This window comes from Budorcas taxicolor, chromosome 8 (genome assembly GCF_023091745.1).
Source record: "Budorcas taxicolor isolate Tak-1 chromosome 8, Takin1.1, whole genome shotgun sequence".
Lineage (NCBI taxonomy): Eukaryota > Metazoa > Chordata > Mammalia > Artiodactyla > Bovidae > Budorcas > Budorcas taxicolor.
In genome coordinates, this window is record NC_068917.1 from 69,934,751 (window position 1) to 70,006,839 (window position 72,089).

Genomic DNA, 72,089 nt, shown 5'->3' on the forward strand with positions numbered 1-72,089 from the left:
CCAGTTGTGGTGCACGGGCTTTTCGTTGCAGTGTTTTCTCTTGTTTCCGAGCACGGGCTCTAGGCTGGGGGGCTCAGTCACTGTGGCACTTGGGCCTAGTTGCTTCTCAGTATGTGGGATCTTCCTGGACCGGGAACTGAACGGATGTCCTCTGCATTGCAAGCCAAACTCTTAACCACTGGACTGCCAGAGAAACCCTCCACAGTGCATTTGAAATGGCCCCTTGTAGAAGTGTTCTGAGATGCAATGGCTACCCAGACGGGGTCTCTCTTAAAAGTTTTAGCTATTTTACTGACTACCCTTTGGGTTTGGTCCCTCCCTACAAGAATTTTCCTGTCTGTCTTCACACCACTCTCCCTGCCACTCCTTTATCCTGTCATGTGCCCCTTCTGTATTTTCTCCCACTTCACAGTTACTGCCTTAATTTGTGGAGCTCTGGCTTCCACTCAGTTTTTGTACTTTGGAAATAAAATATCGCCTGACTTGTTTCCAACACTCTGAGAAACCCAGTATTTTTCTGGCTGGTTGGTGATTGGATAGCATCACTGATTCAATAGACACGAGTATAAGCAAACTCTGGGAGATAGTGAAGGACAGGGAAGCCTGGCTTGCTACAGTCCATGGGACTGCAAAGAGTCAGACATCACTTAGTGACTAGACAACAAATTGAGCACAGTAGTTTGAGTCCCACTGTCTCTTTTGTTAGTTGGTAGTTTGAGCTTCTCACCCTATAAATATGCTTATAGTCTCTGCCTCTGCAGCTCCCCCTTTTCATAAGACTCTTCAACCTGGCCGTGGTGGAGGCCATCTAAACTTTATGCTACTTTTACACACACACACACACACACACACACACACACACCCCAAACTAAAAACCAAACAAAAAGAAACTTCTTATTGCTCATTTTTGCTAGGTTGGTATTTTCATTCAATGTTCATCACAGCACTGTTTATAGTAGCCAGGACATGGAAACAACCTAGATGTCCATCAGCAGATGAATGGATAAGAAAGCTGTGGTACATATACACAATGGAGTATTACTCAGCCGTTAAAAAGAATTCATTTGAATCAGTTCTGATGAGATGGATGAAACTGGAGCTGATTATACAGAGTGAAGTAAGCCAGAAAGAAAAACACCAATACAGTATACTAACACATATATATGGAATTTAGAAAGATGGCAATGACGACCCTGTATGCAAGACAGGAAAAAAGACACAGATGTGTATAATGGACTTTTGGACTCAGAGGGAGAGGGAGAGGGTGGGATGATTTGGGAGAGTGGCATTCTAACATGTACACTATCATGTAAGAATCGAATCGCCAGTCTATGTCTGACGCAGGATACAGCATGCTTGGGGCTGGTGCGTGGGGATGACCCAGAGAGATGTAATGGGGAGGGAGGTGGGAGGGGGGTTCATGTTTGGGAACGCATGTAAGAATTAAAGATTTTAAAATTAAAAATAAATAATAAATAAATTTTTTAAAAAAATAAAAGAATTTAATGTCACCTGTGAATGTGAAAGTTTACCATGAATTCTTTTCCTAATATCATTTGTAAAAGCATTAATAAAGACTAATTAATTTTCTATTTTTATAAGATTCTCTTTCTTTAAATAATCTTCCATATATAGGCTATATTTTTACCTATTTCTGATCTATAATTGTTTTAAAAAATGTGTCCTGACTTATTTTGTAGTGTTTGGCGTTGACTGTTATCAACATTATTTGAAAGCCTGACTAAATTGCATCCATTGTTTTTCCTTAAATGTGTTTTAAATTGCTAAATGTTAACTGGCAAGTTAAAGATGGATTACTCCTTTAAAAACTCTTCTTATTTCTTTTTTTTTTTTTCTTATTTTTTTTTCCTATTTCTTTAATGCATGAACAATTTCTGTAACAAGCCTGTCCTTTATTATAAATTGTCCTCCTTGTGGATGTGAGAATCAGCAGTGTATTGTTGTCATGCTTCCCTGGTGGCTCAGATGATAAAGAATCTGCTTGCAATGCAGGAGACCTGAGTTTGACCCCTGGGTCTGGAAGATCCCCTGGAGGAAGGCATGGCAACCCACTTCAGTATTCTTGGCTGGAGAATCCCACGGACAGAGGAGCCTGGTGGGCTACAGTCCATGAGGTCACAGAGTCGGACGTGACTGAAGCGACTTAGCACACATGCACGCGCACACCATCGTCAGTGCCCCTGATGCCTCCACACCCTACCCTATTCCACTCCCACCTTGTATAAGAGTCACAGTGGCCACACACTCAGTCTAAATTTGCAGTCTCCGATTCCATATTTTGACAAATTATTTCCTAATCTTATCTTTGAGCTCCTTCAAAATCTGAGATAATATTATCCTGACTAAATGGTGATATAAGTATGATGATATAAGTAGTGTTTTGCAAATCAAGTAAGTCTAGTTAATGCCAACTCCCTAAAAACACATCCATAAATCACATACCCATTATCCAAGTGGTACGAATTCATTGAGGTTCAGCTAGAGTGTGTTCTGATGATTCAGGGCTTGCACTAAACCCACCAAACTCTTGCAGAGGAGTTCCATCTTCAGAGCCAGGCGTCATTCCAGAGTAACGTCTGACCACCCCCAATCTAACATCCAGGAACCCCAAGTCTGTGCCTGTGGGTCTGTGCCTGATGGGCCTCTGCCTCCATCTCCATCATTATTCCCCACCCAGAACATGAGCATCCCTGCCTCTTTATTCTGGAATATAGAGTATATACAAACTTGCAGCACTGATATTTTTATTTGGTGTATACCCACTTTGTAGCTTCCCAAGTGGCACTAGTGGCAAAGAGTCTGCCTGCAATGCAGGAGACAGACACAAGAGATGTGGGTTTGATCCCTGGGTCAGGAGGATCCTGTGGTGGAGAAAAGGCAACCCGCTCTAGTATTCTTGCTTAGGATCGAGGAGCCTGGCGGGCTTCAGTCCATGGGGTTGCAAAGAGTTGAGCACAATTGAGCAACTGAGCATGCACGCATATATCCAGTTTGCCTGCAGGGATAGGAAGCTACTTGAAGGTAACTGCTGTGTCTCTCATCTCTTTGAAATCTTGTTTTAGCAACTATTTCAAAAAAATTTTTGCTATATGTCAAAATATTTATAGGACCTACTATCTTTCCATCCACACTCTCCTATGCTATAAAAGTTTGCCATGTCTGCATTAGGGAATAATTTAGTCATTAGCAAATGTGAACAATGCCTCATTATAACCCTTGTGTTAGGAAACCCACAACTGGAAGGGATTTCAGCACAGCTGCTTTACTTCTTCCCATGAAATTGCATTTTCTCTCCTATTTATTCCTCAGAATCTAAGAAATTTAAGGTAAGGCAGAAAAAGCCCACAGGGGACATCATGAGAATGTCAGTAACTCATGCATAAGAGAAGCAGATTTTTTCCAGTTCCCCTTGGTAATGAGGAATATAGGAGCCCTCCTGTCACTGAAGTCAGACTCATTTCAGCAGCTGTAGGTCTGGCCACAGAGAAAACACTCAGCTTAGAGAAAAAACACCCAAAGAATGTCCCAAGTTGGCCACGTAGCAGCAGTACAGGGTTGAGGACACTTTAACTCATCTAGGGAAACTCAGGGAAGACCACGTCGAGGAACAGAGAACAGAACTCTCATAGACTGTTGGGAAGTTGCCAGAGAAAATCAGATAACAGATGAAATGAGGTTTGTCAGCCACCCCGCTGGTTTCAGGGAACCCAGTGCTCACTGCCGCCTCCATGAAATGAGTCACTCCTTGCAGAACCCATCACAGCCTTACAGAAGCCGAGGAAGAAACAGCACTCTGTCCTCCCACCACAGGTGGACCAGCTGAGGCATCAAAGCTTAGAGGGAGAGCTGTGAGTGACACAGGAGAGGAGAGAACCTGGGGGCAGCACCCAAGGGAGGGGACGAAAGGAGACACCAGGGGAGATAAAAGTGAAGCTTATTGAACAGTCCATCGTGATCTAGGTCCAGGAACAAAGTGGTCACTGAAGTCTGAGCTTCATGTGATGAGGTCAAGGGACTGGTTTCTGCAGCTACTCCTCACAGCCAGGCTCCTCATCGCTGTCCTCTCCCAGAGGAAACCGCCTTGTGTGCTTCTCAGCTGCATACATCCAGGTCTCCATGGGGCAGTCCTGGCTCAGAACTGCCTGCAGCAAGAAGCAGGAAGAGAAATCACTGCCCGTCTCTCACCAGCTTCCCCTTCCCCCTCCCAAACTAGCTCATCCAAGTCTAGGGCTGCTCAGAAAAGACTCAAGGAACCAGAAAAGGACCCTCGTTCTGCTTCATATACATGCACAGTCCACCCAAAGCAGCAGGTGGAGCCATGCTGGTTAGGACAATCATGTGATAAGCTTTTCATAGCAGTAGCACAGGCTATAGCTGGGAGCCAGCTGAAATGGGCATCACCCCTCATCGGACTTTCCTGTCTTTTTCTGTTCCTTTAAGCAGCCTCCACATCCACACCCTTGGGCTTACCAGGTGGCATTAGTGATAAAGAACCCGCCTGCCAATGCAGGAGATGTAAGAGACACGGGTTCAATCCTTGGGTCAGGAAGATCCCCTGGAGGAGGGGATGGCAACACACTCCAGTATCCTTGCCTGGAGAATCCCATGGACAGAGGAGCCTGGCAGGCTACAGTCCATGGGTTGCAAAGAATCAGACATGACTGAAGTGACTTAGCATGCAGCACACACATCTGCCCCCAACCCACCCAGACCCTCAAGGTACTCCTGCTGCAGTAAGAAGAAAGCGTCTATTAACTAAAATAATCTGTTGTGGTTCTCTCCCCTGGGCTGTTGGTACTTTAGGAAAAGACCTGGTAAGGATAATGACAGATGTGAGTGAAGGAATGAATGCATGAATGTGCCCAGTGGGATTCTGTCCATGTTGTGGGCATGATTTGGCAATTCACACTTTGCTATAAGTACTGCAAGTACATAATGCCTTTGATGGTCCTTGACCCCAACGCATTACAAGCCTCCCATTTTCCTTCTGTACTTAGGACCCTTTGTAACTGACCAGTGTAAGAGAGAAAGTGGTTGTGTAGAGAAGGAAAAAGGAAGGAAGGGGACAAAGAAAAGAGAGAGATGAAAGGGGAATCAGAAAACATGACAGAGCAGACAGCCTATCAAAGAGGGAGGAAATAGGAGCACAAGATAGGGATTTCCCAGGTGGTCCAGTGTTAAGACTCAGCGCTTCCAAAGCTGGGGGCCTGGGTTTAATCCCTGGTCATGGAACTGGATTCCATATGTCACAACTAAGGTCCCGCATGCCACAACTAAGACCTAACACAGTAAATAAATAAATAAAAACAGATATATAAAAAAAGAAGCACAGAATTAAAAGGAACGAGAGAGACATGAAAGAAACAAATTATTTCTTCAGCAGTAGTTAGAGCCCCTTACGAGCTTCTCCTCCTTGGCAGGGGGGCTCCTCAAGTAGTAGCAGAGGGGAGCGTAGAGGATGTTCGTGACCCCAATGATGACCATGAGCCAGGGGAAGCCAATGGCCTGCACGATGGCACCCCCGGTGGACGGACCTGTGGGGAATAAAACAAATCTGCAAGCATCTATTGATTCTTAACCGCTTGGAGGACACCATGCTAGGGGCCAAAGGTGACCCAGAGGATGCCCCAGGGCCAAATATCTCAGAACCCTAGGAGGACCAGCCTCCTGGCTGCACTTCTGGCAGGTAAACAGTCCATAAAGGGAGATTTGGGTTACCAGGTCCGGGTGTTCTCCTGTCTCTCTGCCAACATACCTATTGCAAAGCCCATGCAAAAAGCCACATCAGCGATGGCAAAGACACTGCCATAGACCGGGGCATGGCGCAGGTCCACCAAGTGTCCCATGATGGGCATCATAGAGGAATCCACCATGCCTGTGGTCACAGCAAGTAGGGCACGGCCGTCAGTCCTACACACAGCCCCCTCCCTGTCTGTAACATCCCCTTCCTCCCCTCCCGCTTTACTCCACTGTCTCTGCCTGCTGTCTGTCCTCCCTCTTCACTGACACCCGTTCCCACCAGGAGTCATGAACCTGTCTCTCGACACCCCTGCCGGCTGCTCTCCTATCCCCCCTGCCTTTCCATGTACCCCCTCTGATCTGACCCCGAGCCAACATTCAGGGGCTTCCAGTCTCCTTTAAGGGTACTTCTTACCTATGGAAATGCCAAGCCCTGCATTGGGGCCAATGAGACCAAAAATATCATGAGCCAGAGGAACCTGCAGGAGGAAAGGAGGAAGAATTATCAGGAATCTGGTGGGGGCAGGGGCTGGCGTGTCAGGTAGGACAGCACAAAAACAAAGGGTTTTCCTACAAAACGCATTTATCAACCAGGTACTATGCGCCACATGTGTTATCTCTTGATTCTTACACCTCTGATGAAAAATAATCTTTACCTCCATTTACAGCGATGAAATCTAAACTGGTGCCATTTGGGTTCCCACCGAGAGTTTCAGAACATAAGCAGTGAGATCAAGTGTGAACCTCAGGTTTGACGCTCAAGTCACCGCAGTGAATGGCCCATGGACTCTCCCTCCCCTTCCTCTACCCCCTCCACCCAGACACACACTTCTGTCCTCATTATACCTAGAGTGGAGTTTCCTCTCTTTTCTATCCACAGGTGGTGGTGGTGTTATTTTTTCATTTTTTATATCTTTTTTTAAACTAGTGTATACTTGCTTTACAATGTTATGTTCGATTCTGCTGCACAATGAACTGAATCAGCCATATGCATGCATACATCCTCTCTCTCTTGCACACCCCCCATCCCACCCCTCTAGATCATCACAGAGCACAGAGCTGAGTTCCCTGTGCTATACAGGAGCTTCTCACTAGCGAGCTGTTTTACACACAGTAGTGTATATATGTCAATGCCAATCTCCTAATTCATCCCACCTTCCCCTCCCCCCATCCCCAGCCCTGTCTGCGTCTGCGTCTCTGGACCTAGAGTCTGTCATACAGAGTGAAGTAAGTCAGAAAGAGAAAAACAAATACTATATATTAACGCATATATGTGGAATCTAGAAAAATGGTACAGATGAATCTATTTGCAAGGCAGGAGTAGAGACGCATACAGAGATTTTCGTAAAACCCTGACTTGAAGCCAGTGGAGCAAGAAGACAAACAAAGAGTCGTCAACAACCAATTACCCACAAGCTAGAGGGGCAGGTGGCGTGGTTTGTGTTGCTGCTTCAGCGGCTTGTGACATTCACTCTCTTACCCTCCCGATCCCCAACGGAAGCCTTGTTTTCCTCTATTGCTGGGTCCTCCCTCCCTCCCTGGGCATTTGTCTCCCACACCTGCTACACTAGCATACTCACCCCTGAGAGGTTTTACATACCATTTAGATGTCACTAGCTAAAAACAGGGTCTTAGGAACGAATTAAAATTGTTTTTAAATATTTCTTTTAAAATTTTATTGATTGATTGATGTGCTGGGTCTTTGTTGCCACGTGGGCTATTTTTTTTCTCTAGTTACAGTGAGCGGTGGCTATTCTTCATTGCAGTGTGTGGGCTTCTCACTGTGGAGGCTTCTCTTGTTGTGGAGCACAGGCTCTAAGCACGCAGGCGTCAATAGTTGTGGCACATGGGCTTAGTTGCTCCACAGCATATGGGATCTTCCCAGACCAGGGATCGAACCCACGTCTCCTGCATTGGCAGGAGGATTCTTTATCACTGAGCCACGAGGGAAGCCCATGGGGATATTTCTATTTTAGTACTAGTACTGGTTAAGATTCACAGTGGGCTCCGTATGAGCCAGACACCACTGCAGTTTTGGTCTGGGTAATCCTTCGAGATGGCAGCAGAATCCCCTCTACACAGATGTGGATGCTGAGCCAAGAGAGGTGATGTAGTGAACTCAGAGTCACACAAGCAACAAATGGCCAAGCTGGGACTGGACCCTGCCCCCCGATCAGGACTCTCTGCCTTTCTTGAGCACTGTACTCAGGGCTTTGCAGCCATCTCATTACCCCTCAAGCCTAGGAGGCAAGGGTGCTTCTGATCTCCATGCTGGAGAGGAGAAAATGTAGGTTTAGAGGGCTTGGAGGGGACTCCTGAAAATAGAAAAGCCCTTCTATTTTTCTTCCTCTACCAAACACTCTGGTGCTAGAAATGGAAGCACAGATAATGAAGGTTCCTCTAGTGGCTTCTGGGATCCTGTCACTGTGAGGTATGTAAGTGAAGGCATAAAATGCACCATTCTACAGACCCCAAAAAAAGATGCCAACGTGTATTCCTTCATGTGCACGCACCCTAAGTCACTTCAGTCATGTCCGACTCTGTGTGACCCTGTGGACTGTAGCCCACCAGGCTCCTCCATCCATGAGATCCTAGAGGCAAGAATACTGGAATGGGTTTCCACTTCCTCCTCCAGAAGATCTTCCTGACCCAGGGATCGAACTCCCATCTCTCTCATCTCCTGCATTGGTAGGCAGGTTCTTTACCACTAGCGCCCCCTGAGAAGCCCATTGCTTCATGTGGCCATCCATAAAGGCTCAGATTTCTGTCTTCAGCTGCCCCCACTGCCCTCTCCCTCTCCTTACCCACCTCCTTTCAGTGGGATGGAGTAGCATCTCCCCTAGGGGTAAATTCCTACCTAAATTCCACAGAAACAGTCTTTCTGACAGTCCTTGCCAAGTCAATCCTCTGCTCATTTCAAAGGAAAGTTGTCTTTAAGTGTCTGACATTCTCCCCACCCTTTGACTCTCCCCAAAAGACCTTATTATACTTACACAAAGTAAGCTGGTACCTACTACCAACATCCCAATCAGGGAGCATAGCCACCTAAAAAAAAGAAAAAAAAAAAAAAATAGCATTTTTCAAACAGTGCTAAGGGTTGAGATTCCTTCCAGTTGCTACCCATCACCAACTCACTGGCCAGTCCTGCTATCCCTAATTCCAGGAACCCTTTGGGATGTGAGAAGATAAACACATCTCTACAGGACGAGTTTGTACTCAGGTGAGCCCTTCCCCAGCCCCTTATTCACCTCTCATCTCTTCCCTGGCTCCACACCTCTTCCCAGAGTAGAAGCAGATGAGGAGCAATGGGACACGGTCTTCCTTCCCTTAGAAGAGGAATCAGTTGACTCAGAAGGTCCTTTCCCCTTGGGAATAATGCTCTAACTTAATGTTGCTGTTGCTTAACTCAGCCTATACCTCTCATCGATACATATTCTATCTGGTCTTCAGGGTCCATCTCAAAAACCACAAAACATACCAAACTTCCTTCCTTCTCTGATTTCCTATGGAAATGGTTTTTTAAATTACTTTTCAAATCTTTACATCACACTCCAACGGTAAAATTAAACCTGTTCTCGCTGTAGTTGGAGGAAAGAAATTCAGACTTATACCTCTTAGCCCCCAACCCTTTTTACACTTGGTGGCCTCTGGAGAGTTCCCTGGGGCTCCATGGATAACAGTTTGACAACAACGGCCTCTGGGTACTGTTTTCTTCATACCTGTTCTCTGTGAAGTTTATTTTATCTCTTCAACTGGACCATAATATCTGGAAAGTAAAGGTTGCCCCTCATATATTCATTGCATCTTCCATAACAACAAGCTCAGAACCAATCCTTTCTCTATACTGCCCTCACCAGCAGCTATCCATTCCCACCCTTAGAACAAGCATCTGCCAGTACTTGTTCTAAATTTTCAACCTCAGACAAGCTATCATCCATCATTCCAGGTGCAGGGAACACCTCAGAAGACTCTCCCATCTGAATTTTCCCAGATCCCCAGGCTACATACCGACCCATCTTGTTGGCCAGCACACCAAAGAGGCTGGTGCCAATGAGGTAGGACACACTGGCGGGCAAGAAGGCTAGACCTGCAGAAAGACACAGGTCCTCACCTTAGGCTACTCTGAAACACCTTGGGTCTTACAAGACAGTGTAGTTTCCCCATCACCTTCAAGGATCCCAAACCACTGTTTTGTGGGTTAGAGATCCTTGTGCAAACCCAGAGCAGATGACATAGGGCTCCCACGCCTCTGCTGTCCTCAAGAGCAGGGCTTTGTTTAGATTTTCTTGGGCTCCAAAATCACTGCAGACAGTGACTTCAGCCAGGAAATTAAGACACTTGCTCCTTGGAAGAAACGCTATGACAAACAGCGTATTAAAAAGCAGAGACATCACTTTGCTGACTAAGGTCCATATAGTCAAAGCTAAGGTTTTTTCAGTAGTCATGTACAGATGTGAGAGCTGGACCATAAAGAAGGCTGAGTACTGAAGAACTGATGCTATCAAATTGTGGTACTGGAGAAGACTCTTGAGAGTCCCTTGGACTGTAGGGAGATCAAACCAATCAATCCTAAAGGAAATCAAACCCCTGAATATTCATTGGAAGTACTGATGCTGAAGTTCCAATGCTTTGGCCACCTAATGTGAAGAACTGACTCATTGGAAAAAGCCCTGATACTGGGAAAGAATGAGGGCAGGAGAAGGGGATGACAGAGGATGAGACAGTTGGATGGCACCACCAACTCAATGGAGATGAGTTTGAGTAAACTCTGGGAAACAGTGAAGGACAGGGAAGACTGGCATGCTGCAGTCCATAGGGTCGCAGAGTCAAACCAACTTAGCGACTGAACAAACACATTTAACGTCACGTCCCCCTCCAGCTCCCCTCTTAGACTTCCTGATGAAAGACTTTGCTGAGCCATTCTCATGTATAAAATACCCGTGATTATCAGCATAAGAGCATAAGCTTTAGAGAAAGACATACAGTACATACTTCCTGGGAAGTAAAATTTCTACCTTATTATTTACCTGCTCTTCTATTGCTCTGACAGTGCCTTTTATTTTTGGCCACACCACACAGCTTGCGGAAACTTAGTTCCCCAACCAGGGACTGAACCCATGCCCTCTGCAGTGGAAGCATGGAGTTCTGGTCCAGCACTGGACTGCCAGGGAATTCCCTCTGATGGTGACTTTGAATAAGTTACTAAACCTTTCTGATCTTTGGTTTCTACATCCAGTAAACACAAAGCTGTGATTCTATCACACCAGAGTACATGAAGAAGCAAATTACATATTAATAAATGTATGTAAAAGAATATTGTAAACTGAAGCCCTTGTCCCATAGTTTTTTGTGAAAACAGAGTCAAGCACACTGGATCATGGGCTTTGCTGCTGGGTTCAGACTGTGGCTTAACCACTCTGTGACCATGGGAAATTTACCCTCTCTGAGTCTTATTTTTTCTTTCATTTTTTCAGTATTTTTAATGAGATTTTACTATGTAACAGGTATTCCAGGAACCAGGATTAGAAGAGTGAATAAAATAGACAAAATCCTAGCCTCCAGGGAGCTTACATTCCAAGGGAGGGAGATAGACAATAAACAAGTAAATAAATAAATGAAAAAAGATGATTTTGACAGTGAAGAAAGTTTAAAGTGGTGATAAGGAAGAGTGACCAGGAATAAGGGATAACTTAGATTCAGGGGGTTAGGGAAGACTCCTTTGAGGAGGTAGTATTTAAACTGAGAACTGAATAACCGAAACAGGTTTTTTTAGCGAGAAAATACCTAATGCAAATCAGAAGGCTTATTGAATAGACAAGTCTAGAGTTCTGAAGAGAGATCCTAAAGAAAAATAAAAGGGTTCAACTAATTGGTTTATGAATTTGTTTTCTTTTTAATGTTTTAATATCTATTTATTTCTCTGTGTTGGGTCTTAGTTTTGTCATGGGAAATCTTCGCTGCAGTATGCACTGTCTTTAGCTGCAGCTTGTGGGATCTAGTTCCCTGTGTCTGTGTATGTGTACTCAGTTGTGTTGGACTCTTTGCAACCCCATGGACCATAGCCCTTCAGGGTCCTCTATCTGTGGAATTTTCCAGGCAAGAATACTAGTGAAAGTGAAAGTGAAGTCGCTCAGTCGTGTCCAATTATTTGCAACCCCATGGACTGTAGCCTACCAGGCTCCTCCATCCATGAGATTTTCCAGGCAAGAGTACTGGAGTGGGTTGCCATTTCTTTCTCCAGGGGATCTTCCCAACCCAGAGATCGAACCCTGGTCTCCCACATTGCAGGCAGACGCTTTAACCTCTGAGCTAGCAGGGAAGCCCTAAGAATCCTAGAGTGGGTTGCTATTTCCTTCTACAGGGGATCTACCCAACCCAGGAATCTAACCCAAGTCTCTTATATCTCCTGCACTGGCAGGCAAATTCTTTACCACTAGCGCCACCTGGGAAGCCACCTGACCAGGGATCAAACCTGGGCCGCCTGCATTGGCAGGGTGGAGCCTCAGCCACTGGACCACCAAGGAAGTCCCTACCAATTCAACTCTTAAAGCCAGGGGAATGGCTGGGGTGACCCATGAAAGATCAGAGAGAGAACACGCATCTATGGTCTGAGCCTTCAGGGACTCCTTCCTTTAAAGGTTAACAAAAGATGAGGTGATTGCAAAGGTGATAGTAGCCAGTTAAATAGAAGAGAGGAGATGGAATCCAGACGGGAAAGGAAAAGAAAAGGAAAGAAAATAAAAAAGAAGTTTGGCCCCTGAAGGAGTTGGAACATTTCAACCATATAGAGAAGGCCCTAGATGTGCACACAGGTCCAAGTATATCTAGTGATGAGAACATGAAGGTCCCTTTTTGTTGCTTCTATTTCCTCAGTGAATGACTAGGAGTTGAAAATGATGAGGCGAAGGGATGAGAATGCGGAGGAGGTTTGAATGGGATAGTGTAAGCCAGTCCTTTCAGAAAGTAGGAAGAATGAAACTAGGGACTTAAAAGAAAGATTATTTTAAATGAGATAGTGTGAGAGTCCACTTTAGATTCATGGCCTTTTTTTTTTTTTTTTTTTTGCTTGTCCTTTTTAACATTTTTTTCATTTCTTTTTTTTTTTTTTTAATTTTAGATTTATGGCCATCAATACAAGGTGAGACCAATAGCCAAGTATGTGTTTCCTATAGCCCCATTTCACTGCTCAGGTGCAGGCAAGGAGTGGGCAACCAGATAGACTTAACGAGACTTAAGGCTTCTCATGTGACAATCTCAGAGGAAGAGCAGATGGGGCAAAGGCATTAACAATGCTTTCAAAGGAGTGACATTAATGATGGATGCAGATTCATCATATGAACTCCAAACTGAGTAAAGAAAGAAGGGCAGGGACTTCTCTGGTGATCTGGAGATTAAGACTCTATGTTTCTGATGCCGAGGATATGAGTTCAATCCCTAGCTGGAGAACTAAGATCCCACATGCCTCACAACCAATAAAGAAAGAAGTGAACACACGAGTAGTGATATAAACAGAGAAAGAACTGAATAGACTGCTGATCTCAGTGTAGCCAAAATGTGTTAATATAAGGATATCAGAAGACCTAACACCCTGGTGGTATTGGAAAAGTCTCTTGAGAGTCCCTTGGACTGCAAGGAGATCCAACCAGTCCATCCTAAACAAAATCAGTCCTAAATGTTCATTGGAAGGACTGGTGTTGAAGCTGAAACTCCAATACTTTGGCCACCTGATGCAAAGAGCTGATTCATCTGAAAAGACCCTGATGCTGGGAAAGATTGAAGGCAAGAGGAGAAGGAGATGACAGGATGAGATGGTTGGATGGCATCACCGACTCAATGGACATGAGTTTGAGTAAACTCCTGGAGGTGGTGATGGACAGGGAGGCCTGGCGTGCTGTAGTCCATGGTGTCACAAAGAGTTGGACATGACTGAGCAACTGGACTGATACTGATCAGAAGACCTGAGCAGGGAATACAGCCAGTGATAACCTGGATTTGACATTTCAGAGGCGTTTCAATTAATGTTGATTTCAAGGTCCATATTACAGAAACATGTGATTGGTTATGGTGGAGAGAAGATCATTGCAAGAAAGTAGATTAAGGAATAGGCTGAGATGTTGGTAGAGTTATCCACCTGGATACTAAAGTCATCAATAGTGGTGACAGGAGTAAAGGTGAAAAGAATATGAACCAGGTGTTGGTGGATTTAATGAAAGTGAAGGGATACCTCAGGGATCAGTAGATAATTGCAATGAAGAGGGGTGGGTTGATACAATCTGATGACATGATCTTCAATGGAATTAGGGTCTTTTTTTCTTCAAGGCTGTACCAGGCAGCATGAACCAGTGGGATCTTGATTCCCTGACCAGGGATCTATCTAACCTCTGCCCCATGGCTTTAGAAGCACAAAGTCTTAACCATTGGACCACCAGGGAAGTCCCTGGGAATCAGGGTTGAAGGAAAATGAGGAAGAAATGACTTAGAAGCAGCAAAAGAAAGCCAAGTCTGAAGGAATGTGTGTGTGTGTGTGCACGTGCGTGTGCACACGCTTAGTCACTCAGTCATGTCTGATGATTTGTGACCCCATGGACTATAACCCACCAGTCTCCTCTGTCCATGGGATTCTCCAGGCAAGAATACTGGAGTGGGTTTGCCATTCCCTTCTTCAGGGGATCTTCCTGGGTTTCCTGCTTTTCAGGTGGATTCTTTACCATCTAAACCACCAGGGAAGCCCCAGAACTTCCATCAATGGGAGTGTGGGAAAATGATGTTCTCAGAAAACATTTAGGTCTTAGGGCAAGAAGATGAAAGAAGTGTTCAGAGAAGAGGCTGAGGGCATAGGTATCAGGGAGTGCTCAACAGGAGGATTCCTACATGCTGTTTCTCATAAGTCCTCTGTTCCTTATCAGTGGAACAGCAAGCTGCTCCCAGGACTGAGGTCATTATGTGAGACAGGCTTGAATCTCCTTCAGTAAACATTCTCTTTACGACAAAAGTGCTTAGTCTCGATCCTCTTTCTTGAGATATGCATAGTCTCCTGGCCTGGTGACCATTATTAATCCCTCATTCCCTTGCTAACGGTTGCTGATCTTTATCATTGTGGAAAGAAATTTCTTGTACAACAGCCTATATGTACTCACAGAAAGATCATTAAAGCACATTTGCTCCCTCAGAGCTTGGTCCCCGTGTCTTCCTTTCTTTCTTTCTCTCTCTCTCTCCCCCTCCCTCCAGCTCTCTTTCACTTTCTTATCGTCGACTCTGGACCAGCAGGTTCCGGTCCATTAAAGGACCCTAACAAGTGGCCCCCAGAACAGGGACTCTGGTATATCTGGCATTTCTGACAGAGTGACTCAGGAGACCTATTGATGTCGGTAAGTACTAAGACACGGGTCAAACGGCTGGAAAGCCCCATCATTTCTCTACTTTACTTCACCATTTGTTTAAAGCTCAGGGACTTTTGGTTTCGCGCCAATAAGTAGAGGCTTGCTTTCAAACAATGGTTGAGTGTAACCCTTGGTTCCCTTATAAAGGTAGTTTTGATTTAGAAATTTGGCACTCGGTCAAAGAAAATGTTGAATGAGCTGCCAGGCAAGGATAAAATATTCCAATTGATTTCTGGCCCCTATGGGCTCTCATTAAAGCTGTAATTCTGCCATTTCAAGGTAAATTCTAGCCCTCCCAATATTCGACAACAGACAGAACACTTATTACATGAATATAAATTAAATGATAAAACTTTACAAAATGCCCAATTAAAACAACATAAAATATTTCAAAATTTTCCTACAAGCCCTGCCCCGGCTGCTCCAAGTGCTCCTCCTCTGCCAGCAGGCACAAATCCAAAAGTCTCTCCTTTGCTAGAACCTAATGATTCTAACAACAACTCTCTTGAGACACTTTTGACACCAAAACCAGCAATACTTTTTTAGATAATAATGATAAGTCCTTAACACAGACTCATATTTGCAAAAAATTAGCACTTACTCTCTCTCCTCCACAACAGAGACTCTCTGAATTACTGGCTTTGCAATCACAAGTTTCTGACACTGATGGTTTCTCCGTCTTTCCAGTTTGAAGAAATCCTGAGGCTCAAGGGCACATAATACCTCAATATGATGGTATTAATCTTTTTTACATGCAACAAATGAAAAAGGCTGTAACTATGTATGGCCCACATTCGCCTTTTACTAAAGAGCTTCTAAATGTTGTGGCATCTTCTATTGGAAACTTTATTCCCTATGATTGGTGAACTTTAATAAAAGCTCGCCTTTATTAAACCAGAAGAATATCTTCAATGGACAATGTGGTTTACGACATAGCCAGAGATCATGCTAACAAGAATGCTCGAGCTGGCACTCCCCAAAACCAAATTACTTTTGAAATGTTAACTGACGCCAGACAAGTTGATACCATAGAAGCCCTCCCTTGTTGCATGAACAATCAAAAACAGTGGTCCTTGAAGCTTGGGATCGAATTACTCCTCAAGAAGAGCGTACAGGTAGCTACACTAAAATATTACAAGGACCTAATGAAAATTATGCTGATTTTTTAACTAGATTAGAAATTGTTATTTCCCATACTGTAATCGGAGAAGAAACCAAAAAAAAAAACAGCTAGAGAAATTACTTGCTTATGAGAATGCAAATCAGGAATGTCAAAAAGCTATCGCTCCAATTTGTGAGACTGGGACTATTATTGATTATTTGAAGGCTTGTCGCAACCTTGGATCAGAAACTCAAAAGATGCAAATGCTAGCTGAGACAATGGCTGCTGCCTTTATAAAGGGAAATGAAGGATGCTTTACATGTGGAGATAAAAACCATTTAAAAGGGGACTGCCCTAAGACGGCTAATAAAAAACTTCCCAGAATCTGCCCTCGCTGCCATAGAGGAATGCATTGGGCCAAAGATTGTAAATCTAAATTTGATATTGAAAGAAAACCTATTCCAGGAAACTCCAAGCAGGGGACCCCGCAGGTCCCCTTCAACAAAAACCAGGGGCAAATTCTATCTTTTCCTTTAAATCCTCAAGATCTGGCGGTACTGCCATCCGATATACCAGCCTTAAGTGATTTTTTTCATTTACCCTCAAGCAGTCCCTTCTAAAATACCTACCGGACTTTTTGGACCCCTGCCCCCACAAACCTTTGGTCTTTTACTTGGCCAATCTAGTTTGACTTCTAAAGGAATTACTGTTCATCCTGGAATAATTGATTCAAATTAAAAAGGAGAGATTCAAATTATGATGTCATCTCAGATTCTATGACAATTCAAAAAGGGAGACAAAATTGCTCAATTACTTCTTTTACCTTACATTTCTATTAACTCCTCTAATAATATACAGACAAGCGGATTTGGCAGTACAGATCAAAAACAATCCTTATGGACATCACTGGTATCTGAATATGTCCAACCAAATATAAATATCAAAATTAATGATAAAAAATTTTCTGGTCTCCTCGACACTAGATCTAATATTAATATTACTATAATTTCCAAACACTTATGGCCCAAATTCTGGCCTATACAAAAAAATCTCTTGCCAAATTGCAGGAATTCTCAAACCAAAGTACAAGAAATTTATCAAAATGTTCAAGTCTACCCATATGAAGGACCAAAAGGCCAGCCTGCAACATTAAGACCTTATGTGATAGATGCACCCCTTAATCTAATAAGAAGGGACTTATACAATGGCAAATTCAGATATACATTCCACATTTTTCCTAAGGGCCACTGCTCATTTAACAAACCAAGCAATTATTAAAATAACTTGGAAAAATGATGAGCCTATTTGGACAGAGCAATGGCCCCTTATGAAAGAAAAATTACAGGCTGCTAAAGAACTTATAGGCACACAATAAGAATTAAAACATATTGAGGAATCTTGCTCTCCTTGGAACTCTCCTATTTTTGTTATAAAAAAGAAATCTAACAAATGGCACCTCTTAACAGACCTTATAAAAGTTAATGCATCTATAAAACCTATGGGTGCTTACAACCAGGGATCCCATCACCTACTACTATTCCTCAAAACTGTCACATTATTATTACTGATTTACAAGATTGCTTTTTTAATATACCTTTACACCCTTTAGACTGAGAGACATTAACTTCCTCTTTCCCTTTCCCTAATCACATAGGGCCTCATAAAAGATTTCAATAGACTGTGTTATCTCAAGGTATGCTTAACAGTCCTAAATAAGTAAGTGAGTAAGTGAAGTCGCTCAGTCGTGTCTGACTCTTTGCGACCCCGTGGACTGTAGCCCACCAGGCTTCTCCATCCATGGGATTCTCCAGGCAAGAATACTGGAGTAGGTTGCCATTTACTATTTGTCAAAATTTTGTAGCCAAGACTTTACTTCCAATGTGACAGCAATTCCCTCATGCATATATCGTTAATAATATACTGTAACTACAAAAAGGAGAAATGATAATTTTGACACTGAATGGCCATGATATTCTTTATAATCCAGAAAAAACTGATTAAAATAAAATCTTTTTGGAAACTGCAAAACCGGTTCTTCTTACACATGCAGTTAGGAAAAGGTTAACTTGTTAAAATACTTTTTTGGAGCTCCAATTCTGCCTGGGAAACAAAAACAGGCCTAAGAAAAAACCTAAAGTTAACTCTTATTATGTCCTTGGGATACACAGCCCACTCTCTCTGGGACTCCAGCCATAAACAAATTGGTGTAACTCAGGAAAAAAAAAAAATATATATATATATATCAAAAAGATATTTTAAATTTCAAGCAGAAAACTATGTCTGCCTGTCTATCTAAAATTATCTATGTCTCAATGTATGTCTTTGTTTTTGGATAATATGAAGTTAATGAGCTCTATTTAAATTCAAGTTCACGTGAACTGAAAAATATTCAATATTAAATATAATGTTTATTTAAATATAAAGATAATTTAAATATAATTATTTGCCAATCTAATTAAGACATGTCCTAAGTCATCAACATTGTATAATACTTTTATTAAGTATTTAAGGTTTAAGGTAAAACTAAATTTGTCAACAAAAAAGTAACTATATATATAAATATATAAATGAGATGAAAACTTTTAGATAAACTCTATTAAAAATAATTATATTTTAAAAAGTCTATCTAAAATAATCTCAGGATTGGGGTAACTTAAATTTCTAGAATTGTACTAAACTAAATGATAAAAGTTTATTAAATAGCTAGGTCATTTCCAAATAAAGTAAGATTTTAAAACATTAATTTCTGAACACTAACCTCCTCTTACAAAAAGTTTTTCTTACAGGAAAACTAAAGAGATTTTAGACTATTAATAAATATATATATATAAATATATATTATATAGAAAAATATATAATATAATATAATATATAATAAATATATCCACCAATCTATAAAATGCTAATATACAAGACACTTCATAGTTGCTAAAGAAAAGTAAGATATACGCTTTTAATAAAAAGATATAAGAAGTGGCAAATAAAATGATGAATACAAAAATATAAAAAAAGGTTTATGACAAATGGAAGAGAATCTTATGTCAAATGGATGTAACTCATTGCCCTGAACTTTCTTCCTCTTCCTTCTTACTTGTCTCAATCGATACAAATTCTTCTTTTATATGGACCACACCTCTCCAAGGTGAAACTACACGACATGTTATAACCCACCTGTTACCTTACTTTGCAATAATGAGAACACCTAATTCTATAAAAACAGACAATGACCCTGCCTATATTTCTAAGCAGTTCAAACAATTTTTACATTCATTCTCTATTAAACAGATTACAGACATTCCTTATAATCCACAAACACAAGACATAGTTAAACACACACATTACACATGGAAACTACAAATAAAAAATTAAAAAAGGGGGAATACACAGGAACACTTTTATCTTCCTTATCCAGAGTGGACTTTACTAGATTCCAATGCAATATATTCTTTAAGCCTATAACTATTGTTAATATAGCTCTATTTGTTTTAAATTTTTTTAAACTTACCACAAGGAGACATTTTGACAAAAGCAGAAAAACATTTCAAGACATTGAAGGACACCTCCCTTCCTCTGCCCATTTGGTATCAAGATGGGCTAACTAATCAATGGAAATCTAGGAAACTAATCTTACAGGGAAAGGGGTATGCTTCTATTTCTCCAGATGGATCCAACAAACTCACATGGCTTCCTCTTCAGAAGATTTGACCTAAGTGGGCCCCCAACATTCAAACTAGAGACAAAACAACAAAAACCCCAGGAGGAAGAAATTCCAGTATAAGCCATGGCGGCTTTAAAAATTTCCAAAAAACTTGACGTCATCGACCTTATGAACTCCCTACTTGGAGACAGATAAAAACCCTTACTAACCAGGTTGAAAATCTGATTTCTCAGTAGGGAATGCCTTGGAATCCTGAAAATATTTTTATTGCTATGCTTGCTTTGCTTGCTTTTGCTTCCCCCGCTCAGGCTGACTTGATTGATCACACTTATTGGGCTTATATACCAAACCCCCCCTTTTTCGTTGTTTTTTTTTAATTTAAATTTATTTATTTTAATTGGAGGCGAATTAATTTACAATATTGTATTGGTTTTGCCATACATCAACATGAATCCACCACGGGTGCACACGTGCTTCCCATCCTGAACCCCCCTCCTACCTCCTTCCCCGTACCATCCCTCTGGGTTATCCCAGTACACCAGCCCCAAGCATCCTGTATCCTGCATCAAAACTGGACATGTACCCCCGAACCCCCCTTTTTATTGTAGGTTATAGATTGGATATAGGACCAATTGTATCCACTAATGACTCAACACTTATGCCCCCTCCATGGAGCTTGGCAGGGCCCACCCATCCTGAGAAAGAAGGAAGACTAATTAACATTTCTCTAGGCTATGAAATCCTTCCTTTATGCATGGGCCCAACAAAATTTTGTATTCATGTTAGTCGACAAACATGGGCTTTCGTCCTGCCCCCCAAAAAGGAACTTCTACACATTGTTTGGATTGTTTACTGTCCTGTCCTTTTATAAAAACCATGTCGGTACTACCAAAACTCTAGGAAAAGGGCAAAAGTTAAAAATGTAAGGGGTTTACTTATAAAGACTTTAGATATACTTCTGTGTTTTGAGATAAATGTCAAGCTAAATAAGGGAAGTTAATGTTTATGGCCAATTACACCATTGTTGTTTGGGGACCCCATGGTATGTGGGTATCTAGCTGCTCAGATGATATTGACAGCACTATGTGTGACTATGCTACTCAAGTAGCATAGAAGATTACCAACAGTTCAATGAAACACTTCCATGAAAAGGACTCCTTGGCTGGCTTGATAGTGAAATACCACCTTCTCGCCCTCAAATCATCCTTGATAAACAGATTGGGCCTAAACAATGGGACATCTGGAAACGTGCTGCAAGCACCAAAGAACTTGGGACTTAGACTGGACATTTCACAGGTACCAGTCATAATCATGGTAGTTATTTCTTTCCCTATAATCAATCATATTTCATACAAGCCTGTGTTCCACTTGCTTTTGTTGTAGCTACAGGAAATTTACAATTCAAGAAGACTTTACGTTCTGTAACTTGTATAAATTGCAAATTATATACTTGTCTTAACTCTTCTGTTTCCTTAAGAATTGAAACCCTTTTGATTCTTCAATCTTGACATAGTCTGTGGTTACCAATAAATCTCCAGCGGCCCTGGGAAGAAGGTCCCGTGGCTGGACTTGCTTCCTGGTTACTTACTAAATTGCTCCAGCGATCTAAACAATTCATTGGATGGCTGATTCTTGGCATTTTAGGATTAATAGCTATTTGCACCACTGCTGCCATCACTGGTGGTGTTTTACAAACCTCAATTCAAACACATAATTTTATCCAAAACTGGACTAAAGATGCTCATACTATGTGGGCCACTCAGGCTCAGATAGATGAGGATATTCAAGATGAAATACAGGAATTAAAAACAGCCATCAAATGAGTTGGAGATCAATTAACAGATGTACAAAAACAGGTGATGCTAAAATGTGATTGGAATTCTACTCAATTTTCTGTTACTCCTGTTCGATTCAATAATAGCGCCTACAACTGGGAACAAATCAAATTTCATTTACAAAATGTACATGATAACGCCTCTCTGAATGTACAATTATTACAAAAAGAAATCTTTGAAACCTTTTCTAATAATCTGCCCTCTTCCACTAACTTGGAAACTTTAGCTGAACAACTAGCTGATCAACTATCTGGGCTAGATGCACGTGGATGGTTTCAAAGCATTACTCAGAGCATCGGGTCTGGAACTGTAATTTTGGTGATTGTCTTGACAACTATATTTGTCATCTACTGTTGCCTTCATGCAAAAATTGTTAAAACTAAACAAACTCTAATGGTCAGAACCCTTTTTACAAATATTATAAATAAGGAGGAATTATCAGGGAGTGCTCAACAGGAGGATTCCTACGTGCTGTTTCTCATAAGTCCTCTGTTCCTTATCAGTGGAACAGCAAGCTGCTCCCAGGACTGAGGTCATTATGTGAGACAGGCTTGAATCTCCTTCAGTAAACATTCTCTTTACGACAAAAGTGCTTAGTCTCGATCCTCTTTCTTGAGATATGGATAGTCTCCTAGCCTGGTGACCATTATTAATCCCTTGTTCCCTTGGTAACGGTTGCTGTACATTTGGTTTTCTGATCTTTATCATTGTAGAAAGAAATTTCTTGTACAACAGCCTATATATACTCACAGAAAGATCATTAAAGCACCTTTGCTCCATCAGAGCTTGGGTCCCCGTGTCTGTCTTTCTTTCTCTCTCTCTCCCCCTCCCTCCAGCTCTCTCTTTCACTTTCTTATCGTTGACTCCAGACCACCAGGTTCTGGTCCATTAAAGGACCCCAACAAATAGGGACACTTGCCTATGGCAGAGACTTCCACAGGGCTCAGGATTTAGGAGGGCAGTGGAAAATTGGTTCAGATTAAGAAATCTCTGAAATGTGAGAATAATAGTTCCTACCAGACAGGCTAGCAACCAGGCATAAGTGACCATTAACGTAAAACAATCGTTTGGCAAGGCTTCTGGAACAGAGTAAGTGCCCCCCTTAACTAGCACCACCATAACCAGTGGGTAGCACACTCGAGACTTGAACCCAGACCTTCTCCCTCTGATGGCAGGTGCTTCTACCACCCACACCAGTAGTGTAGCAGCACAGACGGCTGTAGCATAAAGAGCTGCATGGAATCGGCAGCATGAGTTTCCTTCAGTCTTACTAGCTTCCCTCTGTCTCTCTGTATGGAGAGGAAACAGTGCTAATAGAAACTGACATGATGATTGCAAATAAACCAAAAGTCAATAATTCACCAGTTACTGGCTGATGTCTTGTTTGCTTTTAATATCCTCTTCTATGGACTGGAGGCGAAACACACTTTAATATATTTGTCTAGTCTATCTGTGCAGGTGGGCAATCTGTTTCAAACTGTAACCATGAAACCATGTATTTATGTTTCATTGCTTTAAAAAAAAATTAATGGTATAGCTACTCAATTGTTTGAGGCTTCCCAGGTAGCTCAGTGGTAAAGAACCTGCCTGCCAATCCAGTAAATTTGGGTTTGATCCCTGGATCAGGGAGATCCCCTGGAGAAGGAAACAGCAGCCCACTCCAGTATTCTTGCCTTGGAAACCCCATAGACAGAGAAGCCTGGCGGGTTACAGTCAGGGGTCACAAAAGAGTCAGACATGATTTAGCAGCTAAACAACAACCACTCAATTGTTTCATATCTGGAAATGGGCACTAGGCAGGAAGACCACAGGCCTGCTAGATCCATCTGCCTGACATCATTTCAAGTGATGTGGGATTTCCTGAATGAGATTTTTCTCAACCAACGTGGTTTGTTCTTTAGGATCTGAGTGTAACTTGCAATTCAGTAGCATTTTGTGCAAATGAGGTGTTCCATACTGTATCTCTACAGATATATTTCACAGTGTATCTTCAAGGGTTGGGGATTACACATAGCTGTGACTGCTAAAGTGATTTCAACAAAAACAATGATGAAAACAGAAATGGGTTTTATTTCCTGAGTATATACTCTGTCCCAAGTGCCATGCTAATGCCTTTAGAACATGTGTGTGTGCGTGCTAAGTTGTGTCTGACTCTTCGCAGCCCCATGAACTGTAGCCTTCCAGGTTCCTCTGTCTATGAGATTTTCAAGGCAAGAATACTGGTGTGGGTTGCTGTTTCCTACTCCAGGGTGTCTTCCAGACCCAGGGATCAACAAATCTCTTGTGTCTCCTGCATTGGCAGGCAGATTCTTTACCACTAGCGCCACCTGGGAAGCCCTTAGAATACATAAGTCTATTTAACCCTGAAAACAACCAGAAAAGTGCCTCCATTTTTACAAATAAAAAAGAAAAAGTGGAGTTTGAAGACATTAAGTAACTTATCCAAGGACACACCCAGTAAGCGGTCGAGTCAGGATTTCAACGCAGGTGGGCATATTTCCAAAGCCTGAGCTTTTTCCTCCACTGGGTGAGAGTAGTGGGCACACAGCAGGCCACTGGGAGAGTGTTCAGCCACAGGCTACGAATTGTTCCTCCCAACAATTTGGAGAGGGGTCTGCATGGAGAGCAGTCTTTTTCTGTGTGGTCACTGACACCATATCAGCATCATCGGAAAACTTACCAGGAATGCAACTTGTTTCTACTGAATTGTTGGAAGGGAACTGCAATCTGAATTTTAATACACTCTCCCGGTGAGAACCTCTGTATTTAGACTTACAGATGCAGAGGGCACTGAAGAAAGTTGTAAGGGATGGTGGAGGACAAGACCTCCTCAGTCTTTCACTCACTCTCCTGAGCACTTTCTACTGCAGCCTTGCCTGCACAAGGCACCGTCTGACATCAAGCCTGTGCACTTCATTGGGTCTCACCAGCCTCTCTCTCTGTTTTTCTGTATCCTGACTGGAAACAGTGCACCCTAACAGAAACTGTCAGGGTGATTACAAATAAACCCAAAGTCAGCAATTCACCAGTTACTGACTGATGGCTAGTTTGCTTTTAATATTCCTGTGGGATGAAGAAGGGTCAGGGAGGGCCCATTCTGAGCTATGGTTGGTGGCCTGTTTGCCCAAGAGCCCCAGCATCTGGAGTCTTGGGGCAGGAGATGTTTATTTGCATTGAGCACCGACTCAATTAACTGTCATGGTCAGAGGCAGCTGCAGCTTGGAAAAATCCGGTTTGGCACTAGGAGTGCAGCTGGGAGCCTTGCTTAGCATGGTCCCCTAAAAAATTAGATTTAGTGCTTGTCATTGCACATTAAGCTATATCAGGTCCTTATCAGTTCCCCTTCTGGCCACATAAGCTCTCCTCCCGGCTGTGACTGAGCGATTGGCACATAACCTTCTCTGTTGCCTTTCCTTAGGCTTCCTGGAAAGATCCAGGGCCTCCTCCCTCAGATGAGTCATGAAGACATCTGTCTGTGAAGCAGAGGAAGCTGGAGGGCCCCCTCACAGTAGAGTGTACTCCATTAGCACCTTTCTACAGGTTAAAAAAAAAAAAAAAGCAAAAGGGTAATCTGGGGGACAGTGAGTGGGAAAGATGAAACTGTAAGATTGATCAAAAAGTCCATTTGGGTTTTTCCATAACACAGAAAAACCCAAACTAACTTTTTGGCAAGCTCAATATCAATGATGGTGATGGTGGTACTTGCTAATATTCTACAGGTAAAAAGCATTTTCACAGATTATGTCACTTATTCTTCAGTTGTTCATTCGCTAAGTCATGTCTGACTCTTTGTGACCCCATGGACTGCAGCATGCCAAGCCTCCTTGTCCCTTACTATCTCCTGGAGTGTGCCCAAGTTCTTGTCCATTGAGTCAGTGATGCCATCCAACCATCACATCCTCTGCCGCCCTCTTCTTCTTTTGCCATCAGTCTTTCCCAGCATCAGGGTCAGATTTACCCTCTGAACTCTTAGTATTCTGATAGCCATTTTAGTGATAGGAAAGTGAAGCTCAGAAAGCTGATGTGATTTGCACAAGTTTGCATAGAAAATTAATGGAGCTGAAAGGAAAAGCCAAGGTCATTTGACGAGCAGTCATTCATCCACACAGCTAGGTGAGTTGCCCCTCCATCACCCCTGTCAAGCCCTCCCACTCTGTACTGGGGACTGCTCCTTGAAGGAACTGCCTATCCAATCAGGCTAGATTCACAGATACAGACAGGAGAGGTAATTTGATGAAGGAAGCATGCTGTCCCTCTATGACTCTCAAGATCTGGCCCTGATGATGCTTACCAATGACCTCAAAGAGGGTCCCTGGCCCATACCTCTGCCAAAATTCATGTTGAGGACCAAGGTCACTTACCCAACTGCCACTCAGGAGCACACATGGTCTGCAGCATCCAGATAGGCAATGTGGGCTCCAGCATGGCCACCCCCATGTTGGCAAAGCAGATGGAGCCTGGGGAGACAGTCCAGTGAGCCCCTGAGGCAGTCCTGAAGCTCAGATCCTTCCTCCCAAAGGGAGTCAATGTCAGCTTACCTGCAGCCACCAGGATATAAGGGTCTCTGAGAAGCGTGAGGAGTGGAGTCCCCTTGGCACTCTGAGAACACGGACAAAAAAAAACTTCATCTATACAGTGTATATGCCTCTCCTGTTTCACAGAATCTGAGAGCATGCAGGCAGGACCTTAGAGACCACCTACATCAGCTTCCTTACTGCAGAGATCAGCCACCCACAGGTCACAGATGGAGAAGTGATGTACCAGTGTCACAGAGTGAGCTGGTGGCAACCACATGGCCCCCGTGTGAAAGGCAGTCACAAAGGGTGGGACAACATAATCCAGACATAAGTCCTGCCTTCAGATGACCACCAACCAGGTCAGAATGGGTTGTCAGCAAGGCTGCCACTGGACAACAGGTGTCTGGATGCCTAGCCCCTCCACTTGATCTCCCCAGCACTGACATTTATCCAGGGAGAACCACAGGCAGATCACTGAGCTCCAGAGGTGACAGCTCACAGAGCTGCTCAGGCCTTCTGAATGCTTAGTTCTGACAATGTGGAGCCATACTGGACTGGCATTGCCAAAGAAGCCTGGACATATAGATTAAAATGTCAGCCTGAATTTCCAATTACAACACGGCCTGTCCTTCAGAAAACTCCATCCCAGCTATATTTAGTCATCTACCTTCCTTCCAAGCATACCAGCAAGCCCTTGGTCATCATGGTTACCTTTCCCTAAACTCCCTTCCTCCTTTTTCCAGTAGGTCCAAACCTCAGGCATTCATCAAAGTCAAGCTTAAATGGCCCCTTCTTATCCACAGTGTTCCCTAACTCAGTAGCTGGAATTTTCTCTCTTAAACTTCCTAAGCACTATGTCCTAATCCGTGGTATTTACTACTTTCTATCTTGATTTAGTAGTTTATTTACTCCAGTGTTCATCGAAGCACTATTTACAATGGCCAGGACATGGAATCAACCTACATGTCCATCAGCAGAGGAATGGATAAAGAAGATGTGGTGCATATATACACAATGGAATATTACTCAGCCGTAAAAAGGAATGAAAAGATGCCATTTGCGGCAATACGGATGGACCTAGAGATTGTCAGACTAAGTGAAGTCAGAAAGAGAAAGACAAATACCATATGATACCACTCACATGTAGAATCTAAAAAAGGGTACAAATGAAGCTATCCACAAAACAAATGCAATTGCCGATGCAGAAAACAAACTTATGGTTACCTGGGGGTAAGGGGTGGGGGAGAAATAAACTAGGAGGTTGAGATCACCACATATATAAAATAGACAACTAATAAGGACCTACTGTAAACCACAGGAAAGTCTACTCAGTATTCTCTAATGACCTATATGGGAAAAGAATCTAAAAAAGAGTGGACATATGTATATGTATGACTGATTCACTTTACTGTACACCTGAAACTAACACAACATTGTACATCAATTACACACCAATAAAAGTTTTTTAATAGCTTAATGGTTGACTTGATAAATAGGTTTAATAATTTTGATACGATAACCCTCTCTGCATACACACAGGGATGGATTATGATATTCAGAGATACTAGAACTAAAAAGATCACGCCCTCTCCCATATATAATTCAAGTAAAGAGGCAGGTCTAAATCATAAAATGTACCTAAAGAGGTTCAACAAAACTTTTGACTCAACAATCTTACTTATTACTTCCAATTTTAGGAAAATGCATATATACAAGATTATCAGCAATACATGAACCGTGAACTTCCAGATGTTCAAGCTGGTTTTAGAAAAGGCAGAGGAACCAGAGATCAAATTGCCAACATACCCTGGATCATTGAAAAAGCAAGAGAGTTTCAGAAAAACATCTATGTCTGCTTCATTGACTATGCCAAAGCTTTTGACTGTGTGGATCACAGTAAACTGTGGAAAATTCTGAAAGAGATGGGAATACCAGACCATATGACCTGCCTCTTGAGATACCTGTACACAGGTCAGGAAACAACAGTTAGAACTGAACGTGGAACAACAGGCTGGTTCCAAATAGGAAAAGGAGTATGTCAAGGCTGTATATTGTCACCCTGCTTATTTAACTTCTATGCAGAGTACATCATGAGAAACGCTGGACTGGAAGAAACACAAGCTCAAATCAAGATTGCTGGGAGAAATATCAATAACCTCAGATATGCAGATGACACCACCCTTATGGCAGAAAATGAAGAGGAACTAAAAAGCCTCTTGATGAAAGTGAAAGAGGAGAGTGAAAAAGTTGGCTTAAAGCTCAACATTCAGAAAATGAAGATCATGGCATCTGGTCCCATCACTTCATGGCAAACAGATGGGGAAACAGTGGAAACAGTGTCAGACTTTATTTGGGGGGGCTCCAAAATCACTGCAGATGGTGATTGAAGCCATGAAATTAAAAGACACTTACGCCTTGGAAGGAAAGTTATGACCAACCTAGATAGTACATTAAAAAGCAGAGATATTACTTTGTCAACAAAGGTCCGTCTAATCAAGGCTTTGGTTTTTCCAGTGGTCATGTATGAATGTGAGAGTTGGACTGTGAAGAAAGCTGAGCGCCGAAGAATTGATGCTTCTGAACTGTTGGAGAAGACTCTTGAGAGTCCCTTGGACTGCAAGGAGATCCAACCAGTCCTTTCTAAAGGAGACCAGTCCTGGGTGTTCTTTGGAAGGACTGATGCTGAGGCTGAAACTCCAATACTTTGGCCACCTGATGCAAAGAGTTGACTCATTGGAAAAGATCTTGATGCTGGGAGGGATTGGGAGCAGGAGGAGAATGGGATGACAGAGGATGAGATGGCTGGATGGCACCACTGACTCGATGCATATCAGTTTAGGTGAACTCTGGGAGTTGGCAACAGACAGGGAGGCCTGGCGTGCTGTGATTCATGGGGTCGCAAAGAGTCAGACATGACTGAGCGACTAAACTGAACTGACAAGATTATTAGGCTTCCTGATAGGTCAGATGGTAAAAAATCTGCCTGCAGGAGATCCCACTTTGATTCCTGGGTTGGAAAATCCGCTGGAGAAGGGATAGGCTACCCACTCCAGTATTTTTGGCTTCCCTTGTGGCTTAGCTGGTAAAGAATCTGCCTGTAATGCGGGAGACATGGGTTCCATCCCTGGGTTGGGAAGATATCCTGGAGGAGGGAAAGGCTACCCACTCCAGTATTCTAGCCTAGAGAATTCCATGTACTGTATAGTCCGACAAAGAGTCGGACATGACTGAACGACTTTCACTTTCACAAGATTATTAATTGCAGCACTATTCATATTTGCAAAATACTGGAAATTGCTGAAATGCTCAAACATAGATGATAGCATAAAACATGGAATGCATACAATGGTATGCCAGCCAGAAAAGGAACCACTTTTTTAAAATATGTAAAACGTTACCATCCAAAAATCAAAATTATTCCAAAAAGTACTAAAAGGCAATCATTTCCCTAGTCATACTTTTGATACCACAGGGGTGGGGGTTTCATACCAAGGAATTCTCCAGTTCTCTGGACCAACTGAATGTCCTGACAATTCAATTCAATTCTGACACTAATTACTTGCCTGCAATTCAGGAAACCCAGGTTCGAACCATGGGTCCAGAAGATCCCTGGAGAAAGGAATGGAAACCCATTCCAGCATTCCTGCCTGGGGAATTCCATGGATAGAGGACTCTCGCAGTCTACAGTCTAGGGTGTTGCAAACAGTTGGACATGACTGAGCAACTAACACTTTCACGGTGTAGACCCCACAGACTGAATCCCACTTCAGACACCCATCACAAGTAGCGCACCCAAAGGATACCAACAGTACTGTCTGACTTGGCTACAAAATCAAGATCTTTGGATCAAACTTTCCCATATTGTCTGTACTTTCTAATTTCTCTTCATGGTCTGATATGAATTTCTCAGAGCCATCTCTGTCTTGGTATCAGATAAGGACCAACTCTGATATTTAACTGCTACAGAATGACAGTCTATAAGGCTGCTCTGGGGGAAAATGTTGTTTGGATGGCCTCCAAGGTCTTCTTTACCCCTGAGACATTAAGATGTTATAATTATGAATACTCAGGTCCCAATGTCATTGTCATCCTGGTTCTGAATTACTATATATGACTCACTAGTAGTAGTAGTCATCATCGTCATTGTCATCGTGAAAGGTTTCTCTGACTCTTTATAAGGCCCTTCCTCCATCTTGGTCCAATATCAAGCCAGACTTCCCACCACCCCACCCCACCCCCCCCCCCCCGCCACCCACACACGATCCTAAATACAACCCTCTTGGGAATCCAGGACAGTTCTAGCTTTCTCCAGCTCCACTCCCCTTTCTCCCTGTGGCTTAATAGGGATGGTCCAGGCAAGCCTGGATCACTGCACTCGGCCATTCTCTCTCTGTCGGCAATGGAGCTTGGTGTTCACTCACCTCGGGAGAGATTTTAGAAGGCTGTAGGATGCAGAGCTGGAGTGCTAAGAAAGGGAGAGAGAGAGAGCTAGTTCAGTGTGTCCACTTACTAGTTGGAAGATCCAATGATGGTCACATTGTCAGTACTCTGCTCCTTACAGATCTAATTTCCTGAGCTGCCTCCCTCTTTCTTACAATGGGGCAGCCCCCAATCCACCCAGACACGTCTACCCGGACACCACAGCATAATCCATTTCCAACCTGACTGGGACTCTCACCTGTCCGGCGCCTCTTATGGTGACTCACCTCCATCCAGAAGAGCCAGGAAGGCCAAGATGAGGAAGGGTACAGTCTTCCCCAAAAACACATACGTCACACTTCCAAAGGGAGCTCCTACTGAAAAGGAAAACAGCCATGGATTCCAGAGGTGAGGAGCAGTCCCCCCATTCATGTTCATCCAGTGAGCATTTCATGAGGGCCTACAAGGGGCTGAGCATTGCAGGAGAGCATAAGCCTCTGAGGATTCAGAGATGAAGAAGGCCTGCTTTCACGGGGTTCAGTTTCTAGTGGAAGAAATGTGTGAGTAGGCATGGGGGGTGGGGGTGTGACCCAAATAATTAGAACATGATGAAAAGTAAAGGTTCCATGTAAAGAAATTAAACTCCAATAATAAAAATAATAATAATTAAAATTTTTTTAAAAGGGAAAAGAAAAGTAAAGTTTCCATCTTCAAAGTGCCAAGTAATCAGTTGCTTCAGTCACGTCCAACTCTTTGTGATGCTATGGACTGTAGCCCAACAGGCTCCTCTGTCCATGGGATTCTCCAGGCAAGAACAATATAATGGATTGTATTTCCCTCTTCAGGGGATCTTCCCAACCCAGGGATCAAATGCACATCTCCTCCATTGGCAGGTGGGTTGTTTACCACTAGCACCACCCAGGAAGCCCATGTAATCACAGTAGAGTGAGTTCAAGTGGCTATAGGGGCTTTGTTAAGTAGTTAATACAGGTGGGCATAAAACATGTGTGAAGAACACAGAGGTGTCAGAAAAAAGAAGTGTGGATCAAGATATAAGAAACTCCCTGTCACTAGAATAGAAGTATTTGGGAGACCAGGAGAGTGGGAACTTCTGGTGGCTCAGCAGTAAAGAATCCACCTGCCAGTGCAGGAGATGTGGGTTAAATACTTGGGTCAGGAAGATTCTCCTGGAGAAGGAAATGCAACCCACTCCAGTATACTTGCCTGGAGAATCCCATGGACAGAGGAGCATTGTGGGCTACAGTCCACGGGGTCACAAAGCGTCAGACACAACTTAGCAACTAAACAACAACCCTGTTACTAAAATAGGAGTGTTTGGGAGACAGGAGAGTGGGGAAGGTTGAGACTGAATACTCAAGGGCTCCATATATGCAAATAAAGCATGTATTTGGTCTTGTGGGCAAGAGAAACACCAGTGCTTTTCTGGTGGGGGAGGACCACAATATCTGGGCATAGGAAGCTTCTTCCGGAGGCAACTTGAAGGAAGGAGGCAACATACAGATCAGGCAGGCAGCTGATGCCATGTTCTAAGTGAGATGTGAAGAGGAACTGGCCTTGAGCAAGGAGGATATAGTGGACTTAATCATTTGGGAGTGGAAGGTGATAAAGGAGACAGGGAGGCACCCAAGTTTTAGCTTGGGTATTTGGGGAACTGGATACTAATACAGAGTAGAACTTTGGTTCCCTGTCCTCACCATGGGGGTAAGGGGAGAGATGCTTGTGTCTTCTCCTCAATTAGCTTGCAAACACTTCGAGGGCAGGAACCACATCTAAGACTTCTGAGCTATACACCCTTTGTGCTAGCATTGTACTTGGCATGTACATAATGCCCTAGGAAAGACTGAGGGCAAGAAAAGGGGTGACAGAGGATGAGATGGTTGGACGGTATCACTGACTCAATGGACATGAGTTTGAGTAAACTCAGGGAGATAGCGAAGGACAGGGAAGCCTGGAGTGCTGCAGTCCAAGGGGTCACAGAGTTGGACACAACTTGGAGACTGAGCAACCACACAGGGTATATAATACGTACTCAGTAAAAGTGTGTGTCTTGTTGGACTAATCGAGTAAACTAGATTTCGAATGAACCTCAAAGAAAGTATAACCTCGGGATTTGGAGCTTGGGATTCGAGCCTAGAAAATCTGAGTTCGTATTCTGGCTCTGGCATTTCTTGGCCATGTGACCTTGGACGGCTATGAGCCTTTTTAATCCTCATCTGTGTAATGGGGACAATCATTCCTCCTTCACACTGTGGTGGTGAGGATTTTAAAACGATTCAGTATATATTTAGCACAAAATCTGGAAGATAGCATGGTCCCCAGTTGAAAGCACTGGCCATGTATGGAAGTGGGGATGAGGCAGCAGCTGCTAACATGTGAAGACTCACTTCCGTGAGTAGACTAGGTGTCTGGACCATCCCCAGCCCCTTAGAGGCTATTCAGCTTCTTAAAGGGAAAGAGATTCTGCTTTCCCTGGGCAGAATTTCAGGAGGAGTCAAAACATGGTTGGACAGAGAAGGAAGGAAAATACTGTTTTCCAAGACCTTAGAAATACCTGCCTCCTGGAGATATCTCCCAGGTGCCACTCACCCAGCACTCCCAAGGCCAGGCCCCCCAAGGCAATTCCCATGGCCCGCCCTCTCTCGTGGTCATCAGTGTAGACACAGGCCAGCATCCCAAGACCTGAAAGGAGAAAGGCAGGCAGAATTAGCATACTGTCTCTGCCACGCTCACTGAGTCCTTGGTCTCAGCCCGATTATATCTCCAGGAGTCATCTTAACTAGAGTTTCAATTGGAAGGGTTTTACAGAACCTAACTCATAGTATTTTATACATACTGTCCCCAAGGGTCCCCCAAATGCCCACATGACTCACCTCTTCTGCTCAGAATATTATTGGAAGTGCAAAAGTCTCTGAATGCAGAATACCGTTATCCAATGATCCTGTATTTCATATCACTTTATCATTTCCTGGTACATTTCCCTGAATCCATGGATAGGGAGTAGGTCAAGGGAATGAAAACCCATGGACACAGAACACTGCTCTGTTCGATGAAGGTGCCCATCGAAGAGCATGAAAGCACCTGGGAGAGAGTATGGGCTGGACTCTTACTTCCACTTACTTACATGTACAATGGCATAAAACCTCTACTTCATAGGATTACATGAAGTCACGTATTTGATAATACTTTGCAAACTGGGATGTTGTTACCAATAGTATCAATATTACTGTTTCTATAAAACATTAAGAGGGGGACAGAGAAAAGACCACAAAATGGCATTAAATTAAAACCTTGCCAACTGTACCTTTTGCCTTGGGCTTGGTCTGACCTGAGCTAACTCCACCTAAATATTACCAGAGAAACTTACATCAGTCTTAGGGATTTAGAGGCCCTGCCAGAAACTCTATAATTATCTTGTTTTTGAATCACAATTTCTGCATTTTCTGATGATAGTTTCCTTAATTTCTTTATATAAATTTTATAGGGTCTGAAGGTATTAATAGCAAGAGATTGGTAAGAAATTTGTGTGTGTTTAAGATGTCAGCATTACCTGCAACAGATGAAAATGAAGATCCAATCCCTTGAAGAGTTCGGGCCACAAAAAGCAGAGTATAGGTACCAGAAAAGGCAAACACTGGACAAAGAGAATGGCAAGAATTCCTCAGTTAGCAAATGGTCTGACCACCAGTAGATGGGCTCATGATATTACAGACATGAGCCATTATGCTCATGTTTTAATAAAGAGGGATCACTGCTCCCTGTTTTCAGAGCTGCTTTTCTAATCCCTCCCTTAATTAGGATTGCATTATAATTGACATGAAGACTGAGAAAAAAAAGAAGCATAAATTGATGCACCACATGGTGGACAGAAGGCTGGGTGCCCACATTTCCTGCTTAAAGCCCAACATCCTGCCCACTGGAGTCAGGGCTGAACATGTAACCCAATGCCCTGGACTGAGAACTAGTCCCTAGACCTTACTTTTGGATTCTCCGTATGCCACAACCTGATTTGATCTTTGCCATAGCTGGGTCCTATTGGGTCATCTGGAGTGGGAGACAAAAGCTATGTGTACTTGAAGGTCCATGGGTATTGGGTAGAAAAAAATGTCTTGTGATTCAATTGGATCCTTCCTCTTCTATCGGAAAATCTTTTCGCCAAGTCAGATCAGTGAGTATTTATTAAGTAATACTGAGCATGCAGCTGTGCTGGACTCTGCAGGATGTGAAACAAAGAGACCACCCAGTTCATGCCCTTAAAGAGATGCAGTCTACTGAGACTAACAAGCACGCATGAAACTGAGGGCCAAACAGGACTATGTTATCAGAGACTAAATTACAGAGTGTTGGAGATAAGGTTGATGAGTCCAGACATGTCTCATCCCAGATTCTAAGACAACACCGCAGAAAGGGAGAAGACTTGTTCCCAAAGTGTCTGCATCAGCAACGTTGAAACCCTTTGCCCATTCATTACAATGGCTCTGCTTATTATCTTCCCCCATTACTTCCCCACATGATCACACCGTCTCCCAAACATGCAAATGATTGGCCTCTCCCTGCCACACTTCCAATGATCTCTCCCAGGCTTTCTGATTTCAATCTGTTCAAGGTCTGCTACCCCTGTGTCCTCTGAGAATAGTTAGACCAACTCATCCCTGTTTGCCCAGGACCTTCATGATTTTATTTTATTTTTATTTATTTATTTTATTGGTATATAGTTGCTGCTTTACAATGTTGTGCTAGTTTCTGTTGTACAATGAAGTCAATAGGATATATATATACACACATATATTTCCTCCTTCTTGGACCTCCTTTGCACCCACCCATTCCACCCACCTAGGTCAAGAGGCATGTGAAAAGATGATCAACACCACTAATTATTAAAGAAATGAAGATCAAAACTTCAATGAGGTATCACCTTACACCACACATCACACACACAATGACCATCATCAAAAAATCTACAAACAATAAAGGCTGGAGAGGGAGTGAAGAAAAGGGAATCCTCTTGCACTGTAGGTGGGGATGTAAATTGATGCAGCCACTGTGGAGATCAGTATGGAGGTTCTTTAAAAAACTGAAAATAAAACTACTTCATCCTATTTTATTTTTTTGGCCACACCTCACAACATGTGGGACCTTAGTTCCCCAACCAGGGAATTGAATCTGTGCCCCTTGCAGTGGCAGCATGGATTCCTAACCACTGGACCACCAGGGAAGCCTCTAGGACCTTAGAGGTTTTAAAATCAAAAGTCTCACATCCTGGGAAGCCCCTCAATCCCAGGCAAACTGGGGGGTTGGTCCCCCCTGTTTAGGAAGACCAAAGTAATTTTGCACCCCTAACACAGGCCACCATGTAACTCCTAATTACATTAAGTTTGTTTTCCAGCTAGGGGGCCCTTAGGGAGAGTGATGGGCATCAGCAACCTCATTTAGTATTTAAAAACCCTGAAGAAGACTTCCCTGGTGACACGGTGGATAAGAATCGGACTGCCAATGCAGGGAACATGGGTTCAGTCCCTAGTCCAGGAAAATTCCACTTGCTGGAGGGCAACTAAGCTGGAATGCCACAACTATTGAGCCTGTGCTTTATAGCCCTGGAGCCAAAACTACTGAGCCTGCACGCCTAGAGCCTGTGCTCCACAGCAGGAGAAGCCACAGCAATAAGAAGCCTGAGCACTGCAATGAAGAATAGCCCCCTCACTGCAGCTGGAGAAAAGCCAGCGCAGCAACCAAGACCCAGTCCAGCCAAAAATAAAATAAATAAATACTTTAAAAAAAAAAAAAACGACAAAACCCTGAAGGAATGCTACATAGGATCCCCTAAACACCAAATGTTTGCTAGAGTTAGGCCAACTCAGCATAGCAACACTGGTTATGGTATCGAAATAATAATTATTATTTAATACACACAGTTTGGTAGATAAGAAAGCTTTCAAAACATGGGTTCTTGGCAGAGAATCAGGCTAAAAAAGTATGGGATCCACTAGCACACTGCATTATCTCATTTTGCAGTGTGTTTGTCCTGTCGTCCAGGCAACCATCAAGTGCCCAGGGAAGCCCCTGGGGTCCAGTGGTCAAGAATCACTTGCCAATGTAGGGGGCATGGATAGCATACCTGGTCCAGAAAGATCCCACATGCTGGGGGGCAGCTAAGCCTATGCACCACAACTACTGAAGCCTATACGCCTAGAGCCTGTGCTCTGCAACAAGAGAAGCCACCGCAATGATGAGACTGAGAGAAGAGCCCCCACCCACCACAACCAGAAAAAGCCCGTGCACAGCAACGAAGACCCAGCACAGCCAAAAGTAAAGCAAATAAATAAATAAATATTTCCTAATGGAGTTTATTCAAAAAAAGAAAAAGAAAAAAAAGAATCTGCCTTCCAATGAAGGGGACATGGATTCAATCCTTGGTCAGAGAACTAAGATCCCACATGCCACGAGGCAACTAAACTCATGTGTGGCAATGACTGAACCCATGCTCTGCAAATAGAGAGCCCATGCACTGCAAACTACAGAGCCCATGCACGCCGGAGCTCGGGCACCACAGCTAGAGAGAAGCCCATGCAACACAGCGAAAGATTCTGCTTGCCACAATGAGGACTCCATGTAGCCAAAATAAATGAGAACTTCAAGATGTGTAGAACCACATCTTTTCATTCTTTACATTCCCTCAGCGACTTTTCACCATCAAGGCATCATACATATGCACCAGAGAAATGAATTATATCTATCTCATTTGATGAAACAGAGCACCTTATTACTTTTTAATTTACTGCTTAGCATAGGTTGGGGCTTCCCTGATAGCTCAGTTGGTAAAAAATCCACTTGCAATGCAGGAAACTCCAGTTGAATTTTGGGGTCAGGAAGATCTGCTGGAGAAGGAGTAGGCTACCCACTCCAGTATTCTTGGGCTTCCCTTGTGACTCAGCTGGTAAAGAATCTGCCTGCAATGTGGGAAACCTCGGTTCAATCCCTGGGTTGGGGAGATCCCCTGGAGAAGGGAAAGGCTACCCACTCCAGTATTCTGGCCTGGAGAATTCCACAGACTGTATAGTCCATGGGGTTGCAAAGAGTCGGATATGACTGAGCAACTTTCACTTTCATCACTTTCAGCCTAGGTTGAGCTCCTAGAAGTTCAATAAAGATTTCCTAACATTCTCAGATAGAACTTCATACACGGAGCTCCTGCACTTTGTCCCTTCTAGCCCTGACTGAAACAAGTTCCTGTTAAGCACTGGTAGAAAGGAGTCAAGTTCTATGCTGGAATGAATGGAAACTTCAGGAGGAACAATAGGAAAAATAGAAAAGTAATAGAAAGGTAATAAGAAAAATAAGAGAGAGAGTCTTCCCTGGTGGTCCAGTGGTGAAGAATTCCCCTGTCAACGCAGGACAGGAGTTCCATCCCTGGGCCAGGAGGATCCTACATGCCTCAGGGCAGCTAAGCCCCTGCACCAAAACTACTGAGCCCATGAACTCTAGAGGCTGTGCCCTGAAACAAGAGAAGCCACCACAATGACAAGCCTTCGCACTGCAACTAGAGAGTAGCCCCCACTCGCCGTAACTAGAGAAACCCCACACACATCACCAAAGACCCAGCACAGCCACAGATAAGTAAATAAACAAATAATTTGGAAAAGAGAAACAAGAGGGAGAATGGGTGTGCTGCTTGGAGGAGAGGTAGCAGAAGCATCAAGCTGCCTTCCCTTTATTAACCTCTCCCCACCCCCTCATCCTTGCCCATTTTCATTCTTTCTTATTTTTTCAGGGTCAATTTCCAGGTATATTTTATTTCATTTAATATTCTCATTTTATCTCCATTTTATTGGGAACATTTATCTGATGCTGGGTAGACTATTTGTCTTTCTCTTTCTTGTTTCCTTAGCAAATTTATTTTCTAAATCTATAACCTTTCATGGCCTTCCTTGAAGGCAGTAAACTTTTTCGAATTTGCCAGTTGCTATTGACCAATTTGGAGAGGGCAATGGCAACCCACTCCAGTACTCTTGCCTGGAAAATCCCATGGATGGAGGAGCCTGGTAGGCTGCAGTCCATGGAGTCATGAAGAGTCGGACAAGACTGAGCGACTTCACTTTCACTTTTCACTTTCATGCATTGGAGAAGAAAATGACAACCCACTCCAGTATTCTTGCCTGAAGAATCCCAGGGACAGAGGAGCCTAGTGGGCTGCCGTCTATGGGGTTGCACAGAGTCAGACACGACTGAAGCAACTTAGCAGCAGCATTGACCAATTTAGACTTTTTGTTAGTTGCCCTTTACCCTTGTAAATCAAAATACTATGACCTATTCTCAAAGATGAGAGGTTTTTACTAAACTCATTCAAGGGATTACTCACACACACACACACACACACAAACACATATACACATACACACACACTCACACACACACACTACATTATACATATTAAAACAGCCTTCACAGTTATCCCCAGCTGAATGAAGTGAACTATCTGTTCTTTTACAGTGTAATACACAAATGCCGGGCTTGCCAGTTGGCTCAGTGGTAAAGAATCCACCTGCCAGTGGAAGGAGGTACAGAAGATTCAGGTTTGATCCCTGGGTCAGGAAGATCCCCTAGAGGAGGAAATGGCAACCCACTTCAGTATTCTTGCTGGGATAATCCCAAGGAGTCACAAAGAGTCAGGTACAACTGAGCAACTGAGCACATAGTCGCTGCCACATAGACTAAGTTGTCTCTCCCGCTCTGGTCCCCATAACAAAACTGTAAAGCATTTAAATCAGTGCATAGGCCACTTAGTCAAATGACTAATTAGCTAACTTGACTCTGCTATCTTCCCTGTAATGCATGTGATAAAATCAAAGTTAATCAACAAAGGGAAGAATAGCAGGAACAAATTACTTACTAACTGTGGAGATAAACATGATAACAAAGCCAGCAAACATGGGGATGTGATATCCGATCCTAAAAGGGAATTAAAAAAAAAAGATACAAGTCCAATAGCCATCCATACACTTGCAGTATATTGTTTCATGCAATTGGGAACAGAAATGTGGTTATTTGAGTGTCTCTGAATGCAGGTATAGAGATGGAATATTACACATGAATACATACAAATAAACAGGCAAATTTACCTGTCAGCCAGGACCCAAATCCTCTTTTCCAGAAAAGATAACCTAAGCAGAGTACATCTCTTTTTGAAACATTAGAATAATCCCAAACCATGAAGTACTAAGAGGCCAGCACTCTAGATTGCAATAGGCTTGTCCTATTTCCACCCTTTCCCCATTTAAACCATGTTCCAGGGCACTGAAATAACACCAATAGAATACTTCTGTTCACGGGTTCTCTTCTTGCTATTCAACAGTCAAAGAAAACCTGAAACCCATGTTATTACACCAATATTGCATTGTCCTTCCCAAACAGCTGACTGCCTGGGATGCAGACAAGTAATCACGTTTATCCCTTCTAACCACCTTTATGATATCTTAGCCCATCCTCCTATTTCTGAGTCTCTGAGTTCCCTGTATGGCACTGCGCCCATCAAGATACCTGTTGGTAAGAGGTCCCACGAAGGGGTTGACCAGAAGTTGCATCAGAGCCTTGGAAGCAAATAGAACCCCGACCCATATGTTCTCTTCCTTCAGGAATTCTGTGGCTTGAAAGCAGTTGTTTCCATGCGCTACATCAGCTTCAGTGACTGGAGGGGAGACGGTACCAGAAATGCCACTTGTCCTTGCTGTGCCACTGGGCACACTTTGTTCAATAGCCACGGTGTTGTTTTCAAAGAAGGAGAAGACGGTGGAAAAAGCGGGAGTGAGGGCAGACTGGGAAGTTGTGGTGGAGCCGAGGTATCGAGAACCGTTGATGTCTTTGAATTCTTTGGCATAGAGGTAGGTGGGCACAATAGGCACTGAAAGTGAAGTGCAAGTCATGAGGGCTAAGGCCAGATTGTCTTTTGACTGTTAGTCAATCCAGGGACATTACCACACAATCCAGATTTATGTTCATGGAGATGTCTAAGTGATATGATCTGAAGTCTACCCAAAGGCTGTGCGGGGACTTCGCTGGTGGTCCAGTGGTTAAGGATCCACCTTTCAACTGAGGACACGGGTTCGATCCCTGGCCCAGGAACTTAGGTCCCACATGTTGTGGGGCAACTAAACATGTGTGCCACGACTACTGAGGTCCTAGAGCCTGTGCCCTGCAACAAGAGAACCCACCACAATGAGAAGTTCATGTACTGCAACTATAGAGTAGCCCCTATTCACCACAACTAGAGAAAGCCCGGGTACATCAACAAAGAACCTGTGAGCCACAAAAAGAACCCAGCACAGCCAAAAAAAAAAAAAAGGAATGTGCCTGCCCAAATTATCCTATTAGCTCAAGTGCATGAATTCCAACCATCATACAACCAGTCCTCATTATTCACGAATTCCATATTGGCTCATTCACTCACTGGCTAACATTTATTTGTAATCACCAAAATCAGTGCTCACAGACCCAGTATGGTTTTTCTTAGACACACATGCAGAAAACACTGAGTCATCAGATGTTCGGTTTTGCAACTGAGGCTGAACAAGGCAGACTCTGCCTTCTTGTTTCACTCTCACACAGAAATGCGGAGCATGAGGTGGGGAGGAGCAGTGCAGGGCAAGAATGTGCAGCTCTGGGGCCAGTTGCGCAGAGCTTGAATCCACTGGGCACCTGTTAGTGGAGCCGCCTCAGGCAAGTAAGTCACTTAACACTTCTGAAGCTCACTATCTCTTCTGTTAAAAGAAAAAAAAAATACAATCTACCAGGACAGATAACGGGTTTTTTTAATTTAAGATTATAATCTATATGGGGTATGCATGTATATGTGTGTATTTTCCCAAGGAGCAATTATTTGTCATTAAAATATTAATTGACTAAATGCATGCATGCATGTGTGTACACCAAGTCAATTCTGTTGTGCCCGACTCTATTGACTATAGTCCACCAGACTCCTCCAACCATAGGATTCTCCAGGCAAGAATACTGGAGTGGGTTGCCATGCCCTCCTTCAGGGGTTCTTCTCAACCCAGGGGATTGAACCCGAGTCTCCTATGGCTCCTGCATTTCAGGCAACCAACTAAATATTAATTGACTAAATCCAGTGCTCAGGGATTTTCCTGGTGGTCCAGTGCCTAAGACTCTATGCTTTCACTGCAGGGTCATGGGTTTGACCCCTGGTCAGGAGACTAAGACCCGGCATGCCCCAAGTGAGGCCATAAATAAATGTGAATATAGATAAATAAACCCAATGTTCACAGAAACTTTATAGAGCATAATCACCACAAATAAGAACTGACTGTACTGGATTTACAATTTGTCTCAAGAAGATTCTTGTTTGGAAGCATATATTTTACCCAAGGGACTTCCCAGGTGGTGCTAGTGGTAAAGAACCGCCTGCCAATGCAGGAGACATAATGAGACACGGCTTCAATCCCTGGGTGGGGAAGATCCCCTGGAGGAGGGCATGGCAACCCACTCTAGTATTCTCGCCTGGAAAATATCAAAGACAGAGGAGCACAGTGGGTTACAGTCCAGAAGGTCTCAAAGAGTCGGACACAACTGAAGCGACACGGCATGCGTGCATGCATTTTATCTGAGGGGAAATATGTTGGCACCCATTTACATACCAGCATAACTAAATGTAAAAATTAATATACTACCAACTTAAAAAGAAGAACTGGGAGGGAATGAGCCACAGGAAAGTAAGATTTGAATAAGGAATTGGAAATCCACATAGAATATGTTGGGCTTCCCTGGTAGCTCAGCTGGTAAAGAATCCACCTGCAATTCTGCAATGTAGGAGACTCGGGTTCGATTCCTGAATCAGGAAGAGTCCCTGGAGGAAGGCATGGCAACCCACTCCAGTATTCTTGCCTGGAGAATCCCCATGGACAGAGGAGCCTGGCAGACTACAGTCCAAGGGGCAGCAAAGAATCAGACATGACTGAGCAACTAAGCACAGCATAGAGTGTGTTATTTTGACAGAACAGACAAAAGTAGCACAGTGAGAAGATACTCACTATCCCAGAGGCCTTTGGAATAATTAGCACCCTGGAAAGGAGTAGGGGGAGGAAGAAAGGGATTTCCGGTTCTGGCCCCAGGTCAGCCTCTTTGATTCGGTCAGATGCTCTCTGAACCTCCTTCTCTTTGAACCTCTGGGGTCTTTCAGCAAAGGTTGGTAAGTTTCAGACTCCATTTCCTGCTGTTTCCTCCAGTCCCTAGCAATCTTGGTGTCTTCAAGCACAAAAGGAAAAAGTCTCCAGTCCATTCACTGCAGAGTTGTAACAGGGCACATGCCGCCCCCTGGGGCACAGAGCAAATTAACCCCCAGCACCAAGACCCCCAAACGTACCCACCACAGTGAGCAGCATGTTGTCCAGGAGCAGAGCAACAAACACCACCAGCAGCACCAGCTTCCGGGATTCTCTCCCCTTCTTCAGTAACCGCTGAGGAGCATCCAAGACTGTCCTGAGCATGCTGAGGGCTGGGCCAGGGCAACTTCACCAGGTTCTCAGGGAGGATCCTGTTATAGTTACAAGCCTTTGCTGAAAGAAGGGAGAAATTCTCTCCGGAAAATTGAAACTCATGATTAAAATGAGAAGCACAAAGAGTTCAAGTGATAGGATGGTATTTGTTTTGTTTTGTTTTTTTCATTAAAAAAAATATTTTCTTGAAGTATAGTTGATTTACAATGTTGGGTTAATTTCTGCTGTACAGCAAGGTGATTCAGTTATACCTATGTCTATATTCTTTTTCATATTCTTTTCCATTATGGTTTATCACAGGATACTGAATATAGTTCCCTGGCCTTGTTTATCCATCCTATATATAATAGTCTGCATTGGCTAATCCGAAACTCCCAAAGATCAGACGGTATTTGAACTTTTCCGTGCTCACATCTCTGTTCTCTTCTTACCCATCTCCATAGCCCATTCCCAGAATGCCTTCCAAGAAAGCACTGCTTATCAGCTTTTTATATCTGGAACTTTACCCTGCACATGAAGCAGGCTTTATAGAGTGTCATGGAGTTCTGTGTTTCTCAAACATCAGACATTTGCCCACCACCTTGGTAGTATATGGCATATCTGAGGACTACTTGTATTGTTATTTACTTAATCTTTTCCTCTATAGCCATTTTAAAAGCTGAAACACTATTGTTTAAAAACATAAATTTATGTGCTATGTCAAAAAAATAATATTCTACGTCTATGTACCACCTCAAAGTAGCCCATGTGCCGCAGTGTTATTATAACTTTTGCTGCCAGCGAGAAACACGGACCTCGACCAGCCTTTTCATCTCACAGATGAGAAATCTGAGATTCAAGAAGCTAAGAGGTGTGTCTCAGGTCACACAATTAGTAACAAACTAGAACAAAATCCCAAGTTTTTTTTTTAACTTGCAGGAAAGTACCCCACCACCTTTCCTTGTTCTGTGATAGTAGAAACACACCTATTTTTTTGTTTAAGCTTACAAATGCCACTTAGAAATGTGTGCTACTCTGTGTAAGTAAAATCCTAGCTTTGATGATTCATTTTCTACTTAGGACTTCACCTCTTTAGTCAGCAAGAAGTCACAGTACTTTGTTAAACTTCAGGTAATAACAGTTGCTGGGAAGAATTCCATTTTCTTTTATGTCATTTCTGTTGTAGCATCAACAATTCCAATTTTATAATGTTTAAAATAGATTACTGTTAAGAAACATATCAGGCTCAAAAAATTGTGTTCCCCTTAATTTGAAACCTGTCTTAAGAAAATAATCAGAAATAGTCAAATATTTTCAAGTAAAAATTAAATGTTTAAAATAAATAATCCTATTTATGTTAGTGAAGAAATGATACATTTTGATGGTAGAATATAAATAGTTCTCAAAAATAATATTTTCAAATAATTTTCATGATTTAGAAAATATCATTAATATGTTAAGAAAAAATGATATTAGACTGTATTTATAACCTGATCTCAATTACATAAAAAATATAGATGCACCATTTTAAAAGAATAGAAAGATACACACACAAGAGCCACACAAGAGTTATTATAATCAATGACAAATTATCTTCTTTTTGAGTTAATCTATAACTTAATTATTCTACAATTAACTAATTCCATAATATAAGAAATAAATGATTTTAAATGATGATCATTGGGGTTCAGTAGTCAACTTCACATGCTGGAAATATCCAAGCAGTGAGCTGCTCTGTTCTAAGGCAAGGGCTGGAGGAAAAATACCGTCCACACTACAGATCCAAGTGACTGAGGAGTCCCCATGGAACAAAATTTTCAGATCAGAAACTAAGAAATAAGCAGAAAATGCCTGCAAATCACTTAAGAACCTTCATTTCTCTGAATATAAGGAAAAGCTATTTCTAAATACAAATTGACTTACAATATATAAGAAATGCATACATAAGAAAATAAGAAAAAACTAAAAGAAAAACAATGGAAAACTCAAAGATGTAAAATGGAATAAAATAAGTACTCTGAGAGCAGACCAAAAATATATAAATGATCAAAACCAAACGGAACAACAAACCAAACAAAACCAGGAATTTGTCAACAAGTCAGCAGTAAATTTTAAAGTCATAATTCTCTATTCAGAGACACAAATTATAAAGAAGGATTAAATGTGGCCAGAGAGAGAAACATCTTACCTTAGAGTTCACCTGGTATGAGATACTCAGTGAGGTATTGCCAGCTGTTAACAGTTCAGCAGGGACTTTTCTCATAAAGTGTGCCTGCTGGTGGATTTATTGCCACAGGTTATCTGAGGAGGCCATGTGTGCCCTTTGTCCACAAAGATTTAATTGGAACCTTAACTCCCTGCGTCACAGGGAGGAAGCACCACTGAATAGCACAAAGAGCGGGGAGAAATTATCCTAAACAAAGATGCACTAGGCTACACTGTTTTCCATCCATGCTTATCTATCATCAAACCCATTAACTTTTGTCTGGTCTGAATACAAATTGGAAGACACAGCGGAACCAGGGTACAGATCCTGTCCCTTGTTACTTAGTCAAAGAGCTCCACACATCCAGTTGCTTTCTGGAAATAAGCAAATACTAGAACACCCACAGGACCAATAGAAAAAAAAAAAAAAAACACCAAAAAACCCCTGCAATTCTCAAGTTTAAAAATCCAGCTCCATGGCCTCTTTGGAGGCATGGATTGTGCACTTCCATCTTTATATCCCAATGCTAGCTCAATGCCTAGCACATAGCAGCCTCCAGTAAATATATCTTGTGTTGATGACTGGATGGATGGGTTACATGAGAGTATGGCTCATTATGGAAGTTTGGAGTGGCCCTATAGGTCTATACTTTCATGACATTGAAGAGTCATCATTAGGGCAAAGAACGTGCATGCTAAGTCACTTCAGTCATGTCCGACTCTATTCGACCCCACAGATTGTAGCCCGCCACACTCCTCTGTCCATGGGATTTTCTAGGCAAGATTACTAGAGTGGACTGCCATTTCCTACTCCAGGGGATCTTCCTGACCCAGGGATCTAACTCTTGTGACTCTTGCTTTAACAGGCAGGTTCTTTACCATTAGCACCACCTGGAATTTATAATTTATAAAAGAGCAAATACAACTTTTGAGCAGAGTAGTAGCAGAGCTTTCCTAATTATGCAAGTTGTAGCCTCTCCTAATTGTCTTAATTAACTGGGGAACTTTCAACTTAGGGCTTAAAAAAAAGAGAGAGATTTAAAGAAAAACTAGAAAAAGAAATAGGAAGGAAGCAACAGAAACAGGAAGAGGGGAGTATATGAGTTTGCTATTGCGGATGTAACAAATTACCACACACTTAATGGCTTATAACAACACAAACATATTATCTTAGAGTTCAGGAGGTCAGAATTCCAATATAGGCCTTACTGGGCTAAAACTCAAGGAGTTGGCAAGGTTACAATTATATATTTTCAGTTAACTGTAGCCATACTAATACTACAGACTAGCCAAGTTTGGATGCTCATACAACAATCCAATGCTCATCATTGTTAATAATAGAGCGTTGTCTATCAAACAGAGGTGAGTTCTTATCTTCCTCCTGTTTAAATTTCTAAAGTTAGCGGGGAAAAAGCTGGTGTAAGTATATGCTCAATCGCGTCCAACTCTTTAAGACCCCATGGACTATAGCCTGCCAGACTCCTCTGTCCATTGAATTTCCCAAGCAAGAATGCTGGAGTGGGTTGCCATTTCCTACTCCAGGGGATCTTCCCAATCCAGGGATTGAACCCTTGACTCCTGCATTGGCAGGAGGATTCTTTACCACTGAGCCACGTGGAAAGCTCATTATGAATATAGGGAAATATAAATTCAAAATACACTATTAGTGTGCAAATAGATGTAGTTCTTTTAATAAGCAATTTGGCTTTCTATCTCTTGTCTTTTTTCATTTTCTGCTTTGGAATAATTTTTTAAATTGACATATAGTTAATTTACAATGTTATGTTAGTTCCAAGTTTCGAATGACTCAGTTATATATTAATATGTATATATAAATTTTTTCAGACTCTTTTCCAGTATAGGTTATTATTGAGTACAGTTCCCTGTGCCATACAATAGGTCCTTACTGTTTACCTATTTTATATACAGTAGTATGTATATATTAATCTCAAACTCCTAATTTATCTCCCCCATCTCTTGTCTTTCAAATCATAAAATATCCATATCTTTTAAGCTAGTAATTATACTTTTTACAAATCTATTCTAAGAAAATAAGCTAAAATGTAGGAGAAATATCACAGGTACAAAATTTTTATCAGCAGTGAGGGAAAAGTTAGAAACATCTCAATGTCCAACTGTACAAAAAGATTTAAGTGTATGAATTTTAAGTACTGACATGATGCTAAAACAAGGAAAAAAGGTTTATTATGAAGGCTATATGTCAACCTGGAAAAAATATATATGTTTATACCTAAATATTACATTGGGAAGTAAGAAAGCAGAATATAAAACTTCATGTAAATTAACAGTAATATTGTGCACAATTGTCGAAAGGGAAAAGCAAACCAAACGTTCACTGATGAATGAACAGATAAACAAAATGTGATATTTGCATACAGTGGAATATTATTCAGCCTTAAATATGAAGGACATTCTGACACATGCCACATGGATAAACCTTCAGGACCTTAGGCTAAGTTTAATAAGCCAGTCACAAGAAGACAATGCTGTTTGATTCCACTTATTTGAGCTAACTAGAGTAGTGAAATTTATAGAATCAGAAAGTAAAAAGGTTTCAGGGATCTGGCAGGAGGAGGAAGTAAGTTTTTGCTTTGCAAGCTGAAAAACTTCCAGAGATTGGTTGGTTGCACAACAATATGAATATACTTAATGCTACTGAACTGTCACTTTAAAATGGCTAAGATGATAAATTTTTTATTATGCGATTTTATCATAATTAATTTTAAATTTTACATGCATTGCAATTTTTATCTATAAAAATTTCATATGCATAAGACAAATGCGTGCATGCGTGCTCAGTTGCTTCAGTTGTGTGCAACCCCATAGCCTGTAGCCCACCAGGATCCTCTGTTCATGGGATTCTCCAGGCAAGAATACTGGAGTCGGTTGCCATGCCCTTCTCCAATATAAGACAAATACACCTAAGTTATATTAGTGGTTATGCTAAATGGCATAACAGTCCCATCATCTAAATGCTAAATGGAGTCTGGTCCCATCACTTCATGGCAAATAGATGGGGAAACAGTGGAAACAGTGACAGACTTTATTTTTAAGGGCTCCAAAATCACTGCAGATGGTGATTGTAGCCATGAAATTAAAAGACACTTGCTCCTTGGAAGAAAAGTTATGACCAACCTAAACAGCATATTAAAAACCAGAGACATTACTTTACCTACAAAGGTCTGTCTAGTCAAAGCTATGGGTTTTCCAGTAGTCAAGTATGGATGTGAGAGTTGGACTGTAAAGAAAGCTGAGAACCGAAGAACTGATGCTTTTAAACTGTGCTGTTGGAGAAGACTCTTGAGAGTCCCTTGGACTCAAGGAGATCCAACCAGTCCATCCTAAAGGAAATCAGTCCTGAATATTCATCGGAAGGACTGATGCTGAAGCTGAACCCCTAATACTTTGGCCACCTGATGGGAAGAACTGACTCATTGGAAAAGACCTTGATGCTGGGAAAGATTGAAGGCAGGAGGAGAAGGGGACGACAGAGGATGAGATGGTTGGATGGCATCACTGACTCAAAGGACAGGAGTTTGAGTAAGCTCCAGGAGATGGTGATGGACAGGGAAGCCTGGAGTGTTGCAGTCCATAGGGTCACAAAGAGTTGGACACGACCGAGCGACTGAACTGAACTGACTGATGCTAAATGGCAAAAACTATAGATTTTTTGTTTATTAACATTTAAAAATAAAAAGTCACCAGTAAAAGTAAGAACTCAGTCTGTGTGTCATTAGACTTGTAGATGCTGAGTCCCCAGGACTAATCCATTTCCAGCCAGAGCAACCTGTTGAGAATAATCTAGAATTGAAATAGAACTTAGAGGCTCTTTGACAGTGGTTCTGTTATCACTCCAGTTAAAGTGGCTGGAACACAGCATCATCAGACAGACAGCTTTTTTCTCCAGACCAAAGAACACATATAACCCAATTGCACTTACATTTGGCTGTGGTCAATGTGGCCTGCCAGAGTAGATGGTCCTGTGACTGCGACACAGAGGGTGCTTTTGTTTCTCATTGCTTCCTCTTTCTCTTGCTGTTCAGATATTTAACAATCAGTCCCAACTTCCTCTAATATCAAGTTTAGGTCAGCATTCCAGCCTCAGACTGGAGAGGTTTGGTTCTTGTCAGAGGCTTCTGAAAAGGCAGCCAGGGGACTGTTGTATTGATGGCTGTGATCTACATGGCATTGTGTGTGCATGCTCAGTCGCTCAGTCACGTCCAGCTCTTTTTGACTGCACCAGTAGGCCATCAGGCTCCTCTGTCCATGCAATTTTCCAGGCAAGCATACTGGAGTAGGTTGCCATTTTTTTCCTCCTGGGGATCGTCCCGATTCAGGGATCAAACCTGTGTCTCCTGCTTCTCCTGCATTGACAGGCAGATTCTTTACCACTACGCCACTTGTGGGCCCTGCAAATGGGATCTGTGTCCCCAAACATGGAAATGTCTTTGTCTTGTAAACTGGGGGAAGAGCCTGTTTCAGAAAAATTGAAAAGAGATGTTTAAAAAACCAAACTCAAAATAAGCTGGAACCTCATTGAATGTATTATAGCAATAAATAAATAGACTGAGGATGGGGACATTCAACCACCTCCCCACATGCCCACTAGCATCCTTTCTCCCTCAGTGCTCTTAAGGAGAAAGCCTTGCCTATGAAGGCAGCAGACTCTGAGAAACTAGCTCCCTTATCCCTGCAGCCAGGTCCCTTCAGACTCAGTCTGGATCTCCTTTGGCCAGTGCCACCAAGGGGAGCCTGCAGCTGTCCTATTACAGTGCAGAATGTGGTAGGAGAATGCCCTGGTAGGACTTGTCCGTGCTGGGTACTTCTGCCTGTTGCTTCTCATCTGCTTGTTGCTGTTGCCCAGTCACTAAGTCGTGTCTGACTCTATGCGACCCCATGCTTCTTTGTCCATCACCATCTTCCGGAGGTTGCTCAGACTCATGTCCCTTGAGTCGGTGATGCCATCCGACCATCTCATCCTCTGTCACCCCCTTCTTCTCCTGCCCTCAATCTTTCCCAGCATTGGGGTCTTTTCCAATGAGTTGGCCATCTCACTCTTTTTCCTTTGATTCTTCAATACAGTCCTAAGCCCCATGTCTATACACTTGGCTATCTGGAACTCTCTACCTATTATCAACACCCCTTCACCTTCTCTTCTCTGGTCAGGGCCCTCCTTTCCAATTCTTTACTGCCTCTCGTTATGTCATTTCAAAGTCCTCCCTTAACCTGGCATCTTCCCCTGATGACCAGGGGGTACCACTTCTTCCTAATTTGACTCAAGCCTGCTCTGCTCAGGACACACAGCCCCAGCTACCCCTTACCAGTCAGTGTTCCCACCTCCTTTCTTTTAATATCCATTGTATCTATGCAGGAGTTGGTTAAGAACAAAACTGGCCAATATAGGGAGGGGGAAGGATTATTATGAGATCATATGAAATTATCTGCGTGCAACTTGTAAAAATTGTAAGAAAGAAAGAAAGCGAAGTGCTCAGCTGTGTACAACCATTTGCGACCCTATGGACTGTAGCATGCACCAGGCTTCTCCGTCCATGGGATTTTTTAGGCAAGAATACTGGAGTGGGTTGTCATTTGCTCCTCCAGGGGATCTTCCTGACCCAGAGATCAAACCTGGGTCTCCTGTATTGCAGGTAGACACTTTACCCTCAGAGCAATCAGGGAAACTATCCCCAAAATTGTAAAGCACTATAGAATTTTAATTATTTTATTTTCTTGGTCTCCAAAATCACCGCAGACAGTGACTGCAGCCATGAGATTAAAAGACACTTGCTCCTTGGAAAAAAAGCTATGACAAAACTAGACAGCATATTAAAAAGCAGACATCACTTTGATGACAAAGGTTGGGATAGCCAAAGCTATGGTTTTTCCAGTGGTCATGTACAGATGTGATGTTGAACCCTAAAGAAGGCTGAGAGCTATAGAATTGATGCTTTTGAACTGCAGTGCTGGAGAAGACTCTTAGGAGTCCCTTGGACAGCAAGGGGATCAAGCCAGTGAATCCTAAAGGAAACCAACCCTGAATATTCGTTGGAAGGACTCATGCTGAAATTGAAGCTCCAATACCTTGGCCACCTGATGTAAAGAGCTGACTCATTAGAAAAGACCCTGTTGCTGGGAAAGATTGAAGGCAGGAGGAGAAGGGGATGACAGAAGATGAGATGGTTGGATGATATCACTGACTTGATGGACATGAGTTTGAGCAAACTCTGGAAGCTTGTGAAGGACAGAAAATCCTGGCATGCTGCATTCCATGGGATTGTAAAGAGTTGGACATGACTTAGCTACTGAACAACAACAATAGAATTTAAATAATTTGGGACTTCACTGGTGGCCCAGTGGTGAAGAGTCCTCTTTACAATATAGAGGAAGTAGGTTCAATCTCTGATGAGGAAACTAAGACCCCACATGCTCTAAGCTTGCACACCACAGCTAGAGAGCCTGTGCACCACAACTACGGATTGCGTGTGCTCTAGAAACTGTGCACCACAACAAGAGAAGCCCATGGAGCACTCAATATGCCAGCACATTTGGAAAACTCAGCAGTGGCCACAGGACTGGAAAAGGTCCGTTTTCATCCCAATCCCAAAGAAAGGCAGGGCCAAAGAATGCTCAAACTACTGCACAATTGCACTCATCTCACATGCTAGTAAAGTAATGCTCAAAATTCTCCAAGCCAGACTTCAGCAATACATGAACCGTGAACTCCCTGCTGTTCAAGCTGGTTTTAGAAAAGGCAGAGGAACCAGAGATCAAATTGCCAACATCCGCTGGATCATGGAAAAAGCAAGACAGTTCCAGAAAAACATCTCTTTCTGCTTTATGACTATGCCAAAGCCTTTGACTGTGTGGATCACAATAAACCGTGGAAAATTCTGAAAGAGATGGGAATACCAGACCACCTGACCTGCCTCTCGAGAAACCTATATGCAGGTCAGGAAGCAACAGTTAGAACTGGACATGGAACAACAGACTGGCTCCAAATAGGAAAAGGAGTACATCACGGCTGTATATTGTCACCCTGCTTATTTACCTTCTATGCAGAGTACATCATGAGAAACGCCGAACTGGAAGAAACACAAGCTGGAATCAAGATTGCTGGGAGAAATATCAATAACCTCAGATTTGCAGATGATACCACCCTTATGGCAGAAAGTGAAGAGGAACTAAAAAGCCTCCTGATGAAAGTGAAAGAGGAGAGTGAAAAAGTTGGCTTAAAGCTCAACATTCAGAAAACGAAGATCATGGCATCCGGTCCCATCACTTCATGGGAAATAGATGGGGAAACAGTGGAAACAGTGTCAGACTTTATTTTTTCGGCTCCAAAATCACTGCAGATGGTGATTGCAGCCATGAAATTAAAAGACGCTTACTCCTTGGAAGAAAAGTTATGAGCAACTTAGATAGCATGTTGAAAAGCAGAGACATTACTTTGCCAACTAAGATCCATCTAGTCAAGGCTATGGTTTTTCCAGTGGTCATGTATGGATGTGAGAGTTGGACTGTGAAGAAGGCTGAGCGCCGAAGAATTGATCCTTTTGAACTGTGGTGTTGGCGAAGACTCTTGAGTCCCTTGGACTGCAAGGAGATCCAACCAGTCCATTCTAAAGGAGATCAGTCCTGGGTGTTCATTGGAAGGACTGATGCTAAAGCTGAAACTCCAATACTTTGGCCACCTCATGCGAAGAGTTGACTCATTGGAAAAGACTCTGATGCTGGGAGGGGTTGGGGGCAGGAGGAGAAGGGGACGACAGAGGATGAGATGGCTGGATGGCATCACCAACTCGATGGACATGAGTTTGAGTGAACTCCAGGAGTTGGTGATGGACAGAGAGGCCTGGCATGCAGCGATTCATGGGGTCGCAAGAGTTGGACACAACTGAGCGACTGAACTGAACTGAAAGGATGCAGTGAAGAACCCACAGGCCACAGTAAAGACCCAGCAGAACCAAAATTTAAAAAATAAAGCTTAATATTTCTTCCAATAAATAAAAATAAAATGTAAAAAACCTCCAAACAAAACAAACAAACAAAAAAGCATAAGGCTGACCAAAAGCCAGATGCAGAGATATAACACTTGCGACATTTTTCCTTGAATTAAGTTATCTGTTTCTAGACTATAAGCTACTTAAGCACAGTTTCTTTTCTTTTTAATCTTAGTCAACTTTGTATTCCACACAGCACCTGACATCTTGCCCGGTAGAGATGCTCTGTAACTATTTATTACTATTGTCCATGATGTCTATGAACATTCTTGCCTCATAAGACTGGCTGGGATATTGGAAGCCCCAAAGAAGTTTTGTTGTTTCCCAGAGCCTCATTGCTTAAGAATGAGAAGAAGGCAATTCAACCTTCCATTCAGAATTCAGCTGCCAAATGTACCCATCCTTGAGAATGTGAGCAGAATTCCACAACCAGGACTAAGGGTTTTTTTTTTTTTTTTTCATTTTTTTTAAAAATTTTTATTTTTACTTTATTTTACTTTACAATACTGTATTGGTTTTGCCATACCTTGACATGAATCCACCACGGGTATACATGCGTTCCCAAACATGAACCCCCCTCCCACTTCCCTCCCCATAACATCTCTCTGGGTCATCACCGTGCACCAGTCCCAAGCATGCTGTATCCTGCGTCGGACATAGACTGGCAATTCGATTCTTACATGATAGTATACATGTTACAATGCCATTCTCCCAAATCATCCCACCCTCTCCCTCTCCCTCTGAGTCCAAAAGTCCATTATACACATCTGTGTCTTTTTTGCTGTCTTGCATACAGGGTCGTCATTGCCATCTTTCTAAATTCCATATATATGTGTTAGTATACTGTATTGGTGTTTTTCTTTCTGGCTTACTTCACTCTGTATAATCGCCTCCAGTTTCATCCATCTCATCAGAACTGATTCAAATGAATTCTTTTTAACGGCTGAGTAATACTCCATTGTGTATATGTACCACAGCTTTCTTACCCATTCATCTGCTGATGGACATCTAGGTTGTTTCCATGTCCTGGTTATTATAAACAGTGCTGGCTATTATAGGACTAAGGGTTTTAAAATCCACCGCTAACCCTTAGAATCAGAGCCCAGTCATGGCCCCTTATTAACTTTATTTAAAAAAAATTTTTTTTAACCTCACTGCGAGGTACATGGAATCTTAGTTCCCCAATCAGAAATCGAACCCATAACCCCTGCTTTGGAAGCACAGAGTCTTAACCACTGGACCACCAGGGAAGTCCCTTCTTATTAACTTTAATTCGTAGACCAGAGTTGGAAGAGCTACCAACCTACAAACCATTGATCAGAGGGCCTGTGGAGATATCCAAGACTTCAGTGTGGATATGAAAGGCCTATTGTAATTTCTCATAGGAACAAAAGCCATGCTTTCTATAAATATCTTTCTACAAATACCAGGAAACAGAGAAGAAGCACCTAGATTAGCAGAGTTTGGGTCTTACTTCTGCCATTTATTTGCTGTGAGACTTTGGAGAAACTATCTAATTTTTCTGTGCCTCAGAGAGTTTTTGCTAACTTTGCTAATTTATAGTGCTTTGTTAATTTATTGAGTTCCTGTGAAGATTCAGTGAGTAAATTAACAGCAAGCACTTAGAAGAACAGCCGGCACATGGAAGGTACATATTAGATCTTATGCACTTATCAGAAAAATAATAACATTGACTCTGCTTTGACTTAATTCCTCTATTTGTTGGGGGAATTTCCAAACTCTCAAGTTCCCTAAAATCAATTCCTCTTCAAAATGCACTACCCACCATGAACTGCTTCAGAGCTATTACATCTTGCTAACCATGAGAATTTATGCAACCTTACTCAACAATCACATGGGACATGCAATATTGCTCCCTAATTCAAGTTAGCCCCAGATTCTGTCTAACCAAAAAGATCTGCCTTCCTGTGGAGACTAATTTGACCTCAGTAAGTCCTAGATGACCTTTCTTTTGCCACTTAGGCAATCCAGCAAGTCATCCCATGCTCTTTTACGTGTTCTCTCTGTCAAATCGTATGTGTTAATCTTGTCTCGACAATTTAGCCTTTAGCTGCTTAGAAACAGGGCTTTCCTTGTGGCTCAGCTGGTAAAGAATCTGCTTGCAATGCGGAAGACCTGGGTTCAATCCCTGGGTTGGGAAGATCCCCTGGAGAAGGGAAAGGCTACCCACTCCAGTATTCTGGTCTGGAGAATTCCATGGACTGTATAGTCCTTGGGATCACAAAGAGTTGGACATGACTGAGCGACTTTCACTTCACTTCACTTCACTTCCTTAGAAACATTCTTTATAGCTAGGTCTGTGATCCGGTGGACTGTATGTAGCCTGCCAGGCTCCTCTGTCCATGAGATTTCCCAAGCAAGAATAGTGGAGTGAGTTGCCATTTCCTCCTCCAAGGGAGCTTCCCAACCCAGAGATTGAACCCAGGTCTCCTGTACTGGCAGGCAGATTCTTTACCACTGAGCCACCAGGAAAGCCCCATAGTAAGGTTACCTTCACTTTAAAGATGGGACACAGTGTGCAGCAAAAACTAACGTAACTTTGTGAAGCAATAACACTCCAATTTGAAAAAAGATGTGACACAGGGTCAGAGAATCTGTCTGCCTGAGGTTACAGAGCTTAGCCCAGTGTTCTCTAGTTGCTCGGAGGCTTTCCAGTGTCTAGCATGATCCTGAGTGCACTATCAGTGCTCACTCAATATGCATGCATGCATGCTCAGTCACTTCAGTTGTGTCAAACTGTATGCAACCCTATGGACTGTAGCCCACCAGGCTCCTCTGTCCATGGAATTTTCCAGGCAAGAATCCTGGGGTGGGTTGCCATGCCCTCCTCCAGGGGATCTTCCCAACCCAGGGACTGAACCTGCATCTCCTACATCTCCAGCATTGCAGGCAGGTTCTTTATGCACTGAGACACCTGGGAAGCCTCATTCGATATGCATTGCTTGCTAAAAAACGTCATTCAAGCTCTCAGCCTTAACACCATCTTTTAAGAAACCTCTGTGATGTGAGAGCCTAGTGGAGGAAGAAGCGAGTGTGCAGGCTGAAGCACAAAAGAAGAAAGATGAGCAGAGGTCCAAGTGAACTTGTACACCCAAGGAAGCAACAGAAACAAGGGAAGCCAGAGGCCAGGGACACTGGTACTCATTGTTGGACTGCATGCCTACTATCTAGAACTTGTCTCAGTGGATCTGGAATATCTATGGCCATTCTGATTACCCCAGCCACCTTTGAGAGACCCACCTTGCTCATATCAAAGTGGTCCCTTTAGGTCCTTTGCCCTGGACCTGTGACATTATACACTAGTTTTCTTCTCAGTTGTGGCTGAATGTAAACTGTGTACAATAAATCATCTCTTGTGCTGTCTTAGCTAAAGAAAAAAAATTTCACTCAAGCTTTCACTGCACCTCCCATCATATTATAAGTAAGCCGGGAAATAAGGCCTTTTTCTGGCAACGGTCAGACTCTGATGTTGAGACAGTATGTGCACATTGCCATGACAACTGATGGAAAAGGGGAAATGATCCAAATTAGAATAAACCCCTAGAATTTTTCCTGAGAATCCCCGATGTTCCAAGTCTAGCTTGTCCCCAGGTCATCTTTGCAAGCAAAGAAGGGGCTTCAGACAGACACCAGGTCAGAGCTTGGTCTGGAATCCTCATTTCAGATCCTCAGGAGCACCCACCTGTCTTAGAAATAATTTGGTCTTCCAAAGTTCCCCTACATGGAGATAAGAGCAGCTCATCTAGAATTAGCCTGCATCAGAGGGAATCTTCCAGATTTATCCAAAAGCATAATATGGGACAGACCCAGAACTGGGCAGCTATGGATGTTATAGAGCAAAAAAAAAAAAAGCATGGTCTAAAGTCTAGGAAGGTTAGGACTTCCCTGGTGGTCTAGTGGTTAACAGTCTGCCTGCCAATGCAGGGTACATGAGTTCAATTCCTGGTCCCAGAAGATCCCACATACTGTAGAGCGACTAAGCCTATGTGCCACAATTATTGAGCCCTTGTGCTGCAACTATTTAAGTCCATGCACCCTAGAGCCGGTGCTCCAAAACAAGAGAAGGCACTGCCGTGAAAAGCCTGAGAACCACAATGAAGAGTAGCCTCCGCTCTTTGAAACTAGAGGAAGCCTGCACACATCAACAAAGACCCAGCGCAACAATAAATAAATAATAAAAAATTAAAAATAAAATCTGGGAAAGTTGGATTGTCTTCCTAGCCTAGCTACTACCTTGCTTCTGGAACTTGGGAAATCACCTTACTTCCCTGAACTTCAGTTTCCTCGTTTGTAAATTGGAGAGATTAGGTCTAGTTGATCCCCAAGCAGGAGATGCAAGAGATATGGGTTTGATCCCTGGGTCAGGAAGATCCCCCGCAGTAGGAAATGGCACCCACTCCAATATTCTTGCCTGGAAAATTCCATGAGCAGAGGAGACTGGTGGGCTATAGTCCATGGGGCCGCAAAGAATTGGACATGATTGAACAACTAAACACACACAAACACAAGGTCTACAGTTTTAACAATCAAACTAGTCTCAGAGGTAAAACAACGAGCTTCCATCAAATGTTGAGTCTATGTTTTCCTTCACCACTTTCTTTGATCCAAATTCCTTCCAGATTTCTACAATACAGAACTTTTAATTTGCCTGATTACATGCTTATTTTACCATGAGTTGAAACTGCTGCCTATTAAAATGAAAACCATAATATTCTAAACAGGTGTATCTTAATATTCCTAACTTTATTTCTGATTAAAAAGTATAATGAAAGATTATATCAATAAAATGACAATTATAAAGAATGCAAATTTCCCATAACTCCAAGATAGTCACTGTTAACATATATATATATATATATATATATATTTCTTTCCAATATTTTCTCAAACGGTGCATGTACATCTATAGATAATAGATATTTTACTTTGTATGACATTTCCTATAGAATTTCTACTTAACACTGTATTGTTAAGAATTTTCCCATATTTAAGATATTTTTCTGTCTGTCCAAGAGTCTGAATAATATTTCATCAAATAGATGTATCTGCATTTACAGAAATGATTCATTTTGTTTGAAACATTTGGGGTGAGAAACAGCTGTCTTTGATCTAGCAATAAAAGGAAGTCTTTGACACAGGGCACCTAGAGTTTCAAGGACACTTTTTCCCATGACCATATCATGATAAGGCCAACATCTTATTGCATCAACATAGGTGGAATATGTTTAAACACTGCTCACTCTTAAGTAGTCATGTTCTTATCATAGGGGGCCCTCTGTTGTCTCCATCCTTTCCACAACACAACAGTGACCCCAGTGACAATGAAAGTAACATGAAGTAGAACCAGAGATCTCAGTTTTCAGAAGGCCAAAGTACAGTTTCAAGCCTATAAAGCTCTCTCTGCCTCTGATATTCAGAATTAGAAAATACCCAACACAGAAAGAAAACACACACACACACACATACACATATATATATATATATAATATAAAAATATCTATCAGTTCAGTTCAGCTGCTCAGTCATGTCCAACTCTTTGCGACCCCATAGACTGCAGCACGCCAGGCCTCCCTGTCCATCAACAACTCCTGGAGCCAACTCAAACTCGTGTCCGTCACATCAGTGATGTCACCCAACCATCTCATCCTCCGTTGTCCCCTTCTCCTCCCACCTTCAATCTTTCCCAACATCAGGGTCTTTTCCAATGAGTCAGTTCTTCACATCAGGTCGTCAAAGTATTGGAGCTTTAGCTTCAACATCAGTCCTTCCCGTGAATATTCAGGACTGATTTCCTTTAGGATGGACTGGTTGGATCTCCTTGCAGTCCAAGGGACTCTCAAGAGTCTTCTCCAACACCACAGTTCAAAAGCATCAGTTCTTCGGTGCTCAGCTTTCTTTATAGTCCAACTCTCACATCCATACATAACTACTGGAAAACCAGTAGCTTTGACTAGACAGACTTTTGTTGGCAAAGTAATGTCTCTGCTTTTTAACATGCTATCTAGATTGGTCATAACTTTTCTTCCAAGGAGCAAGTGTCTTTTAATTTCATGGCTGCAATCACCATCTGCAGTGATTTTGGAGCCCCCAAAAATAAAGTCTGTCACTGTTTCCACTGTTTCCTCATCCATTTGCCATGAATATATATATAAATATATAAATATATGTAAATATATATTAATTAGCTTCTTCTCCCATCTCAGGCTGAAAATTTCATACTGATGATCTTACTCTTGTTTATGCCTTGTTACATGGAAATGTATAGACCTAGTGATTTGATTTGCTGTGATTTGTCTCTATAATGTTTTCCTTGACCTGGATTTTCCAGCAAAGAGAGACACACGTTATATGGGAAAAATTAGGTCACTGGCATGAGCTTTTCTTCCCCTGCTCTTCTATTAATACAATTTTCTTCCTTTTAATTGTTTGTGAAAAAGAGTAAGTTATATTTACTTTTACAGTAAATTTACATTTCTGTTTGCAATGTTGATTTCTGGAAGTCTTCTTTTAAATCCTTGAAGACAACGACATGAAATCTTCCCAACTGATATAAGGAGACTCAGAGACAAAAGGAATTGAGGACTGATCCAGGGTCATACTGTTCACAGGGGGACAGTCAGCACTGAGACAGGAGGTGGTGACTCTGAGTCCCATGTTCCAACCACATTCCCTGCTGCTGAGATCCACTGGTCTTGCCTTCCTTGGGGTAAAATAAGGATAGGATTTCAACAAACAACAAGAGGATAGTAACCAGCATACAGTCTCACAGGGTGAGTGTTCCTTAGGAAAAACCCTTCATTTAGAAGTATAATGTTAGCGGAGAACTGTTCATCCTTAGGAAAGGAGAAACTTACTAACTCCGGGAGTTGGTGATGGACAGGGAGGCCTGGTATGCTGCGATTTATGGCGTCGCAAAGAGTCGGACATGACTGAGCGACTGAACTGAACTGAACTGAACTAGATATTTTGGAGAAGGAAATGGCAACCCACTGCAGTATTCTCACCGAGGGTAATCCCATGGACAGAGAAGCCTGGTGGGCTACAGTCCAAAGAGTCGCAAAGAGTCAGACATGACTGAAGCAATGTAGCATGCACACACTAGATATTTATTATGTTTATGTGCAAGTTACCTTGCACTAGGTACCACAGATAACTACTACAGATAATGCCTACAGATATCTAGGTACTACAGACAGAATACACAGGATATTTATAAGACGTGTGTGTGCGTGTGTGCATGAGTGCGTGTGTGTGTGCTAAACCACTTCAGTTGTGTCTGACCCTTTGCAACCCTATGGATTGTAATCCACCAGGCTCCTCTGTGCATGGGATTCTGCAGGCAAGAATACTGGAGTTGGTAGCCATGCCCTCCTGCACGGGATCTTCCCGACCTAGGGACTGAATCCACGTCTCTTAAGTCTCCTGCATTGGCAAGCAGGTTCTTTATCACTAGTGCCACCTGGGAAGCCCAATTATAACATATAGTCCCTGCTTAATACAAACTAGTCAGGGAGATGGGCCATTTATCAAGTTGTGAGAAAAGAGCCTGAGACAAAGGAATTAATATGCACATGATTGATCAAACTATACAATAATAATGCTACTTAAAACATATTTAGCACTTGCTATTTGCCAAACACTTTGCAGTAATCTCTTTTAAGGCTTACAACAAGTTTATGAAGATGGTAGCGTTGTGATCTTCAGTTTGCAAATGAGACCTAGAGGCAATAAATAAGCAAATGAATTTTTGCTCAAGATCACAGAACTAAGGAAACTAGGACTTCAACTAAGCTGTCTGGGTCCAGAACCTGTTAAACATAATACTGGATTCCACCCCCTCCCCAGGTGATGCTCTGTGTGTGAGTGTATGTGACTCTGAACATTTAACATTTATTTTGGTGTGCCGGGTCGCAGCCGCTCGCGCTTAAGAGGAGCTATCCAAGTCCGAAGTCAGGGGCGGTGGCTGAGAGGAGCTACCCCGTGTCTGAGGCCAGGGGCGGCCGGGAGAAGCCACCTCGCACCCAAAGCCAGGGGCGGCGGCAGGGAGGAGCAACCCGAGGAGCGGTGGCTGTGACGGGGCAGGAGGGCCTAGAGGAGCTATCCCAAGTTGAAGGTCAGGAAGGGCAGCGGTGAGGAGATACCCCCCTTCCAAGGTAAGGAGCAGCGGCTGTGCTTTGCTGGAGCAGCCGTGAAGAGAAACCCCATACCCAAGGTAAAAGAAACCCAAGTAAGATGGTAGGTGTTCCAAGAGGGCATCAGAGGGCAGACACACTGAAACCATATGCACAGAAAACTAGTCAATCTAATCACACTAGGCCCACAGCCTTGTCTAACTCAATGAAACCAAGACATGCCCTCAGGGCAACCCAAGACGGGCGGGTCATGGTGGAGAGGTCTGACAGAATGTGGTCCACTGGAGAAGGGAATGGCAAACCACTTCAGTATTCTTGCCTTGAGAACCCCATGAACCGTATGAAAAGGCAAAATGATAGGATACTGAAAGAGGAACTCCCCAGGTCAGTAGGTGCCCAATATGCTACTGGAGATCAGTGGAGAAATATCTCCAGAAAGAATGAAGGGATGGAGCCAAAGCAAAGACAATACCCAGCTGTGGATGTGACTGGTGACAGAAGAAAGGTCCGATGCTATAAAGAGCAATATTGCATAGGAACCTGGAATGTCAGGTCCATGAATCAAGGCAAATTAGAAGTGGTCAAACAAGAGATGGCAAGAGTGAACGTCGACATTCTAGGAATCAGCAAACTAAAATGGACTGGAATGGGTGAATTTAACTCAGATGACCATTATATCTATTACTGCGGGCAGGAATCCCTCAGAAGAAATGGAGTAGCCATCATGGTCAACAAAAGAGTCCGAAATGCCGTAATTGGATGCAATCTCAAAAACTACAGAGTGAGCTCTGTTTGTCTCCAAGGCAAACCATTCAATATCACAGTTATCCAAGTCTATGCCCCAACCAGTAACACTGAAGAAGCTGAAGTTGAACGGTTCTATGAAGACCTACAACCTTTTAGAACAAACATCCCCAAAAGATGTCCTTTTCATTATAGGGGACTGGAATGCAAAAGTAGGAAGTCAAGAAACACCTGGAGTAACAGGGAAATCTGGTCTTGGAGTGTGGAATGAAGCAGGGCAAACACTAACAGAGTTTTGCAAAGAAAGTGCACTGGTCATAGCAAAAACCCTCTTCCAACAACACAAGAGAAGACTCTACACATGGACATCACCAGATGGTCAACACTGAAATCAGACTGATTATATTCTTTGCAGCCAAAGATGGAGAAACTCTATACAGTCCACAAAAACAAAACCAGGAGCTGACTGTGGCTCAGATCATGAACTCTTTATTACCAAATTCAGACTCAAATTGAAGAAAGTAGGGAAAACCACTAGACCATTCAGGTATGCCTAAATCAGATCCCTTATGATTATACAGTGAAAGTGAGAAATAGATTTAAGGGCCTAGATCGAATAGATAGAGTGCCTGATGAACTATGGAATGAGGTTTGTAACATTGTACGGGAGACAGGGATCAAAACCATCCCCATGGAAAAGAAATGCAAAAAACCAAAATGGCTGTCTGGGGAGGCCTTACAAATAGCTGTGAAAAGAAGAGAGGTGAAAGGCAAAGGAGAAAAGGAAAGATATAAACATCTGAATGCAGAGTTCCAGAGAACCGCAAGAAGAGATAAGAAAGCCTTCCTCAGCTATCAATGCAAAGAAATAGAGGAAAACAACAGAATGGGAAAGACTAGAGATCTCTTCAAGAAAATTAGAGATATCAAGGGAACATTTCATGCAAAGATGGGCTCGGAAAAGGACAGAAATGGTCTGGACCTAACAGAAGCAGAAGATATTAAGAAGAGGTGGCAAGAATACACGGAAGACTGTACAAAAAAGATCTTCACGACCCAGATAATCATGATGGTGTGAGCATTAACATAGAATCAGACATCCTGGAATGTGAAGTCAAGTGGGCATTAGAAAGCATCACTACGAACAAAGCTAGTGGAGGTGATGGAATTCCAGTTAAGCTGTTTTAAATCCTGAAAGATGATGCTGTAAAACTGCTGCACTCAATATGCTAGCAAATTTGGAAAACTCAGCAGTGGTCACAGGACAGGAAAAGGTCAGTTTTCATTCCAATTCCAAAGAAAGGCAATGCCAAAGAATGCTCAAACTACCGCACAATTGCACTCATCTCACATGCTAGCAAAGTAATGCTCAAAATTCTCCAAGCCAGGCTTCAGCAATAATTGAACCGTGAACTTCTTGATGTTCAAGCTGGTTTTAGAAAAGGCAGAGGAACCAGAGATCAAATTGCCAACATCCGCTGGATCATGGAAAAAGCAAGAGAGTTCCAGAAAAACATCTGTTTCTGCTTTATTGACTGTGCCAAAGCCTTTGACTGTGTGGATCACAATAAACTGTGGAAAATTCTGAAAGAGATGGGAATACCAGATCACCTGACCTGCCTTTTGAGAAACCTATATGCAGGTCAGGAAGCAACAGTTAGAACTGGACATGGAACAACACAGTGCTTCCAAATAGGAAAAGGAGTACGTCAAGGTTGTATATTGTCACCCTGCTTATCTACCTCCTATGCAGAGTACATCATGAGAAACGCTGGACTAGAAGAAACACACGCTGGAATCAAGATTGCCGGGAGAAATATCAATAACCTCAGATATGCAGATGACACCACCGTTATGGCAGAAAGTGAAGAGGAACTAAAAAGCCTCTTGATGAAACTGAAAGAGGAAAGTGAAAAAGTTGGCTTAAAGCTCAACAATCAGAAAATGAAGATTGTGGCATCCGGTCCCATCACTTCATGGCAAATAGATGGGGAAACACTGTAAACAGTGTCAGACTTTATTTTTCTGGGCTCCAAAATCACTGCAGATGGTGACTGCAGCCATGAAATTAAAAGACGCTTACTCCTTGGAAGAAAAGTTATGAGCAATCTAGATAGTATATTCAAAAGCAGAGACGTTACTTTTCTGACTGAGGTCCGTCTAGTCAAGGCTATGGTTTTTCCTGTGGTCATGTATGGATGTGAGAGTTGGACTGTGAAGAAGGCTGAGCGCCGAAGAATTGATGCTTTTCAACTGTGGTGTTGGAGAAGACTCTTGAGAGTTCCTTGGATTGCAAGGAGATCCAACCAGTCCATTCTGAAGGAGATCAACCCTGGGATTTCTCTGGAAGGAATGATGCTAAAGCTCAAACTCCAGTACACTGGCCACCTCATGCGACGAGTTGACTCATTGGAAAAGACTCTGGTGCTGGGAGGGATTGGGGGCAGGAGGGGAAGGGGACGACCGAGGATGAGATGGCTGGATGGCATCACTGACTCAATGAACGTGAGTCTGAGTGAACTCCGGGAGCTGGTGATGGACAGGGAGGCCTGGCATGCTGCGATTCATGGGATCGCAAAGAGTCAGACACGACTGAGCGACTTAACTGAACTGAACTTAGAACAGAAAAATAGACCTCTGCAGTTATCAATTAGTTATATAACTGCACTATGTCTTCTCACTTTTAGCAGTGTACAAAAGTGTTTTACACTGTTGCAATTGGTCAACATCTGGGTTTCAGTTCAGTTCAGTCGCTCAGGCCTCCCTGTTCATCACCAACTCCCAGAGTTCACTCAGACTCGCGTTCATCGAGTCAGTGATGCCATTCAGCCATCTCATCCTCGGTCGTCACCTTCTTCTCCTGCCTCCAATCCCTCCCAGCATCAGACTCTTTTCCAATGAGTCAACTCTTTGCATGAGGTGGCCAAAGTACTGGAGTTTCAGCTTTAGCATCATTCCTTCCAGAGAAATCTCAGGGTTGATCTCCTTCAGAATGGACTGGTTGGATCTCCTTGCAGTCCAAGGGACTCTCAAGAATCTTCTCCAACACCACAGTTGAAAAGCATCAATTCTTCGGCGCTCAGCCTTCTTCACAGTCCAACTCTCACATCCATACATGACCACAGGAAAAACCATAGCCTGCTTTTGAATATACTATCTAGGTTGCTCATAACTTTTCTTCCAAGGAGTAAGCGTCTTTTAATTTCATGGCTGCAGTCACCATCTGCAGTGATTTTGGAGCCCAGAAAAATAAATTCTGACACTGTTCCAGTGTTTCCCCATCTATTTGCCATGAAGTGATGGGACCAGATGCCACGATCTTCGTTTTCTGAATGTTGAGCTTTAAGCCAACTTTTTCACTTTCCTCTTTCAGTTTCATCAAGAGGCTTTTTAGTTCCTCTTCACTTTCTGCCATAACGGTGGTGTCATCTGCATATCTGAGGTTATTGATATTTCTCCTGGCAATCTTGATTCCAGCGTGTGTTTCTTCTAGTCCAGCGTTTCTCATGATGTACTCTGCATAGGAGGTAGATAAGCAGGGTGACAATATACAGCCTTGACGTACTCCTTTTCCTATTTGGAACCAGTCTGTTGTTCCCATGTCCAGTTCTAACTTGCTTCCTGACCTGCATACAGATTTCTCAAGAGGCAGGTCAGGTGGTCTGGTATTCCCATCTCTTTCAGATTTTTCCACAGTTTACTGTGATCCACACAGTCAAAGGCTTTGGCATAGTCAATAAAGCAGAAATGATGTTTTTCTGGAACTGTCTTGCTTTTTCCATGATCCAGCGGATGTTGGCAATTTGATCTCTGGTTCCTCTGCCTTTTCTAAAACCAGTTTGAACATCAAGAAGTTCACGGTTCACGTATTGCTGAAGCCTGGCTTGGAGAATTTTGAGCATTACTTTACTAGCATGTGAGATGAGTGCAATTGTGCAGTAGTTTGAGCATTCTTTGGCATTGCCTTTCTTTGGGATTGGAATGAAAACGGACCTTTTCCAGTCCTGTGGCCACTGCTGAGTTTTCCTAATTTGTTGGCATATTGTGTGTTTAGCTCACTATTATTTTATATAAATAGTTCCATATACTTAAATTTCACTAGCTTATACATTATATGCATGCCACTAAATATAGAATCCTTGTCTATTGCTATTTAGGTTAGTGCTTCATTTTCTCTATGAGTATTGATTTTGGCATAACAATCTATAAACATATTCCTTTGGTTGATAATCCCATTACGGAGATTGCTAAAACAAATGATTGGATCAAACATTTGAACATATGAACAGTTTTATGATCCCCAACCCTTACCAGGTTGCTCTCCAGAAGAACTGGCTAATTTACAAAGCCAGGAGTGATGTGTTGGTGCCCTTCTTACTCCCTAATCCTGCCAGTGCTTAAAAACGAATCACTGGGTTAGTTTTGCTAATTTAACAAATACGGTAGAACCTCATGATATTCCAGGTTGAGTTTCTTCATTATTAAGAAAGCTAGGATTTTCCTCATGATTTCCTATCTATATTTTTCTATGTGTACAATATTTGTTTCACTTTCTCTTTCTTATATGTTAAGGAAATACTTTAAAAAATGAGGAACAGTGTTCAAATATTAACGCTCTAATAACTGGGAAATTCTCATATTCAATTCACTTGACTAAGATTTTTTAATTACTTGTACTATACACATACCATCATAAGACTCTAAGAAATTGCAAAAAAAAAATAATAATAATTTTAATTGTTTAAAAGTTGGAGATGGGACTTCCCTGGTTGTCCAGTAGGGAAGACTCCATGCTCCCAATGCAAGTTTGATCCATGGTCAGGGAAGTGTAGATCCCATATGCCACAACTAAAGACTCAGTGCAGCCAAATAAATAAATAAATACTTATATTTAAATTTTATTTAAAATTATTTATTTTATTTTAAAATAAATTTTAAAAGTTGGAGATGGTGCCAAGTAATACCAGATATCTGATACTACCATTCAGAAATATGATGCTATAAATGGAAATACCACTTTTTCAGTTAATGACACTTAGCTATTTTGTTTTCTTTAAGAGTTTCAGGCTTCTTTGAGATTCTGACAAAGGGTCCTTCTGATCTATGGGTCATCTCCATGAAAGATACCCATATGCAACACTTTGCACAAGGTCTCACAGATTTCCATGGGTTCCCAGTTAACGATTCCTGTTTCAGCAGTATTATTTGTATCATTTTTTTTCCTTCAGAATGTTTCTCCTAACTACCCTCTTCACTATATCCCATTGCTGATCCCCCTGGTTTGTATCTGGGGTTACAGAGAGGAATAGCAGTGGACACTAACCCTAATGCTGTCATGACAGCGATGAGTTCTGTAACGGAGGTAAGGCCAGTGTGCAGTGGAGGTGTGCTGAAGGAGAGCCATCAGTTTAGTTTGACTCACCACTGCTCACCCCAGACAATTTCAATAGCTTCCTAACTGGTCTTGATTTCTCCTTTGCCTCTTGCCCCAATTCACTTTTTGCTTACTAGAACAAAATGTCCTCTTAAAGCCTAACCAGACCACATCATCCCTTTGTAAAACTCTCTAATCACATGAAGAATAAAATCCAAACCTTTATCCATAGCTTCCAAAGCTCTACTTCATCTGGCCCAGTCCTCTCTCTTATTACTCTCTGCTAAGTTGAATCCATCCTAGCACCACTTCCCTTTCACCTAAGGACTTTTGCACTTCTTTCCCTACCTGAATCACACATCTCCTGGAGCTTCCATGACTTTCTTTCTCTCTTCATTTAGATCTCAGGTGGCTGAGAGGTGCATTCCCCGAACACACTGTCTAAAATCTTCTCTCAGGACTTCCCTGGTGGTCCAGTAGTCAAGACTGCACATTTTCAATGCAGGGCCTGCAGGTTGGACCCCTGATCAAGGAACTAGATCCCACATGCAGCAACTAAGACCTGGAACAGCCAAATAAAGAAAGAAAATTTTTAAAAACTAAAATAAAATCTCCTCTCCACCCTGATCATTCTTTTACTGTTCACTCTGTTTCATAATTTTTCATCACACTTGTCATCACCGGGCACTTTATTAATATGTGGCTTGGTTTCTGATTTTTCCATTCATAAATGCCATGAATACAGGGACTTTGTTTAGGTACTGGTGTAACCATATGTAACAGTGTCTGCCCAGTACACATAATAAGTTTTTCCAATATTTATTAAATAAATGTTGGGATTCATACTTTGTTTATGCACTATAGATCATAACTATTTTCTGTTTACAGAGTAAAAAGTTAAAGAAAACTTTTTAAAAGTTAAAAATCTTCAACTACTATAAAAGGATAAAAGGTTAATGATAGCAGTCTAGTATTCATATCTTAAATGTACCTATTATTGTGAAAAATTAGCATGAGAAGACCAGATTTGTAATTTTTATAAAAAATAAACTGTCTATAAAAAGGAATGCATTTCAGTTCTAATGAGATGGATGAACCTAAAGCCTATTATACAGAGTGAAGTAAGTCAGAAAAAGAAAGATAAATATCATATATTAATGCATATATATGGAATCTAGAAAGATGGTACTGACTATTCTATATGCAGAGGAGCAAAGGAGACACAGATATAAAGACCAGACTTTGGACACAGTGGGGGAAGGAGAGGGTGGGATGATTTCAGAGAATAGCACTGAAACATATACATTACCAAATGCAAAGCAGATAGCCAGTGGGAGCTTGATGTATGACACAGGAAAACCAAAGCCTGTGCACTGTCACCACCAAAAGGGGTGTGGTAGGGAGGGAGACGGGAGGGGGTTCAAAAGGGAGGAGACACATGTGCCTATGGCTGATTCATGTTGATGTATGGCAAAAGCCATCACAATATTGCAAAGTAAGTATCCTCTAATTAAAAACAAATAAATAATAAAGCTGTCATGCACTGTATTTGAAAAACTTCAGTGTAAACACATATTAAAGGGTTGAAACTGCATAGAAAGTTTATGTAATTAAAAGTAGAATTATCTCCTATTTATATTCAAATATCCGTGTGTGCACCAAGTTGCTTTAGCCCTGTCCAACTGTTTGTGACTCTATGGACTGTTGCCCGCCAGTCTCCTCTGTCCAAGGGATTCTCTAGGCAAGAATACTGGAATGGGTTGCCATAACCTCCTCCAGGTAATCTTCCTGACCCAGTAATGCAACCCACATCTCTTGCATCTCCTGCACTGGCAGGTGGGTTCTTTACCACTATTGCCACCCAGGAAGCCTTCACACACACACACACACACACACACACATGTGCACGCACACGCACACACACACATATACACTTAAAATGTATACAAATTAACCTACATACCATCTTTCAATTTCTTTAAAAAATGCTTAATTTATCTTGGAGGATTTTTAAGGTTTCAACACTTAAGGCTACACTAAGGACTTCCCTGATGGTCCAGTGTCTAAGACTCCATGTCCCCAATGCAGGGGTCCTGGGTTGGATCCCCAGTCAAGGAACTAGATCTCCCATGCTACAACTAAGAGTCTGCATGTCTCTAAGAGCTCATATGCCACAACTAAATATTCCACATGCTGCAACTAAAGATCCCACATGCTGAAACTAAGACCCTGGGGCTGCCGAATGAATGAATAAATAAATAAATATTAAAGCAAAAAAAGGCTACACTAATTCTTCTAAGGCTGAGGAATACTTTTGACTAAACAGGTCATAACTTATGAATGGGAATTTAATTTAGATTAATTCTAAAATTTTGCTATTTCTAAAATGGTTCAGTAGATATCTCTGTATGCATGCTCAGTCATTCAGTCGTGTCCGACTCTTTGCGACCTCATGGACTGTAGCCCACCAGGCTCCTCTGTCCATGAGATTCTCCAGGCAAGAATACTAGAGTGGGTTGCCATTTCCTTCTCCAGTCTCTGTATAGATACATGTAATAAATATAGATTAATAAGGATCATACATATTATACAATATGTGATATTTAACATATCATTGAAAACATTTGTCATATATTATTTAATTTTACTGAGGATAAATAAAGTTCCTGGAAATAAAATATTTGAATTTGATGCCATCAAATTGCTCTTCTAGATATCAATTATTCTTTAAGAAATAAAATGTGAAAATTCTTGTTTTCTTATACTCTTGACAACTTTGGACATTAATTAAAAATTAGAGTCAGTTCCATGAATTAAAACAAAATGGTGCCTCATATTGTTTTGCCTTTTTAAAAAAAAATTATAAGACATACTAAATGATGCTATATATGATCCAAAATTATGGAGTACTTGCTTCAGTGATTTGGTTCAAAAAGGTTATGAGTATTTATGCCAAAAGGAAAACAGACTTTAAATAACTTAAGTAATGATCACTTCATTTGTAATATAACACCATCACATTCAGTTCAACTCCTACAATTTCCATCTGTGTAAAAAAGTCTATTATTACGCATTAAGCATCTATCTTTCCATTATACTACAATGGTCTTCTAAATGTCAAATACAAGGGGTACTAGGACTACTTTTATTATTTGCCTTTATTATTTGCCTCTTTAATTTTTGCCATTAATAGTACAATAACCCCTCAAAATTTCCTCTTCTTTTTTGCTTCTAGGACATGTGCTCTGTGTTGTCTCTAACTCCAATATCATTCCAGGTTTGATTACAGCATACTCTTCCTTGGTACATCCCCTCATCTTAGGGATCTCTTAAAAGTTGGTCTTTAGCATCTTCACAATACACACACAATCTGGCTTACCTCTTATATTTTCATATTACCAGCATGGTGATAAGTTATTAATTTTGAGCTCAGTTCAGCCCAGATATCTTCTCCGGGGATATTCACCTATTTAGTCAAATAGAAATCTCATTCTGAACATTCCACAAAAAGCTTAAAACTGAACAGATCCCCAGACAATTAGCTTTCTCTTTTCTTTCTCCACCATCAGCAATGTTTCTCACTTCCTTCTCTCTGTCCCACCCAGTAAATAGCACCACAACCAATCATTCAGGCAGCAAGCCTTCACAGATACCTTCCACAACCAACTACTCATACCAGCATTAGTGCTATTGTTACCAAATCCAAGCTTGCTCTGCTCGCCCATCTGATAGGCCAATGAATCCAAGAGATGAAATGTTGAGACAAGGAAGAGACTTTAACTGGGAAGCTGGCAGACCAAGAAGAGAGCAGGCTAGCACCTCAAAATAACCATCTTATTGGGGTCTTTTATAGATCAGAGAGAAAGAAGCAATGAGTTACTAAAGTCAAAAGGCAGAATAGAGAGGGAGATGCAGTGGTGAAATAAAGAGAAAGATCTTCAGTCTTGCAAAACATCTCCAAGGGAATGGCCAGCCTTTGGAAGGGGGTGTGTTAATCTCTTCTATTCACAGGTGGGCAGGGACAAACTCTCTCTGCAAGTTGAACTAAAGGCACTTTAGCTTACAGTCAAGCAGAGGGGCAGGGTCCTCCAGGCAAGCCACTGAATGCAATTATAATAATAAAAGCAAATCAAAGAAAGTTTCCCACGTGAAGTCAGAATTGGCTTCCTCCCTCCAACACTATCCTTTAAATATCCTTTCCAAATACATGACAGCTTGTCTTTCACACTCTGAAACAGTCCAGTATGCTTTTTGAATGGTCAAATGAGCGAATACACTGGAAAGGAAGATAATAAAGTGAGAGAAATGATGGCACATAATGCCCTATGTTAATATTCAATGGAATAGGTTTTATATTGGTTTTCAAAGTGTTTTTTTTTTTAACTTGAGGTCTCTTCATTCAGCGTTATGAAATGCCTGTT

The 72,089-nt window shown here is 42.2% G+C and overlaps 1 protein-coding gene across 1 annotated transcript; it reads right to left on the reverse strand.

The window, feature by feature from the left end:
- Positions 1-4,049: 4,049 nt before the first annotated feature.
- Positions 4,050-43,183, reverse strand: SLC18A1 (solute carrier family 18 member A1). Its single transcript, XM_052645173.1, has 15 exons — positions 43,060-43,183; positions 40,224-40,584; positions 39,577-39,635; positions 34,240-34,323; positions 33,279-33,371; positions 30,959-31,048; positions 30,674-30,717; positions 26,274-26,334; positions 26,097-26,192; positions 9,769-9,847; positions 8,754-8,805; positions 6,176-6,239; positions 5,777-5,896; positions 5,422-5,555; positions 4,050-4,163 (listed from the first exon to the last, which is right to left on the reverse strand). The coding sequence occupies exons 1-15, from the start codon at positions 43,181-43,183 to the stop codon at positions 4,050-4,052; spliced, it is 1,575 nt and encodes a 524-aa protein (XP_052501133.1).
- Between the last annotated feature and the right edge of the window lie 28,906 nt (positions 43,184-72,089).

What these genes read in the sequence shown, in the direction of transcription:
- SLC18A1 (XM_052645173.1), bottom strand. Translation starts at nt 43,183, where the DNA reads ATGCTCAGGACAGTCTTGGATGCTCCTCAGCGGTTACTGAAGAAGGGG. An exon ending in CATGCTGCTCACTGTGGTGG is followed by an intron (nt 40,585 to 43,059) that starts GTACGTTTGGGG and finishes CTTCACTTTCAG; the next exon opens with TGCCTATTGTGCCCACCTAC. An exon ending in TTGCATGGGCTTTGCAATAG is followed by an intron (nt 5,556 to 5,776) that starts GTATGTTGGCAG and finishes TATTCCCCACAG; the next exon opens with GTCCGTCCACCGGGGGTGCC.